Source organism: Emys orbicularis, chromosome 1, assembly GCF_028017835.1.
Source record: "Emys orbicularis isolate rEmyOrb1 chromosome 1, rEmyOrb1.hap1, whole genome shotgun sequence".
Classification (NCBI taxonomy): Eukaryota; Metazoa; Chordata; order Testudines; family Emydidae; genus Emys; species Emys orbicularis.
Window position 1 is genome coordinate 364447370 of NC_088683.1, and position 70948 is coordinate 364518317.

Here is a 70948-nt window from a genome sequence, read left to right on the forward strand (position 1 = left end):
TGGCAATGACGTACATGGAGCAGAAGGGGACGGAGATCCAGACGTGCAGGGTTTCCAGCCCAGGGATGCCGATCAGGAGGAACGTTGGGGGATTGAAGCAGGAGCCATTGAAGGGCAACATGATGCATTTCCTGTGCCAGATGAGACTTCAAGAGATGCTTCTGGCCCTGTAATGAGAGGCAGCGGGTGCTAGTTGGCAGAGATTGCATTGCCTCTAACTAGTCCTCAGGCGTCTAGTGCTGGGAAGAACCAGATCTACCAGCCTGACCACTCCGTCCCCACTTAACAAATAATTACCGATCGCCGGCAAGGTTCTGTGGCCTGTGCTATGCAGGGGGTCAGAGGAGATGATGCAAATGGGCCCTTCTGGTCTTGAAATCTATGAGGCACTGATTCAATGAGGGCATGATCCAACTCCTACTGAAATCAACGGGGAGTCTCCATTGATGTCAGTGGAGCTGGGTGTGTAGCTCTTTGATAGCATTTTTCTCTTGGACAGTTCTATGAATACGATGACTATGTGCAGCGACACTAGACTGGGTAAACATGACAAGCTCAGTCAACCTGCAGGGGTGTGTGTGGCTGAGTTACTGTCTCTGCGAGAACCCAAACTTTGCATTTCTGTATGTGGCAAGTCATGCCCTAGGTGGCCTTGACGGAGGGGGAGGGCATTTAATTTCTCTGTCTGTCCGTCTATCTGTCTTAGCTTCCCCTCCCATCCCAGCGCTGCTTCCTGCGTTCGCCTGGCACAGTTAAGCAGAGACAGAATTATCTCTTTTAGGGCATGAATGACAGCAATGCGTGTTATCTAGGGACAATACCGTCACAACCCCCTGGGTAGAGGTGCTGGAATGAGATGCTAAGAAAGAAACAATGAATAAAAAAAGCAAACTTTCTCAGAAAACGTTTTGAGATATCTATCTATCTATCAATCATAGAATCATACAATATTAGGGTTGGAAGAGACCTCAGGAGGTCATCTAGTCCAATCCCTTGCTCAAAGCAGGACCAATATCAACTAAATCATCCCAGCCAGGGCTTTGTCAAGCCAGGCCTTAAAAACCTCTAAGGATGGAGATTCCACCTCCCTAGGTTACCCATTCCAGTGCTTCACCACCCTCCTAGTGATCTATCTATCTATCTATCTATCTATCTATCTATCTATCTATCTATCTATCTATCTATCTATCTATCTATCTATCTATCTATCCCAGTGGTTCTCAAACTTTTGTACTGGTGACCCCTTTCACATAGCAAGCCTCTGAGTGTGACCCCCACTTTTCAATTAAAACACTTTTTTTGTATGTTTAACACCATTATAAATGCTGGAGGCAAAGCAGGGTTTGGGGTGGAGGCTGACAGCTCGCGACCCCCCATGTAATAACCTCACGACCCCGTGAGGGGTCCCGATCCCCAGTTTGAGAACCCCTGATCTATTCCCATACACCCCATCTATCTATCTATCTAATCACCACACCCACCCACTGTATCCATCTATCTATCTACAGACAGTATATGTTATGTATAGACATAGACACAGATACACACTGTGGCCTATCAAAATAAGTAAACTTTTGGAATACATTTCAGGTACGATTAAATAATCAAACTTGTTCTTTTCCGACCAGCTCTATCTCAGTTAATGAGGTGGGATTTAATTTTTCTTCCATGCTCATTCATCCGCTGGTTAAAGCAAGGTGGTGCAAGGGGAGCACAGGCTCCCTGTCTTTGCTAATAACACAGGGGAGGGCCCCCTCTGCTCCCTCGCCTGAGTAAGCAGCACTCCCCCTCCTCCTCCCCCGCACTATTTCAATCCACTGTAGCTGCCCCACAGTGCTGAGGGCAGGAAAGTCGGAAAGCAAGGCGGGAGTTCCAGGGATGACTTTCTAGCCGTGCGAGCTGACTGATCACTGATGGGACAAAGTCTGCTATGTGCTATACGTTACACAGGCTATAACACATGGCACCAACAGTGCACGTGCCACACCGCTCTTTAAATACACCCAAAGGCTCAGAAATGATGGCCCAGTGGTTAGGGCACTAGGCAGGGACTCAGGAGAGCTTGTTGAATTGCCAGCTCTGCTACACTCTCCCCTATGTGATCATGGGCAGGTCATTTAGTCATTGGTCTCCCAGTGCCTCAGTTTCCCCAAGTATACATTGGTGATAACAGGAGTGAGTGAGGATCCATCCATCATAGACCATGAGGCTCTCAGCTACTGTGGTGCTGGGGCCATATAATTACCGGAGATGGAGAGAGATATTTTCTATTCAATACATTGCCCCTCCTGGGCTCAGCTGAACTGGGTTATGGTGAACATTCGTCATCTACCTGTGCCACGAGAAGCACGTTGTTACAGCACGAAGCCAACTCACTTCTCAGCCATGACGGCAGTATCCGTGCTGCCTCAGGGAACCGGAGATCCGAAGCCTGCTCAGTCACCTGGTCAGCATCGTTCGGCAATAGCTGCAAGGCTTGATGGTAACTTCCCGGGGATGCCAGGCTCAGAGCATGCCAGTATTTATAGCTCCTCCAACGCACGGCCCACCGGGGAACTTCAGCCAGCGGGGAGAAGCTGCAGCTCCGGCCCTTTCCACACAGCAACATGCGTCTAAGTTTAGAACCCCCCCACGGCTGAACATTAACTCTCCATAGGTCTTGCCATCCTCCGGACTGTACTCTGTGTGCAAACACCGAACAGGCTCCAGCTGGTGTAAGCTGGGGAAGCTCCACTGAAAACACTGGGGCTACACCCATTTAAACCAGCCGAGGATCTGGCCAGCTAGCTAGTTAGCTAGGTGTATATGTGGGGGGTGGGGGGAGGGGGGAGAGAGAGAGATGGGTGTGTATGGAGATAGATAGACAGATAGATAGATAGATAGATAGAGGAGGTGTATGGGGATAGATAGATAGATAGATAGATAGATAGATAGATAGATAGATAGATGGGGGTGTATTAGGTTAGATAGATACATAGATAGATAGATAGATAGATAGATAGATAGGAGAGTGTATTAGGATAGATAGATAGATAGATAGATAGATAGATAGATAGATGGGGGTGTATTAGGTTAGATAGATACATAGATAGATAGATAGATAGATAGATAGATAGATAGGAGAGTGTATTAGGATAGATAGATAGATAGATAGATAGATAGATAGATAGATAGATAGATGGGGGTGTATTAGGATAGATAGATAGATAGATAGATAGATAGATAGATAGATGGGGTGTATTAGGTTAGATAGATACATAGATAGATAGATAGATAGATAGGAGAGTGTATTAGGATAGATAGATACATAGATAGATAGATAGATAGATAGATAGATGGGGGTGTATTAGGATAGATAGATAGATAGATAGATAGATAGATGGGGGTGTATTAGGTTAGATAGATACATAGATAGATAGATAGATAGATAGATAGGAGAGTGTATTAGGATGGATAGATAGATAGATAGATAGATAGATGGGGGTGTATTAGGATAGATAGATAGATAGATAGATAGATAGATAGGAGAGTGTATTAGGATAGATAGATAGATAGATAGATAGATAGATAGATGGGGGTGTATTAGGTTAGATAGATACATAGATAGATAGATAGATAGGAGAGTGTATTAGGATAGATAGATAGATAGATGGGGGTGTATTAGGATAGATAGATAGGGGGTGTATTAGGATAGATAGATAGATAGATGGGGTGTATTCAGGGCCGGCTCTGGCTTTTTTGCCGCCCCAGGCAAAAAAGCCTCACGTCGCCCCCCCCCCCCCGGGGAGGGCGGCGAGCCCCGCCGGGGAGAGCGGAGCCCCAGCGGCCAGAGCGCCGGGGGGAGGGCGGCGAGCCCCGCCGGGGCTCCGCTCTCCCCGGCGGCCAGAGGCTGCGCCGGGGGCAGGGCGGCGAGCCCCGCCGGGGCTCCGCTCTCCCCGGGGGCCAGAGCGCCGGGGGGAGGGCGGCGAGCCCGGCCGGGGCTCCGATCTCCGTGGCGGCCAGAGGCTGCGCCGGGAGGAGGGCGGCGAGCCCCGCCGGGGCTCCGCTCTCCCCGGCGGCCAGAGGCAGCGCCGGGGGGAGGGCGGAGAGCCCCGCCGGGGCTCCGCTCTCCCCGGCGGCCAGAGGCAGCGCCGGGGGGAGGGCGGCGAGCCCCAGCGGGGCTCCGCTCTCCCCGGCGGCCAGAGGCAGCGCCGGGGGGAGGGCGGAGAGCCCTGCCGGGGCTCCGCTCTCCCCGGCGGCCAGAGGCAGCGCCGGGGGGAGGGCGGAGAGCCCCGCCGGGGCTCCGCTCTCCCCGGCGGCCAGAGCGCCAGGGGAGGGCGGCGAGCCCAGTCGCGGCCCCGCTCTGGGGCCGGAGCACCGCGCCGCCCCCCTCCAGGTGCCGCCCCAAGCTCCAGTTTGGTGGGCTGGTGCCTGGAGCCGGCCCTGGGTGTATTAGGATAGATAGGGGGTGTATTAGGATAGATAGATAGATAGATAGATAGATAGATAGATAGATAGATAGATAGATAGATAGGTCCACATTTTACAGCAAATACTTGTTTAACTTCAATATATTTTAAACTAACTTTACGGCTAGCAGATTTTAACTCCTAAAACAGATAGTAAATCTGCACTTACTCTTTGGAAAGCTGTTAACTGATACTGGTTCTTAAAACAAGTTGTGATGGTTCTTTGCCCTTGTACAGTAGATCCCCTATTTGACAGATTAATTGCGGATTGATCAGTTCACAAAATCGAAAGTTCATAACGTTGAACATCTCAAAATTGCAGTAGGCTCAGTGCATAAGTTGCAGTATGATGCACTGCATTGCTTTCTTCTTGTTCTTCAAAACCACTGCAAAATGATTTCCAAAGCACTGAAGGCATTGGCGTGGTGGTGGTGGTGGTGAAGGGTTATCAATTTGTTCTTCATCAACATCACCTTCATTATACAATTTTTTTCCTTTTCCATCAGGAAACATGGTTCATATAATTGGTCATTCATAAGACAGGTGTTCATAAAATCCAACTTTGAGTGTAACTGGTAGTTTAAGTCCTGCATAGGAAACAACCTTCACTTAGGATTTCTCAATGGTTTCCTTAATGACAGCATCATACATCTTCCTTGGAATAACATTGCATTGCACACTAGTATCCCATTTGAAAAATAGCCCCCTGCTGTTACTATTTAGAGGTATTTATCAAAGTAAAGCAGTATGTTTTGCAGTCACTGTCACTACCAAGCGACCTGAGGCCCTTATTTCCAGTCCTCCAACCATGTAGACTCTTGGTTTTAGCTGTTTGGCCTACCTTTGAAGAACATATTTCCTGTTGCATTAGTGGCATAGTTGACTAAATTCTGGCCAGGATGGACCTATACACAGTGCATAGCAATGGTTGCTCATCAAAAAAATTATTCTTATTTTGGTTGGTATTTTGCTGTCTTTGTTCCTGGTTTTCTCTTTCTGAAATGCTACCTGCACGAGCTGATCATTCTGTACTTAGTCACTCTTCATGTTGCTAACTTCGCTGACTCTTATAGCACTGCAATACTTTGGTCTAATTTCGGTTGTTGGGTTTAGTGTACCGCTGATGGTGGTGCTTGTGGCCTGTGATAGACAGGAGGTCAGACTAGATGATCCAGGGGTCCCTTCTGGTCTTAATCTCTATGACTCTATGGCTTCAATGGGCTTTGGATCAGGTCCCACAGTTATAAGCAAATGCCATTTGGCATTAGGTCAGCTTCCAAAACATTGCCGAGACTAATTGTACAGATCATTGAGAGCCTGTTCCTAAACTCATAAACTAAATCGAATTCTTTCCATTGACTTCACTGGATCCTTGTGCTCTGGAAGTTATAATGAGTGGGACAAAACACCTCCTTCATGCTGCCTGACTTAGCACTTCCCCCTCTGGCGATGGCGAGCCTGGGGTAATCAGCCCCCCCCTTCCTCTCAGCACAGAGAAAATCACAAGCAAAAACAAAAGATAATTTAACGCATTCCCTTGCTAGTCCTTACTAATTCTATAGGAGATGGATTGCTTGCTTTCTTGATCTGTCTCCGGAAAGAGCCACACGGAACAGACAGAACAAAGCCCCCCCCCCATATTTGAAAGTATCTTGTCCCCTTATTGGTCCTTTGGGTCAGGTGCCAGCCAGGTTACTTGAACTTTTTAACCTTTTACAGGTAAGAGGATTTTGTGCCTCTGGCCGGGAGGGATTTTATAGTACTGTATACAGAAAGTTGGTTAACCTTCCCTTTATATTTATGACAGCACCCTTGACAGGCCATCAGCGTTGCCATGCCTGGTCCCCGACCTGTGTTGCATGCTGAAGTGGAAGGGTTGTAATGACAGAAACCATCTCATTACCCTTGCATTTCGTTCTTTGTTCCGGTGCATCCATTTCAGTGGGGCATGGTCAGTGACGATGGTAAACCTCCATCTGAGTAGGTAATATTGGAGGGTTTCCATGGCGCACTTTACCTCAAGGAGTTGCCTATTAAGGAATAGGATTGAGGTGTTCTTCCTTTCCTACCATTTGGGAAAGCACAGCTCCCAACGTGACCTCGGAGGCATCTGTTTGCAGTATAAACTCCTTCTCAAAGGCTGGGGCTACTAGCACTGGATTATTGCAGAGGGCGGTCCTCAGATCTGTAAAAGCCTCTTCAGCTGCGCTGGACCATTTCACTATGTCCGGGCCCCGGGCTTTTATCAGATCCATCAACGGGTATGCTGTGGTAGCAAAGTGGGGAATGAATCGCCTATAGTACCCAGCTATCCCCAGGAATTCTCTGACCTGTTTCTTCCGGATTGGTCAGGGTCTACTTTGGGTCGCCTCCAACTTGTTCAGTTGGGGCTTCACTACGCCCCTCCCCACAATGTACCAAGGTATTTGGCTTCTGCTAGCCCTGTTGCACATTTGGAGGGATTCGCAGTGAGATCCGCCTTCCTCAGGGTATCCAATACAGCTTCCACCTTTTCTAGGTGCATCTCCTAGTGTGGGCTATGTATGATGACATCGTCAAGGTAAGCAGCCACATACTTGCCATGTGAACACAACAGCTTATCCATGAGCCACTAGAAGGTGGTCCCATGTAATCCAAAAGGGAGGACTGTGTACTGGTACAATCCTCTGGTGTCGAAAAGGCCATCTTCTCTTTGGCTTCCTTGGCCAGGGGGATTTGCCAATAACCTTTGGTCAGGTCAAGGGTGGACAAAAATCGTGCTTTTCCCAACCAGTCGATTAGCTCGTCTACCGGCTTAGGTACCAGGACAATTGGACTGGACCATTGACTCCTCAATGACTCCCAGCTCCAGCATTCTCCCAACTTTGGTCCTGATCTCCTCCCTTTTTGCTTCTGGGATCAGGTATGGCTTAACATTCACCTTTACTCCAGGATCTGTGATGATGCGGCGATGAACCTCTGTGGTCCTGCCTGGCTTCTCCAAGAACATGTTGTGGTTCCGTTCAATCATATTGATGACTTCTGCTTGCTGTTCAGGGGCCAATTCAGGGGATATCCCCACCTGACCCTGATGTTTGCTTTCTTGGGGTGGCATCTCTAGGGTGACCAGATGAGCTTTCCTGTCTTGCCATAGGTTTATATGGTAGATCTGTTCTGGCTTCCGGCGATCAGGCTGTCGAACCTTATAGTTGACCTCTCCAATGGCTTCTATTACTTCATATGGCCCCTGCCATCTGGCCAGGAGCTTGCTCTCGGCAGTGGGCACCAGCACCATTACCCGCTCTCCCACCTAGAATTTCCGGGCCATCACTCGGCGATTGTAATAGGTTTGTTGGGCCTCTTGTGCCTTCTCCATGTGTTCCCGCACTATGGGAGTGACTTGGGCTATCCTGTCTTTCATCTGCATCACATGCTCAATGATGCTTCTTTCCTGGTTAGGCTGCTCTTCCCAGCCCTCCTTAGTGATGTCCAGTATGTCGCAGGGGTGGCGACCATATAACAGCTTGAAAGGGGAAAACTCGGTTGAAGTCTGGGGAACCTCCCTTATAGCAAACATCAGGTAGGGTAGTAAGGTGTCCCAGTTCTTCCCATCCCGGCTCACCACTTTACGTATCATTTTCTTCAGTGTCCTATTAAAGTGTTGAACAAGGCCATCAGTCTGTGGGTGGTAGACTGACGTTCTTAGGGCCCGTATGTTTAGCATTGCACACAAGTCCTTCATCAACTTTGACATGAAGGGGGTTCCTTGATCCATCAAGATCTCTTTGGGTATGCCCACCCTAGAGAAAATTTTGATTAATTCCTTAGCTATCGTCTTGGACATTGTGTTTCATAGGGGTGTGGCTTTTGGGTACCAGGTGGCATAGTCCAGAACAACGAGCACACTCTGATGGCCCCAGGTTGACTTCTCCAGTGGGCCTATCGGGTCCATGGCTATCCTCTTGAATGGGACTTTGATAATTGGCAGAGGTACTAAAGGGGCCCTTAAGTGCGGTCGGGGGCCATACAATTGGCCTTTTGGGCAGGAGGTGCAATATTGTCGGACCGCCATATAAACTCCTGGCCAAAAGAACCTCCGTAGGATTTGATCGAGGGTTTTATCTATCCCTAGGTGTCCTCCAAACACATGACTATGAGCTAGGTCCAACACTGTCCTCTGGTGCCTTCGAGGTACCAACAGCTGCTCCACCTCTTGCTCTTGTAGTCGGACTACCCTACATAGCAGATCCCTTTTTATCATGAAATATGGCCCTGGGCCTTTGGTTTTGCCCTCCGCCAGGACCCCATTCACCTCAATTACCTCTTTTCTAATCTCATTGTACAGTGGATCATTGGCCTGATCCTGCCCCAAAGTCTCAAGTGAGGGTCCAATATGCCCAAATTCAAGGGGACCTACTTTTGTTTCCCTCTCAGGGTTGGTCTCCATGGAACTGGGTCCAGCTTATCGACCCTCTGCGTTGCCCCTCTGCCAGCTGGACATGATTTCTTCCCCACAAGTGCAGCCTTTTGGTTCTGGGCCAGGATCCTGGTTCCCAACCTCTTGTCTGTCCTCCTTTCTCGCCTATTCTTCCAGAGCTTCCCAGGTGTAGAGAACAAGTCCTGGGCTAATTCACAGAAGACCAGGAGAGGGCTAGTTACTGGGGTCATTGTATCAATCATGGGGTTACTACCCTCCTCTGACTCATCTCCAAATACTGGGATGTCTCATCCTATAAGGACCAAATATGGGCGTTTCAGGACTACCCCTGCCGTCACCCTTGTGGTATTCCCCTAGACCTCAATTTGTACAGGGATGATCGGATAATAATTGACAGCACCATGTACACAGGTTATTCCGGTGCGCTTGGCCCAAGACAGCTGGTCCCGCCCCACTATTTTCCCAGAGACCAGCGTGATGGCACTTCCTAACTGGCCGCATGTCTCTACAGGGGACCATCGCGACTTCCACAAGGTTTATCAAGCTGCAAAGATCTTCATGATCCCCCAGATTGCACTGCATGGGCTCCTCCACATTAGGGTACTATATGTCCTAATTCCCCACAAGCATAATGCCTATATCCTGCTCAGGGCATCCCCCTATTCTTTGGGCTAGTGGCCTTACCCCATGACCCTCTCTGCCCAGGTCCCCAAGTCCCTTCGCGGTCTCAGACTGCTCCTCAGACTCCTTCCTCCCCAACATAGTTCTGCCCGGTGCTTCGGAAACCCAGGCCCTTGGGCCAGAGACTGGCCTCTTGACCCGGCGCATTTCTTCCCCGATAGTCCAAGAAAGTTCCTTGGCCATTAAGTGTCTCTCTACGAGGGCAACTATCTCATCATATGAGGCGGGGTGATATTGGCTGATCCAGCCTCGTAGGTCTGGTGGGAATCCTCTCATGAACCTATCCAACACCACCACTTGTATAATTTTCCCTGCACTGCGGATCTCAGGGCACAGCCATGTCCGTGTTAAATGGATCACGTCGAACAGCTGGGACCTCCGTGCTTTGCCATCCTGGTACCTCCACTCATGGAACCTCTGGACCCTTATAGCTGTCATCACCCTGGACTTTGCCAGGATCTCAGCCTTCAACTGGGGGTAATCACTAGCCGCTTCCTCTGCCATGTCGTAGTAGGCCTTCTGGGCCGCCCCACAAAGGAAAGGGGCGAGTATGCTGGCCCACTGGTCTTGAGGCCAGGCTTCATGTAGGGCCATTCTCTCGAAGGCGAGAAGATATGCCTCCACGTCATCATCCACTGTCATCTTCTGTAGGTAACTCCTTGCCCTTAGGGACCGTGTCCCATCATAGCCATGTGTCAGAGCAGTCAGGCCCTTCGGCTGGTTCATGACCTCCTGCACGGTGGCTCGATCCTGGGCCGCCTGGCTCATCAGCAGTTGATTCATCGCCTGCTGTAGCCATACTGACTCCTGTTGGGCAGCCGGCTGGACCCTGGTAGCCTCTTGTTGTGCCGCCGTGGCCTGAACTGGCACCCTCACTACGTCATCCATTTTGGGGGTGGGGGTGGGGGTGATTTACCAGTTCGCCACAAAGTCAATCCCACTGCTGACACCACTTGTGGCAAGGCATCTCCAGATGGCTGGGCCACATGAGTGGAGCTTGGCAGGGATTGTGTGACTGTGGGAGAGCTGGCTGCAGGGCCATGGGCTGGAGGAGGCACAAACTCAGAGTGGCTCTGTGTAGTAGAAGGGGAGACAGCCATTTTGACTCCCTGAGACTAAGCTGGAGCCCCCAGCTTCACAAGAGAAAGGCCGAGCCCAAAGATTCTGCTGCACCGATGAGGTCTGATAAATGCAAAGTAATGCACATTGGAAAACATAATCCCAACTATACGTATAAAATGATGGGGTCTAAATTAGCTGTTACCACTCAAGAAGGAGATCTTGGAGTCATTGTGGATAGTTCTCTGAAAACATCCACTCAATGTGCAGCGGCAGTCAAAAAAGCAAACAGAATGTTGGGAATCATTAAGAAAGGGTTAGATAATAGGACAGAAAATATCATATTGCCTCTATATAAATCCATGGTACGGCCACACCTTGAATACTGCGTGCAGATGTGGTCGCCCCATCTCAAAAAAGATATACTGGAATTGCAAAAGGTTCAGAAAAGGGCAACAAAAATAATTAGGGATATGGAACAGCTTCCATATGAGGAGAGATTAATAAGACTGGGACTTTTCAGCTCGGAAAAGAGACGACTAAGGAGGATATGATTGAGGTCTATAAAATCATGACTGGTATCGAGAAAGTGAATAAGGAAGTGTTATTTACTCCTTCTCATAACACAAGAACTGGGTGTCACCCAATGAAATTAATAGGCAGCAGGTTTAAAACAAACATAATGAAGCATTTCTTCACACAACGCACAGTCAACCTGTGGAACTCCTTGCCAGAGGATGTTGTGAAGGCCAAGACTATAACAGGGTTCAAAAAAAGAACTAGATAAATTCATGCAGGACAGATCCATCAATGTCTATTAGCCAGGATAGGCAGGGATGGTGTTCCCAGCCTCTGTTTGCCAGAAGCTGGGAATGGGCGACAGGGGATGGATCACTTGATGATGACCTGTTCTGTTCATTCACTCTGGGGCACCTGGCATTGGCCACTGTCAGAAGACAGGATACTGGGCTAGAGGGACCTTTGGTCTGACCCGGTATGGCCGTTCTTATGTTCTTATGCCTGAGCCCGGCCGGCCGTCCCTGCACCAGGAGCTGGGGGATGGGCAGGGCTCAAGGCTGCCAGGGACTCCATGCAGCTGAAGGTAGAGTTGCTGGCCTTCCAGCGAGGGAACCAGCCCTTCACACCAAGCTCCAGCCTTCCTGCCCAGACACGGCCCAGACTCCAGCGTGTGGGCTTTGAGTTGTTGCTGTGGGATTGGTTGGGGTCTTATTTAACAACCTTGGTTCCTTTGCCTGTTCCTTTCCCCTTCTTTTCGTTTACCCCCCTCCTTTCCAGGTATAAAGTGTTGTGTCTTTGATGTACTGCACCGGTGAATGGGAATAGCCTACAGGCCATAGAGGTTGTTATTGGTTTCGACACCTGTCCATTAGAAACACAGGGCCATTGGTCCTAAGTGGGGGTGTCACCGAGTCCCCGAGGAGAGAGGAATTAGGGGCTCCCATCACTGCTGAGGATTGAGGTGCCCCAGAAGAGGGGCTATGTAAGAATAAAGCACAGGCCTGCCGTGCGATGTGTCTGTGTCTGGGAATTCCTCAGGATTCAGATCCTTGATGACATATTTGCACCCACAAAATAATTACTGGGTATGCCGGGTGTGCAATTAGGAATGAGCCACAAGGAGCTGTAAGTACCTCCTTGCCGGGGAGTGTGGTGGGCAGAATTAACTAAAAGGCCGTGGTGGGCTGTGAGCTGCTCATCCTGCCCCCCAGTGCTCAGTGCTGGGAAGCTTTCCTAAAATCAGTGTTCTGTGGACCATAATCCATGTTCTGTATTGACTTCTATTCGATTCTAGATACGTTCCACCACCCTTTGCACCAGAGAAAGTCATTTCTAGAGAGCCTCAAAAAAAATGAGAAAAAAAAGTTTGCAAACCCCTCTGAAAATTTCCATGCCATTTTCATGGCACAGCTTTCAGAAAGGAGGTGATTTGTCATCTATTAAAATTTTGTTCACATTTTTTGTTTTTTCTCTTCTCCTTCCCCCAATTTTGCCTTTGAAGAAAAGGGGGGGGGGGGGGGGAGAGAAGGAAGGAAGAACAATACACGAAAACAACTCAGTAAACCTCCAGAAAATCTGAAAACAACAACAACAAAATCCCAAATAACCAAAACCCCCAAAAGGGTTTATTGGTTTGGTTTTCTGATTTCATTGAAGAAACAGGAAATCGTGGGAAAAGGCCCATTTTTCATTAGAAAACTGTTGAGCAGCTGTAGTTGTTTCAAAAGTTGGCTCTACATGGATTTGTGTTAGCTAGAAGCGTCCATGTAGAAATAAATAGAAGATTGGTTCCCCAAACATAGTTTGGTTCTCAACGTTTGCATGTGTAGGGCAGGTGGGGAGGAAAAGGACTGTGCGCCAATGCAGAATCTGGCTCATCAAAGGCAGGTTTTTTGCCTTTGGGGGTAGGGAAGCCCCCAGATTTTCTTATAGAGACAGCATTTACTCTAGTCTGGGGGAACATGTATACAGCAATATGACCGTGTTACAGGTTTATTATCTCCTGATGCGTGAGGTGTTCGGTGAAAACAAAACCAACTCAACTACAATTTCTTTACAAGGTGATCTCCCAGTGACTCATTCTTTACCTTTATCATAATGCTGTATTGGTCCTCAGCAGACTGTATAATCAGACAATGCCTAAAACAATAAAGTGCTTAATTATAAAACTCCATGCAAATAAAATCATCGTTTTACAGTAGTCGTTGTGGAATCCCTTTGGGTAACAGCCTTCCTATAAGCTGGATCTACATTAGACTATGTTCAGGACAGACCGGGACCCAGTCCTGCCCCTGTTGAAGTTCGTGGCAAGGTTCCAATAGGAACATGGCCTAGGTATGGATTTGGTATAGATTTGGGTAGCTGAACGCGCTTGCCTTGGGGAATAGCTGGGGTATGGGATTGACAAGGCCACTGGGTAATGAATTGGGAAGAGATGGGAGAAACGGAGGGACAGGCTGCCAATGTGTAAATGGAGGGCTGGATTTTCTGAATTGGTTCAGTGGATACTAAGCTAGGTGACCTGATTACCCAGCATCCTTTTGGGAAGAGCAGGTTCAGCATGCATTCCTGCATCTGCTTGGCCTTCACCCGCCCAGGTCTGCCGCGATCTCTTCTGGATGCGTGTGGTTAGTGCAATGCACAGCGGTCTAAGCCCTGCAGAGGAATTATGATATATGACCGAATCCACCCTTGTATTCACACCCTTCATGCTATTATAATAATCTTTGAACAAAATATGCCTTGCGTGGTGTCATTTGAAAGCTAATAACTCACTGGTCAATGATATCAGGATGAAATGTGTGTAGCAACATTAGGTATGAAATGTGTTTACCAGACAAGTCTGGATAAACCAATTTCTCAAAGACAAAGGACAAGCTGGCACCCCTAGCCAGGGCAATCACCTACTAAGTAGCATTTCCTTGGCAAGGAAGTGGGCAGCAACAAACAGATCTACATCTTAGAAAACACCAGCATGGATCCTCTTTCACCACAAGATTCCTTGAGTGCATCTTCACAGCAGGGGTGACCCTCGGAAAAATGAGTTTCAAAGGGGAACAGGACTATAAAAGTGATGGGCAAAAACACCCCAAGGTATCTCTCCCTTCCACTTCTCTCTCCTTCATCTCAAAAGACAAAAGAAACAGCCTTTGGATGTTGGGAGCAGATCCTGGCCTGAAATTTGGTCAGCCCTGGTGCTGGGAGCATATGGTGAGAATTTGATCTTGAACCAAGTTTGTTAAGTTTTAGTTACTAGAAAGGATTTTATCTTTATTTCTCTTGTAACCATTCCTGATTTTAATGCTTTATACTTCTACTGACATAAAATCGATCTCTTTGTAGTTAAATAAACTTACTTTATTCTTTAATCAAAACTAACCCAGTGTTGTGTTTAAACTGAATTGTGTGGCTATTGACCCCTTAAAGGGGCAGAGGGCCTAAAATATCTGAACTGTCCAGGAGAGGGCTGGACAGTGCAGAATACACTTTCCTTTGGGAAACCCATGCCAGGGGGACGTGCCTGCAGGAGTCTGTCTTTGCACCATGCACCACAGCTTGGTTGAAAAAAGAGCAGTCACACCTTATAGCACACCTGGTCTAGGCTCGTTCTGCATGGAGGGAACATACCTGGGCAGCTTCACCATCCAGCCAGGTCCCCATTGGGTGGTTCCTCTAAGGATGCTCATCCAAGATGGGGCTTGTCTAGTGGACTTTCAACCTTGCACGGTCTTCTCCCTGTTCTCCGGGGTAATGGTATGCGGCAGGGACGATAGAGATTGGTTGAGGGGTTGCTCTCACCCTGCCATGTCTATCTGTCCCAGTTATAGCTGTGTTTGGACCTATCTTGGCAGCCTGTCCTTGGGGATTCTTGTTTTCCCGGTTTGCCAAATGTCTAGCGTGTAAGAGCGATGCTTTTTGTTTGCATTCATCATTTGTTTTTCCAATATGTGGCACATGCTCCGAGACCGGTGATCAAGTCTGATTTGTGTCTGATTTGAATAAATGGAAGGGGTTGATCTGAGATTGCATTGGAGGGGCACTGGAGGGAAGGCATTCAAATCAGGAATGGTTACAAGAGAAATAATGGTAAAATCCTTTCTAGTAACTAAAACTTAACAAACTTGGTTCATTCGGTTTTAATCCAGACAGACCTGGTTTTGTATGGTTTGCCCCCCAAGTACTGATTTTTGCCCCAGATCCCTAAGTGGCCCCCTCAAGGATTGAACTCACAACCCTGGGTTTAACAGGCCAACGCTCAAACCACTGATCCCTCTCCCCAATACCCCTCAGGATTAGTCCCATTGCCTTCAAGCACCTCTTGACATCTGGCCCCGTACTGTAGCATGTGGGATACTGGTAGACAAGCCATTCATTCGGTTTGAATCCAGACAGACCTGGTTTTGTATGGTTTGCCCCCGTCCGGTGCTGATATCAAACCAGCCGTGGTTATCTCTGGTATCATGCACGGAGGATGCTGTTTTGCAGAGTGTGTTGCTCCGCCCCCGCCAGTGTGAGCTCACATGCACTGTGCATGCGATGTCATGCTGGTGGGGGCGGGGACACGCAGGAGAGGGCAGGGACAATGGAGGAGAGGTTCTGGGGCTGCGTCAGTGGCCACCCTAGATACTGGGTTCTGCTCAGATCTTTCGTTGGCCAAAGAGCTTAAAGACCCGTTTCCGGATCTGCTTGGACTTAATGCCGTAGATGACTGGGTTTAGCATGGGGGGAACGACGAGGTACAGGTCAGCCACCAAGACCTGGGTGTGAGGAGCAAGGCCGAGCTTAAAAATATGCAGGTACATAGAAAGGAGCCCTCCCAAGTAGAAGAGCAGGATGACGCAGACATGGGAGCTGCAGGTGCTGAAAGCCTTGAGACGCGCCTCCTGAGACGAGAGCCGTAGGACGGAGTGGAGGATCATGCCGTAAGAGAAGGCGATGAAGACGAAGTCTGTCCCCACTAGGGCTGTGGCCACAACGATGCTGTACAGGTCGGTGACTGCCGAGTCTGCGCAGGCCAGCTCCATCACAGCCATGTACTCGCAATAGGAATGAGGGATGACATTCATTTTACAGTAGGGCAGACTGGTTAGAAGGCAGGTTAAGGGCGTCACAACCCCCACCCCCCTAGCAAGTGACAGCAGCCCAATCTGGGCAATCTTTGGGCTGGTTACGATAGTATTGTATCTCAAGGGGTTGCAGATAGCCACGTATCGGTCTAAAGACATGGCCAAGAGCACCCCTGACTCCACTACAGTGAAGGTGTGGATGAAGAACATCTGGAGGAAGCAGGCCTCGAAGCTGATCTCTCTGGAATCCAGCCAGAAGATGCTCAGCATTTTGGGGACAATGGCAGTTGAGAAGACCAGATCAATGACAGCCAGCATGAACAGGAAATAGTACATGGGCTCATGGAGGGTCTCCTCCTGCTTTACAACGAAGAGGACAGTACCATTTCCTAGCAGAGCAATCACATACATGAGGCAGAATGGGATGGAGATCCAGACATGCTCAGGTTCCAGGCCAGGGATGCCGGTCAGCAGGAACGTAGAGGGGTTAGGGCAGGTCTGATTGAAGGTTGACATGACCTACAGCAGACGTGGATCAGTCGATTTGCAGAAGTTCTTTCCCTGCAATACAATAATGGAAGGGCTGGGATTTTTTCAGGGCGCTGGACATTTTTCAAACCCAGCATGAGCTCATTTGGTTTATTCACGCCAGACTGTTCAAAGCTCGGTGCCTTAAGTTATGCTCCTAAATTGGCAGCATGGTCTGGAGAGGCACAGTGGTCTAGTAGGGAGGGCACTGGACAGCAAGTCAGGAGACCTGAATGGGCTCTGCCACTGGCATGCTGGGTCACCTTGGGCCAGTCGCTTTCCTGCACTGTGCCTCAGTTTCATAGATTCATAGATTCATAGATTCTAGGACTGGAAGGGACCTCGAGAGGTCATCGAGTCCAGTCCCCTGCCCGCATGGCAGGACCAAATACTGTCTAGACCATCCCTGATAGACATTTATCTAGCCTACTCTTAAATATCTCCAGAGATGGAGATTCCACAACCTCCCTAGGCAATTTATTCCAGTGTTTAACCACCCTGACAGTTAGGAACTTTTTCCTAATGTCCAACCTAGACCTCCCTTGCTGCAGTTTAAGCCCATTGCGTCTTGTTCTATCCTTAGAGGCTAAGGTGAACAAGTTTTCTCCCTCCTCCTTATGACACCCCCCTTGTCTGTTGTCTATTTCCTTTCTAAGCTCTTCAGGGCAAGGACTCTCTAGCATGCACATGTGTATGTACAGCTCCTAGCCCAGTGAGGCCCTGATCTCAGCTGGGGCCCACAGTTGCTGTTGTACTGACCGATGGGGAGACTAGGGCACAGAGACTTCCCTGCCCTGCCCTCTTTCCCCAGCCACCTTCCATGAACCAAGTGCAACCGGGCGACCCATGAGCCGCTGCGAGGATCCCACCCCTTACTCGGAGGTAAGAAGAGGAAGATGAGGATTGAGGACACAAGATAATGTTTTGGAGACAGCAGACAGCCCTGGCTACTCCCTGATCAGCCACTGCAGTGCGTTGTGCCAGGGGTGAATCTAGCCTGATATGTCCATGGCAAAATGAACCAGCGAGAATTGCAGCTGTTTGATCATTGCAAATTACAGCTGGTGCATCCAGAACTGTGATTTAAGAACATAATCAAGGATGTGAACAATTAAAAGTTTGATAACATCTATCTATCTATCTATCTATCTATCTATCTATCTATCTATCTATCTATCTATCTATCTATCTATCTATCTAAGAACGGCCATCTAGCCCAGCACCCTGTCCTCTGACAGTGGCCAACGCCAGGTGCCCCAGAGGGAATGAACAGAACAGGTAATCATCAAGTGATCCATCCCCTGCCGCCCATTCCCAGCTTCTGGCAAACAGAGGCTAGGGACACCATCCCTGCCCATCCTGGCTAATAGACATTGATGGACCTGTCCTCCATGAATTTATCTAGTTCTTTTTTGAACCCTGTTATAGTCTTGGCCTTCACAACATCCTCTGGCAAAGAGTTCCACAGGTTAACTGTTTGTTGTGTGAAAAAATACTTCCTTTTGTTTGTTTTAAACCTGCTGCCTATTAATTTCACTTGGTGACCCCTAGTTCTTGTGTTATGAGAAGGAGTAAACAATATTTCCTTATTTACTTTCTCCACACCAGTCATGATTTTATAGACTTCAATCATATTCCCCCTTAGTCGTCTCTTTTCCAAGCTCAAAAGTCCCAATCTTATTAATCTCTCCTCATATTGCAGCCATTCCATACCCCTGTACATTTTTGTTGCCCTTTTCTGAACCTTTTCCAATTCCAATATATCTTTTTTGAGGTGGGACGACCACATCTGCATGCCATATTTAAGATGTGGGCGTACCATGGATTTATACAGCACCTTCACCATAAAGCCCCCCCCACCTCTCTTACTTGCTAAACAGGTTGTAACCAGTGTTTTTAACATTCCCATCATGCAAACAGTCCCACCAGTAATGCCAATTATATCACACATCTTTTCATCGGTAAGAATTCCCAATTCCTTTCGCTTATTACCAAGATTCCTAGCATTGGTGTATAAGCAACGAGAACATTTCCATCCATCCACCCATCTCAGGCGGTTGTAATGAATCCCACCATCGCCACATCTCTGCACTTTCCACATAAAATAGATGGTTAATAGCCAAATCCTCAAGGGATTTAGAAGCTTTGATTCTTCTTTCTTTCTGGGGTTCAGAAACTCTGGTTGGGGCAGGTTTATCATTATGGTTTCTAACCTCAATGATCTGGTTCATTTCATTTTAAAAACCGGAATCATGCTTTAGTCTTCAGTGCTATTGCCTCGCCATTCTCCATGTCACATCTTCTCTCGGGAACTTATTTCTAATCACTTATTAGCTGTAAATTCTGGGATTTCCCTCAGGGCAGGACGCGTTTTCCCTTCACACAGGGAGTAAAGCCAGTCAACATTTTTTGGTTAAAATATTTTTCCAGTGAAAAATGACTTTTGCAGAACATTTTCATTTTGCTCCAGATTTTCTGGTTTGTGGCTGAAAAAAACAACAACCCCGACACAGAAACCTGAACATTCAATTTTCCATACAAAAATATGTTTTTGGTAAAAATGTTTGATTCTTATTTTTAAATAGTATTTTTTTTTTTTTACTGAAAACAAAAATTGTAACTGAAAACAGATTTCAAAAAAGGGAGTATTTCCTGTCTTTGGTTTTGATTTTTCATTGCAAAATGGAAACATTTTCAGTGTAAATTTTGGGGGGAAATGAAAAAATAAATGAAAAATGTCCACCAAAGTGTAATTGCTTTTTTTGTTTGTTTTTGGCCTAGCTCTAATTGTGAGATCACACACACTGCAAATGCTGAAGCAACCTCAGTCTGCCAAGCCTGGGAGAAACACTGCCGTTTAACGTAGCTCCCTCTCAGTCACCAGGCAACAGAGCACTTTCCAATGAGCCTTTCTCGCCCCGCCTCCCCCCGTTCCATCCAAATAACCCTACAGTCACCTACCTCCGTGCGGGTCTTGTGGCTGTCCCTCCTTATCTCTTTGGGGTGCTCTGCCTGTGTGCAGGCGTGACTCTGAAATGTCAGGACAAACATTGCAGGAGTCTTTATAATTCACCCCAGTTAAATCTTCTGGGATCTCTCCACCAGATGGGAGTCTCCGGTGACTATGGCCTCTCCAACCGTGCTAGTCTAAGGCAGTGAAGGATAAATGGTATTGACCCTAAATTAGTTCTCGCTGTCCTGCTTTGCTTTGCTAGCCCCCGGGTCTGGAAAGTACAAGGATGGGGTGGTGCAAATGATTGTGGTGTTGGTTGCAACTTTCTGTGTAACTTTTCCTCAGAAAAAAACCCTCTCTTCTGAATGCCTGTCAGGTAGGAGCCATACACTAGAGCAGGACCTAAGGGAGTTCCCCATCCAGCAGCTGGATATGAAAGGACGTCCTGCATGTGGCCATCGAAGGACCTCAACCTTGGATCTCCTGGCAATGGTCTATTGGCTGAGCTACCTCCGCTGAGCCCTGGCTTGCATCACATCACCCTCCCAAGCTTTCTTCACAACCAACAAAACTGGAAGGGCTGAGAGTCTCTCCTGCGATATTGTCCTTTTGGGCTACTCTGGCAGCACAAAGGAGACAAAAACCCAGTAGATTAAAATGTGGGGATTCCTCAGGAGTGGGGGAATCCCTGAGTGTCATGGAGCCAGTGTAGCCAGCTCCTACTCCTGGCCCCTTTCCCAGTCCTTGGTATGGGGGGTACTGGGGACTTGACAGGAGGAAAGGAGCATGGTCAGAATGTTACTGTGCTCCAGCAATCCCCAGCAGGGGACCTGGACCTTTGGGGCCATATTCCACTGGTGGTATTTAGAGCAGCCCCGAGGCTGCTCTGAACTGTACCGGCCATAGGACTGAGGAGATATCAATGGCTCCCTTGCACTACTCAGTGTCTTACACCAGGCTCAGCACCATAGTCTCTGAGCTCCTTCCTGTAGTGCATTACTTTAACGGCTGTCACACATTTGTTCTCGTCCCCTCCCCAGGAGGAGAAGTGTGTGCGGGAAGGTGTTTTATCGTGGTCATATTTTCATGTTTATGTTAGAGGAGGCCGGTCAAAGAAATGCACTGCTCACTTGGAGCGCAGGGGGGAGAAGTTTGGGATGGTCCTTAGCTCTGGGGAGTCTGTTTCACAGTCTCAGGCTGGACCACAAGTACGCTCTGTCTCCCTCACTGCTGCGCTTTGCCCTTAATGTCGCGCGTTCCATTGGGCCAGGGGAGTTGAGTTGTTGACCATGGTCTTCAGCCCAGACTTTGAGGTGATCTTTAAGAGATGCTGGGCGCAGGCCATTGAACAAGGACCAAGACCTTGTATTTGATGTACCCCCATCCCTTCACTGTGCTCAGTGCATATCGGGGGCAGTTCAGACTTGAGGCCAATATCTGTAGCTTGAAAAGTAGCTCTGGAAGGGAGTAACTGCTCTCCCCGGGCGGTGCTGGAATAACTCACTGCAGCTCACTTCGAGCCCTAGCATGATGAGCCCTCTTTTACAAACGGGGAAACTGAGCCCCCGTCAAAGAGACTGTCACGCTAGAGATCATGTCCTAAAAAAAAATGCACCCGGGTTGGTGAAAACTCACCAAAAATTGGGAACATTTAAAAAATCTAATTTCTGCTTCAGCCCGCGTGCAATTTATTTGTTTGCTTTTTATGTTTCCTTCAGCTTGGTCCATGAATATAGATTTACGAATTTCACTTTTATTTCTAGTCTGCTTTAATTCCTGGATCCTCTGCACTCACCATAAACTCAGTGTTTGCACACGCGTGCGCACACACACACACACACACACACACACACACAGACACACACCTACCCACCCACACACACCAGGAAACATTTATTTTGCTGCATTAAAGTACATACGCAAAGTGAGTTAACATGCACAAAGCCACCTTGTGGTTCTCCTTCAAAGGCCTCCTTAAAATCTTCTTTGCCGTGATGCGGACAGGAAACTTGACAATGGGTGTCTCCTGTTGTCTCTGGTTTTATACTTAGATGGGAAGCTCCTCAGGGCACAGACTGTCTGTTTATTATGGCTTGTTGTACGGTATCTAACACAGTAGAGCCCTGCTCTATGACTGGGGCCTCTGGGTGCTAATGCAGCACAAATAATAAATAATAAATAATTTTGCCATGAAGTTTTGTAAAACTTTGCAGAAAATCTAAATGTTGTGTATCCACCTATTTCCTACCCCCCTCTATCTATCTATCTATCTATCTATCTATCTATCTATCTATCTATCTATCTAGCCTTCAGTACAGTCTTATCTAAACACCTGACATTCTCCTTGTAAGAGATTTCTCTGTGTCACACAGAAAATCCATTGCCGAGCTGGGATTAAAACTCAAGACTCCTTGACTCCTCACCTGGTGCTACACTACACACCTCCCCCCAGTGTGTCTGGCCCTCTCTCTTCAGCATGACAGTCCATTGTTTCCTTTAGTTCCGAGCTCTGTAGGTGTCTCTCTCTTGTTTTTCAGGGTTACACTGACGGAGATTCCCCAGTGTTTCTGTTCAAACCCAACCGCCATCTCTGTTCCTGGGGTGTGAGTGCGCTCGGAGCTGACCGGTGATTGCAGACGGACCTCCGTGACTAGGAAACGCAGCCAGGAACTACCACAAGATCCAGCTTAGACAATGTAACCCACATGCTTCATCTGGGGGACAATACATTGAAATGCACACTGAGTGGAGGGGAAACCTGGGAACCAGGGATGGCTGATGGACAGGCCAGGGTATCAGGGGCGGCTCCAGGCACCAGCACATCAAGCGCGTGCCTGGGGCGGCAAGCCACGGGGGGCGGCCTGCCGGTCGCCATGAGGGTGGCAGTCAGGCTGCCTTCAGCAGCATGCCTGCGGGAGGTCCGCCGGTCCTGCGGCTTCGGCGGCAATTTGGCGGCGGGTACGCCGAAGGCGCGGGACCAGCGGACCTCCCACAGGCATGCTGCCGAATCCGCGTTACCAGCTGACCTCCTGCAGGCATGCTGCCAAAAGCCGCCTGACTGCCGTGCTTGGGACGGCAAAATACATAGAGCCGCCCCTGCAGGGCCTCAGTGGGCCTCAGCCAGACATGAGTTTGCATCATGCCACCGCTCTGAAGAGGGTCACTGATATTTTGGTGGCATGCAAATGAGACACACGACCACGGAGCAGCGGGGTGATATAACTCCTCTCTAGGGGTGAAATTCACTCTGATGCAGAGGGACCAGTACAAGACCAAGGCACCAGGTTCTTAATGGGACTTAAGTGGTGACTTTTACCCAGTAATGGCTATTCCAGGAATCCCATCGCCTTCAGTTGGGTATCACATCTAGACGCAGCTCCAAGAAGAGCGACAGAAGTGACTAAGGGTGAGGGGGGCGCTGTGAGCAAAGGTTCAAAGAGCTAAATCCGTACAGTGTGGCTAAGCGACAGCTCAAGGGCATGTGGCTGAAAGGTGCAATCCCCCAGGCAGCAGGGGAATTATTTAGGAGGACAACATGGCGGCCGGCAATGCTTCTTTCTGCACAGGTTCCACGGTTTGTCTTCCAGCCGTCCCAACGTCTGCATTTGACGGCCAAAGTCCATGCAGCGTCTCTCGTGGGGTGCTAAGACCGTCAGGACTTTGGGGCAGCGACTGTTTTTCTTCTCAAGGGTGTGTAGGGCCTTGTCACAGGGTGGCTGGTCCTTGAAGCGGAAACGGGGCCTTCGGCCACCTCTACAGGAGCAGCTCACCTCCGAGATGGGCAGATGGCTTTGGTCATGTGACTAACAAAGCCAGGCCAGGCCTAGGGATAGAAGGGAGATGTCTGATGGAGAGCGAGGGGTTGACTCCAGCTCTGGAGGGCTGAGAGCGCTGGGCGGGGCAGAAGCCTGGGGAGCTGCAGCTGGAAGCTGCGGAGGATAGATGACAGTTCGAACTGAACCCAGCTCCGGGAACGAGGACTGGGGGCTCCTAGCTCAAGGGGAGAGAAGCACTGACCTGGGGTTAGGGCCTGGAGGAGCCATGTGTGGGGACTAAATAAATTGGATGCCCAGAGAGGGAGAGTTTTAATTACCATTGGTCTGTGATGTGCAGTTCTTAAGGTGGCCTGAGCTGAAGGGGAAACTGAGGCAAGGCACTGCAGAACCATCCTGGCTAGGAGGGGTCCTCAGGAGGAGGCTGACCCTGTTACAGACACGTAGCACAAGCGGACCCTGATCGGGGCCTCTGGGGCCTACTGAAATGCAAATATTGTCACGTACCTTGCGCAGAACCAGGACAATGTCAAGCATACGAGTTCAGCTGTTTCTGAATTATCCGCCCCCCCCCTCACCAAAACAGATCTGAGCCTGATAATTTGCTAATGGAAACCTTTATTAATATTTTGCTAATGGAAGCCCCTCAAAACTCAGCCACGGCTGCACTCTTGTCATTCAAAACCTTCACCAAAAAAACCACAACCATCTCGAGGCAGACGCCACTCCTGGAAAATTGCAGGCAAATGGTTCATGTTCCCTGAAGTTCTGGCACCATGAATACAGATGATCACAATGGACACTGTTCTGTGACCTTAACTAGAGCGGTTTAAACAAGCTGTCAGATACACTGTAGGGAACGATTCTGCATTGCTCCGGATTCCAAATGGAATTTATATTATGCAGATAATTATTATTCATTGTTTGTATTGCAGCAGAGACTCCAGATCAGGGCCTGGTTATGCTGGGTACTGTACAGACACAATATGACATATCTGCTCCAAAGAATTTACAGTCTAACTAGCTGAGACAGACAAAGGGTGGAGAGGGGAAACTGAGGCACGGAAAGGGTGTGTGTGTGTGGAGTGATGTGCCCATGTTAATGGGCAGCAGGTTTAAAACAAATAAAAGGAAGTTCTTCACACAGCGCACAGTCAACCTGTGGAACTCCTTGCCTGAGGAGGTTATGAAGGCTAGGACTATAACAGGGTTTAAAAGAGAACTGGATAAATTCATGGAGGTTAAGTCCATTAATGGCTATTAGCCGGGATGGGTAAGGAATGGTGTACCTAGCCCCTGTTTGTCAGAGGGTGGTGATGGATGGCACGAGAGAGATCACTTGATCATTGCCTGTTAGGTTCACTCCCTCTGGGACACCTGGCATTGGCCACTGTCGGTAGACAGGATACTGGGCTGGATGGACCTTTGGTCTGACCCAGTATGGCCGTGCTTATGTTCACACAGCAGATTAGTGTCAGAGCCGGGAAGAGAGCCTAGATCTCTTGACACCCAGTCTTGTGGTCTAACCATTAGACGAAACTGCCTCTTATTCTGAGTCAGATTTTGCTATGCTCACGTGTGTTGAGACGCTCCTTACTTCTCCAGTAGTCCCAGTGATTTCGTCGTGGCTACTCTGTGTGAGTGAGGTTGGCAGAATCGCCTCCTTGCTGACTAGACCCGCTGAACAACTGATCACACTCCTTAGACTGGATCCTTCTTGGGCCCAAATACCTTCAGCACTGCGTCCTGCACCTGCTTTGTCCTCATGCTGTAAATGACCGGGTTTAGCATGGGGGGAAGGGTGAGGTAGAGGTCGGCGAGCAGAACCTGAGTCCAGCGAGCCACCCCCTGGCCAAAGCTCTGTGTGTATATGGAAGCCATCCCTGGAACATAATAGAGCAGCATCACGCAGAGGTGGGATCCACAGGTGCCAATGGCCTTGAGGCGCGCTTCCTTCTCGGCAAGCCGCAGGACAGCTCGAAGAATCATTCCGTAAGACATGGAGATGAAGGCTGTGTCAGTCCCGACTAGGAGCGTGGGCCCAACCACGCAGTACTGACTGATGGCTCGGGGATCTGCGCAGGCCAGCTTCACCACAGCCATGTGCTCGCAGTACGAATGGGCAATCACATTGGAGCCGCAGTAGGGTAAGCGCTTCATCATCCAGGTGACAGGAGTCATGACAAGGCCAGCTCTCAGCAGAATGGCCAGGCCTATCTGTGTCACCTTTTGGCGCGTTAAGATGGCCTGGTACCTCAGAGGGTAACAGATGGCGACATATCTGTCAAAGGCCATCGCCAAGAGCACCCCTGATTCCGCAGCTGTGATGGAATGAACGAAGAACATCTGCGTGAAACAGGCATCGAAAGCAATCTCCATCGAGTTCAGCCAGAATATGCCGAGCATCTTGGGAACGATGGAAGTAGCCATGACTAAATCGATGACTGCGAGCATGCACAGGAAATAGTACATGGGTTCATGGAGGGTCTGATCTAACCTGACAATAATCAGAATCATGCTGTTTCCTAGCAGCGCAATGATGTACATTGAACAGAAAGGGATTCCCATCCAGACATGGGAAGCTTCCAGCCCTGGGATGCCCATAAGGCTGAAAGACGATGAACTGGAGCTGGTGTGGTTGGAAGGAGCCAAGGCCATTTCGAAGAGGTTTGTCTTCTATGAATAAAAAGAGAAAAGACATTTAATCATTGTTTAAATATCATGAAATGTTTCAAATAGAACTGGTGGGAAAACAGATTTTCCATCCCGGCACAAAGTTTGAGATTTGGATTTTGTTTTGGTCCCAAATCGAGACAAAAAGCCAAAATTTTAAATTTTTCTTGTGAAATGAAATTTTAAAAATAAATTCATTGTAGGCCAATCAAAATGTTTCATTTCTATACATTTGAAATGTTGCATTTACATTTTTTACCCATAAGAACGGTCATACTGAATCAGATCAAAGGTCCATCTAGCCCAGTATCCTGTCTTCCGACAGTGGCCAATGCCAGGTGCCCCAGAGGGAATGAACAGAGCAGGGAATCATCAAGTGATCAATCCCTGTCACCCATTCCTAGCTTCTGGCAAACAGCCTTTCAATTTTAAAATGACTTTTATATAAACTAAAGTACATTTTGGAAAGAAAAGTTGTTCTGAAATGAAAAATTGAAATGCTTCATTCCAAAAGGGTCCAAGTGTTTTCATATTTTAAAAACATTTTTCCTCAATTTTTTTCTCAACAAAATTTCACAGACATAATAGAAATGTAGGGCTGGAAGGTACCTGAAGAGGTCATCTCAGCCATTCCACCCCCCACTGAGTCAGGACCAAGTATTCCTAGACCATCCCTGATAGGTGTTTGTGTAACCTGTTCTTAGAAACCTCCAGTGATGGGGATTCTACAACCTCCTTAGGTAATCTATTCCAGAATTGAGCTATAGCTATAGTTAGAAAGTTTTTCCTAATATCTAACCTAAATCTCCCTTGTTGCAAACTAAGCCAGCTATGTCCTACCCTCAGTGGACATGGAGAGCAAGCGATCACTATCATCACCAAAACTGATATGATTTCACACCAAAAAAATCAGTTTTGTCAAAAATGGCATTTTCAGATAGAAAACTGCTTTGACGAAATTTTTTCAACCAACTCTAGGTTAAAGGCATGGAGTGAAATTCACACCTGTGCAGCACAAGCCCCATGCATTTTTATCAGTGATCTAGAAGAAAAGCGTGCTGATGATGCAAAGATTGGTTGGGTGGTAAATAATGTTGTGAACAGGTCACTGATATGGCGTGATCTGGATCAACTAGTAAGTGGAGCATAAACACTTGCATATTCATACAGCCAAATGTGAGGTCAGGTATCTAAGGAAAAAGATGATAGCTCACGCTTACGGGATGGGAGACTGTATTGTGGAAGGTAGCGACTCTGAAAAGGACGCAGGGGCGTGGTGGATCATCAACTGAACACGAACTTCTGGTGCAATGCTGTGGCGGCTGACATGATCCTTGTAGGTAGAAAAACTGGACTATGGAGTAGGAGTAGGGAGTTGATTTTACCTCTGTGTTTGGTATTGCTGAGACTGACACCAGAACACTGTGTGCGGTTCTGGCAGCCACATTTTGAAAAGCACGTTGAAAAATTGGAGAGGGTTCAGAGAAAAGCCACAAAAATGATTTGGGGAGTGGGAAGCCTGCCTTGCAGTGAGAGACTTATGGGATTAAGCTCACCACCAACAGAAGTTGGTCCAATAAAGATATTCCCTCTCCTACCATGTCTCTCTCCGAAGGAATTCAGTCTGTTTAGCTTATGCAAGAAAAGGTTAAGAGGTGCCATGATGGTCTACAAGCACCAATGGGGGAAGACGTTTTCAAGTAGTAGAAGGGCTGTTTGATCTAGCAGATAAGATCCAGTGGCAGCAGCTGAAGCTAGATAAATTCTGACTGGAAATCAGGCCCACGTTTCTATCAGAGGGTAACTCACCATTGGAACACATCACTGGAATTTTAAAATGAAGCTTGGATGCCTTCCTAAAATGTAAGCTCCATTTTAAAATTATCTGACTGGTGCTATGCAGGAATTCAGACTAGATGCATGTATAACCCACACGCCTCCTGGGTGTGGTGTTCTGTCCCATCTGGTGGCACCGAGACCACTTAGATAAAACGAGTCTGCTCTACAGCCTTAGCTAACAGGCAGGTGGCTTTTAGCTCATGCAGTAGAAGCTCATGCACTAAGCTCCAGATGTCCTAGGTTTGATCCTGCCTGCAGATGACCGGGGTCTGTCAGTGTTATAAGTGGGGGCTCATCTGGGATTTCAACTGGGAAGTCTTTGAAGCTCTGGACGCACTTCCTCAACTAGGGGAAGTATGTAACCCACACACCTTCTGGGTGTGGTGCTCTGTCCCAGCTAGTGACCACTTTGAGAGAGAAAATGAGTCTGCTCTACAGCTTTAGCTAACAGCCAGTTGGCTTTTAGTTCATGCAGTAGAGGCTCATGCGCTAAACTCCAGAGGTCCCTGGTTTGATCCTGCCCGCTGACGACTGGGGTCTGTCGGTGTTACACATGTACCTAGACTTTGTGCTGGCCCTCTGCACAGAGGTGGGCGTCACCCCACAGGAGCAGAGGTGGCACCATACACACAGAGAACAGAGCAATGAATAAAAAGGGGCTGTTTTCCCCAGAAATCACATTAACAATGAAAACGAGACGAGTTCTTCAAGATACAGGCTTATGTTCAAAGAGAGCTGTGAATCCCGCCACGTGTGGGTCAGTGGCACAAACTTTGCTTTCAAGGCACAGCAGATTAGTATATTTTTATTATGTATAATCTGTATTATCTTAGTGTCTAGGAGTCTCAGTCATGTCATGGATCAGGGCACCATTGTGGTAGGCTCTATAGAGATGCACTGGCCACTGTGGGAAGACAGGACATTGGGCTAGATGGACCATTGGTCTGACCCATTATGGCCGCTCCTATGTTCTAGAACACAAAGATGGTCCCATGACACTGACAATCTAAGGAAAGGCTCCTGATCCCATTCAGAAGCAAAACTCTCACCCCATCCATCGATCTCACCTGGCTGCAGCAGTCATGTATCTCTCCCTTGGAGGTTCCTCTGGTCACGCTGAATCTGTGTGAATCACCGATCTGCCAGGCCTCGCAATGCAGGAGTATTTAATTCATCCTTATTAAACCCCAGGAGACACCAAGCCACACCCGATGGGATTCCGTTGCCTTTTATGTGAGCACTTGCAAATTGGCAAGACACGCTTCTGTTCCTTTGGTTCTCTCTCCAGGGTAAAGTTCTGAGGCTAGATTCATGGGTACGCACTGCTACGGACACTGAGGGGGCACTAGATTGCCGGGGCTGCGACCACTGTACAAGCTGCCGCGTGCTAGGGATCCCCTAATATTGCCATTGCTCTGGGGACCTTCTCACCATGTGTCTCTGGATGGTATTAGCAAAGCGTGACATGTGTGTAGCCATATTCCCTTGTGCTATGATCCCACCTGATCTCAGCTTTGCAAGGGACAGGCTTGGATGCGAGACCCAGGGAGCCTATGGGTATGTGGGCAGTGAGGCTGGTAGTACAGTAAATACTCCCCTTCCCTATCTATCTAGTCACAGAAGTGTAGCTTTTAAGGGAGCAGGAGGATCATCTCATCTGACCTCCTGCATAGCCCAAGCAAGGGACATTTATCCCGTAATTCCTGCATCAAGCCCATAACTTCGGTCTGAGCCAGAGCCTCTCTCTTAGAAAGGCATCCAGGCTTAGCCCAGCTGATATGCAGCCCTATCATATGGCGGCCATACACTACAGCATCTGAGCACCATGCACACACAGTAGTGAGGTCCCTACATGGGGTCTCTGGCTCATCTCTCTTCTAGGGTTATAGGAACCCTGCTTAGGATAGGGATTTCTGTGTTTTGTTATGGGTGGGGGATAGGATGGAGTGTTATGTTGATGTTGCCGGGGTAATTCTTATGGTGGAAAGACCTTTTTGAAGAGACATGTTCTGCATAAAAACATAAGAACGGCCATACTGGGTCAGACCAATGGTCCATCTAGCCCAGTATCCTGTCTTCCAACACTGGCCAATTCCAGGTGCCCCAGAGGGAATGAACAGAACAGGGCAATTTTGAGTGATCCCCTGTCATCCACTCCCACTTTCTGGCAGTCAGAGGTTGAGGGACACCAGAGCATGAGGTTGCCTCCCTGATCATCTTGGCTAATAGCCATTGATGGACCTTTCCGCCATGGACTTAACTAATTCTTTTTTGAACACACTTATACTTTTGGCCTTCACAACATCCCCTGGCAGTGAGTTCCACAGATTGACTGTGTGTTGTGTGAGGCACTTCCTTATATTAGGCCATGTCTACATTACCACTTATGTCAGCAAAACTTTTGTCATTCAGGGGTGTGAAAAAACACCCCCCTGAGCGACATAAGCTTTGCTGGCATATGTGCTCGTGTGCACAGCGCTATGTCGGTGGGAGACACTCTCCCACCGACATAGCTACTGCCACTCATTGAGCTGGCTTTATTATGTCAACGGGAGAGCTCTCTCCTATCAGCATAATGTGGCTACGCATCTCACAGCGATCTCACAGCATAGACATGGCTTTGGTTTGAAACCTGATGCCTAATAATTTCATTGGGTGACCCCCTCATTCTTGTGTTGTGTGCAGGGGTAAATAACTGTCTCCACACCAGTCATGATTTTATAACTCTCCATCATATCTCCACTTAGTCGTCTCTTTTCTAAGCTGAGCAGTCCCAGGTTTTTAAATTCTCATACAGCAGCTGTTCCATACCCCTCATCATTTTTGTTGCCCTCTCTGTACCTTTTCCAATTCTAATATATCTTTTTTGACCAGATCTTCCTTCAGTATTCAAGAGGTGGGCGTACCATGGATTTCTATAGTGGCATTATAATGTTTTCTGTCTTATTATCTATCCCTTTCCCAATGGTTCTGTTTGCGTTTTTGACTGCCGCTGCACATTGAGTGGATGTTTTCAGAGAACTCTCCACAATGACTCCAAGATCATAGAATCATAGACTTTAAGGTCAGAAGGGACCATTATGATAGTCTAGTCTGACCTCCTGCACAACGCAGGCCACAGAATCTCACCCACCAACTCCTGTAACAAACCCCTATCTCTTTCTTGAGTGGTAACAGCTAATTTAGACCCCGTCATTTTGTATGTGTAGTTGGGATTATGTTTTTCAATGTGCATTACTTTGCATTTATCAACATTGAATTTCATCTGCCGTTTTGTTGCCCAGACACCCAGTTTTGTGAGATCCTTTTGTAGGTCTTCACAGTCGGCTTTGGTCTTAAATATCTTGAGTAATTTTGTATCATTTTGCCACCTCAGTTTACCCCTTTTTCCAGATCATTTATGACTATGTTGAACAGCACTGGTCCCAGTACAGACCCCTGGGGGACACCACTATTGACCTCTCTGTGCTGCAGTTCCCGAGGGCAAAGGTGAGAAAAGCCACCTTTTGAACTAAAGGGCGAGGGTTAACATTGTACAGCTGTCACCTGCTGTAACACTGTTGAATGCTGGTCCACCCAATGTTGGGGCACAGTTCCATTTCTTGATGTTTGTACATTTCAGTTATTCTTAAAATTAAGAAGTTTCTATAAGTGTAGGGTTCTCTCTGACAGTGTGTTTGCAGACTGGTGATCAGAAGAGAATGGGCTAACGCTGCTGTTTGTCCGGGGTCAGGGGGTGTCTTCTGTTTTCAATAGAGTGGCGTGCAGATTGTTGGGCTAGAGAAGACTAAGGAAGTTGTCCCATGGAATTGTGGGATACTTCCAATGGACTCCTGGGACATGAGTTAAGCAGGGCTGCGGCTACACTGCAAAGCAACAGGGCTCATACCCTGGGTCCCAGCTTGACTCGAGCTCGGACCCTCCAGCCCTGCAGGGACCTGGGACCCTGGGTCCAAGCCCGGAGTTAGCGCAATTAAAGTGTAAATGCAACGGGGGATTAGCCCTGAGCCTGGGCTCAAGCCCGGGTTTACGTTCCAGTGTAGACATACTCTCAGTCGCATTAGTGAGTATTAGGCTGTATATTGAGGCACTGGGGACTCCGTACTTGTGCTGGAGCTGAGGGGAGGACAGTGTTTGTGACTCCCCACAGGGGCCCCTGGATGGTCCCTTTCACTGCCTGAGGGCTCGTCTCTGCCCAGATTCAATTGTTGGTTTTTAGCTGAGTGCAGCATTTCTGCATGGCGCTAACTCCTGCCTCCTCGGGGCTTGTGGGAGGGAACCAAGGGCTCTGGGCCTAGTAGGAGTCAAGCAGAGTATTCTCAGGAATGTAGGTTGGCATTGGGGATCCACTTAATGAACCTGGGGTTCTCCCACCAGCACTTAGTTCCCAGGGCCAGGCTCTATCCAGTAACCACAGCACTTCCTGACCCGTCCGGTGATGGGAACTTCCTCCTTCATTAAGCATGAGATACATGCAGGAATGAGTATCCCACTTTCCTTCTGCTGCTTTCTCCATAACCGGAGCTGATTACAGAGCCGTCCCAGAGGCCCTTCCCCCTCCACAGAGAGTCAAGAACGTTCTAGACATGAAAATATTTGGAATAATCTATATTTTAGAGCAATTTATCAGGATTCCGCCTGGACAGAAATACCCTCCTTCCCCGATGGTCTCCTGAGCCCCCATTCTCAAGGCACATCAGTTGTCCCAACCTGGATTGACAGGAGCGTCCCATCATGTTACCATCCATCAAAAATGAAACATGCGGTTGGATGGACAGTAGAAAACCAGTGGGGGCAATAATAATGTCAGGGAAGACAGGTTCTGAGTGCCTCGGGTTACTCTCCTGTGTGTTACCGGCAGAGCATTTCCACTTCCAAAAAGCTTCATTTTCCTAGCGCTGGTTTCCGTGTGACAGACGCATGAGGAGGAGCTGGTCTGGGGCTATTTCCGTTTGTCAGGCCTAAATCCTGCGGGAATAGCTGATGATATTCATCATAGTTAAAATGGAGTCCTGCATCTCATACGGCAACGATGAGGGCTAGAGAACGGAGAACCTGCCCAGGGAGGATTAATGGAGTTTTGTTCACCTCAACGGGGCCTTGGAAAGTGACTCTTAAATCCACTGAGTAGGAGTGTGCTCCGATGCTGGTGTGCAGCGCTGGAGGGTGGCAGAGAGACAAAGTCTTTCTCGTACCTTCGAATTCCAGCTTTGGTTTCACCCCTTTGCATATCCATTGTGAGCTCTGCTGAGATACCCTGTGCAAATACCAATATTAATGAATAATAATAACCAGGGATAGTGCAATGGGCCTTGTACACAATCAGTATTCCCACAAATTTCCAAACGGCACGTTTTCATCATTTCATTTTTCATTGCTCTTGTGATTGTGCATATTGTGCACTATACGGTTTCTCTCTTAAATTTGTCTTTAACATTGTCACGAAACAGACATAAAGGTGAGGAAGACACGAAAAGTAGGTGATCAAAAAGTTTGAGACAAGGTGACATGACAAGTGGAAGAAGGAGACTGTCAGGACATCGTTAAGAATTTTTAACATAGCTTCTGAGTAACTTGCAGCACTGAAATTCACTAAAAAACACCCCTGACCTATGTAGGGGAGTATTTCATTGTTGTTTTCTAGCCTTCCTCTCACAACACAGCCGAGTTAAGTTTTTCTGTAACTGCTCACGTAAAGTCGCAAGCTATGGTGGAAAGATACAATATACATCCAGGGGGAAATTCTGCGCTAGAACACACACAGAGGTGCTAGTTGGAGTCAGCAGCAGCCACCCTTGGGCAGCCGTTCAAGGCTAACAGATAGGTAGATATGCAGATTGATGCTAGATGGTTGGAAGGAGGGATGGGTGGAGGGATGGAGGGATAGATTCATGTGTAGAACTTGGCCTCTGAGGTGGGAACAGTCTTGTACCAGGTGCTGTTGGGAAAAGGAGCACTGGTGATATTCAGTGTTAAAGATGAGGCAATGGTATGGTTAAAATAAGCAATGATCTAAACTTTCATCCCCCAGCTGAGGTCAGAATTAACTTCTGCTAAAAATAATTACTTGTGTTCATGGCGATTCTGTTCTTCCAGGTCTTGGCCAGGATTGTCAACCTAGCTGGAAGGAAGGAAGCACCAGAACTTTCATGAGAGAACAACTTCTTGTGGGATTTCCAGCCCGAGAGTCTCCAAGGTTCCTTTTAGATCAGAATCGGAAGCTCTGGGTGCCTCTCTGAACCTTCTGCGTCTCACAAATCACGGTTCAGCATCCAACACTAGTGGGGGCCAAAGCCCAGCCTGGATCTCTCTGGATAGAATGGCCTCAGCACCCGGCCCCTGATCTGCTTGGTCTTCATGCCGTATATGATGGGGTTCAGCATGGGCGGCACCAAGAGGTAGAGGTCTGCCAGCAGGATGTGGATGTGCGCAGGGATGTTCTGGCCCCAGCGCTGCGTGTAGAAGGAGAACAGCGCTGGGGTGTAGAAGACCAGGATGACGCACACATGGGAGCCGCAGGTGCTGAAGGATTTCAGGCGTGCATCCCTGGAGGACAGGCTCAGGACAGCCTGGAGGATCAGGATGTAGGAGATGGCGATGAAGATGGAGTCTGAGCCCACCATAATGGTCACGGCCGTTATCCCGTAGACATAGTTGGGCGTGATATCCCCGCAGGCCAGCTTCACCACTGCCATGTGCTCGCAGTAGGAGTGGGAGATGACCCTGGGCCCGCAGTAGGGCAGACGGCTGACCATGCACGTCAAGGGGGCCAACAGACTGATGCCCCGCACAAAGACGGCCAACCCGATCTTGGTGACGACGGCGTTGGTGAGGATGGCGATGTAGCGCAATGGCTTGCAGATGGCGACGTAGCGGTCAAAGGCCATGGCCAGCAGCACCCCCGACTCCATGGCAGAGAAGCTGTGGATGAAGAACATCTGGACCACGCAACACTCAAAGCCGATTTCATGGGAGTGGAACCAGAAGATGCTCAGGATCTTGGGCACGGTGGATGTGGTAAGCACCAGGTCGATGCCTGCAAGCATGCAGAGGAAGTAGTACATGGGCAGGTGCAGGCTCGGCTCCGTCGTGATCACAAAGAAGAGGGTGAAGTTCCCCAGCAGGGCCACAACGTACATGGCACAGAACGGGAAGGCGATCCAGAAGTGGGTGGCCTCCAGCCCCGGAATGCCCATTAGGAGGAAGGTGGAGGGGTTGGAGTGATTGTAGCAGGACATGGCGCACGGATGGTTTCCAGGACCATTTCGGAGGCTGGAATTGAAACCACACGGCAGGTTAGTGTCGGCAATGAAAACGCTTTGTTGCTGCAGGGTGGTCCCCCCTGGACCCCAGCGCAGGCAGAATGCCCCTGTTTGCCTTCTCCCCTATGGAGAATTGCAGCCACGTCACCCCGCCCTCCACCAGCTCCTGGGCCTCCCCAGCTTCATTCACCGCAGGATCCAGTTCAAAATGGCCGTCTTTTCTACATCTCTCCCGGGATTTGCTCAAGCTGCACACATGGATCTTTTCTCTATGCTCTTCTCACTGCTGCTTCCCCTCAGAGCTGGACCACAGCTGTACCCCCAGTTCCAGTTTTGGGGACCTGAAACAACAACTAGCCCAATGTCTGAATGGCTTTCGTCGACAGCCCAGAAGTGTTTAAACGCAAGAGAAATGGAAGGTTTGGTAGAACCCTGAGATGGGGTCACAAATGGGGTCACCCCTATGCCTTAGAAGGGTGTAAAGAGCATCTCCTTCTGGGGAGGGGCAGGTGATGGCTGAGCCTTGTGGGAGCACGGAATCAGCACTCTCCCCAGGCCTCATCCCTCACTTTCGGGGCAGCGTTAGTCAGTTGTGGGGCTGCCCCATGGAGGAGGTAGGATTGCGCGCACCCTGGGCTGTAGCAGCCATATGGACTTCCTATTTGTAGGGGCCTTTGGTCCTGCATTATGCCATGGAAACCTGCGTCACCTGGGAGTTAACTGAGGTCAGTGTGTGTAGATGACAACTGTAATAATAAAATAAGAACGGCCTTACTGGGTCAGACCAATGGTCCATCTAGCCCAGTATCCTGTCTTCCAACAGCGGCCAGTGCCAGGTGCTATAGAGGGAATGAACAGAGCAGGGCAATTTCGAATGATCCATCCCTTGAGTGTTGTCCAGTCCCAGCTTCTGGCAGTCAGAGCTACAGGGAGACCCAGAGCATGGGGTTGCATCCCTGAGCATCTTAGCTAATAGCCACTGACGGACCTATCCTCCATGGACTTATCTAATTCTTTTTTTTAAACCCAGTTAGACTGTTGGCCTTCACAACATCCCCTGCCAACATATTCCACAGTTTGACAGTGCGTTGTGTGAAGAAATACTGCCTTTTGTTTGTTTTAAACCTGCTGCCTATTCATTTCATTGAGTGACCCCTGGTTCTTGTGTTATGTGAAGGAGTAAATAACAATTCCTGATTGACTTTCTCCACACCACTCATGAGTTTATAGACCTCTACCATACCCCCCCTTTGCCATCTCTTTTCTGAGTTGAACGGTCCCAGTCTTTTTAATCTCTCCTCATATGTTTTTTATTAGTTTTTTTTAAAGAATTTATTAGTATTTTTAGTTTGAGCCTCTATTATGGTGTTTTTAAATAACTTCCATGCAGCTTGCAGGCATTTCGTCTTTGTGACTATTCCTTTTAATTGAAGTTTAACTAGCTTCCTCATTTTTATGTAGCTCCTTTTTTTGACATTAAATGCTACTGTGGTGGGCTTCTTTGGTATTTCCCTCCCACAAGGATGTAAAAATTAATTACATTATGGTCGCTATTACCGAGCAGTTCAGCTGTATTCACCTCTTGGACCTGATCCTATACACCACTTAGGATTAAATCAAGAATTGCCTCTCCCCTTGTGGGTTCCAAGACTAGCTGCTCCAAGGAACAGTCCTTAATGGCGCCTAGAAATTTTATCTCTGCATCCCATCCTGAAATGACATGTACCCAGTCAATGGGGGCGGAGTAGTAGAAATCCCCCATTATTATTGAGATTTCTGTATGTGTAGCCTCTCTATTCTCCTGGAGCATTTCACAGTCCCTTTCACCAACCTGCTCAGGTGGTCGGTAGTATATTCCTACTGCTATACTCTTATTATTCAAACATGGAATTTCCATCCATAGAGATTCTGTGGTACAGTTTGATTCATTTAAAATTTTTACTATATTTGACTCTCTGCTTTCTTTCACACTCCACCAGCACAACCTGCTCTGTCATTCCAATATATTTTGTACCCTAGTGTTACCGTGTGCCATTGATTATTATTATTCCACCAAATTCCTACGATGCCTATTATAGCAATATCCTCATTTAATACCAGGCACTTAAGTTCACACCTAGTATTTAGACTTCTAGCATTTGTATACCGGCACTTATAAAATCTGTCAATATTTATCTGTTGGCCTAATGAAGTTGCAATGATCGTAATACTTTAATAACTGCGCTTCAACAGTGCTCTTTAGGCATAGGTCTCAAAATCTTTCACAAAGGAGGGGAAGTATTGTTCTCCTTAACTGTACAGGTGGGGAAACTGAGGCACAGAGCAGGGACTCAGTCAGCTACAGAATGGGAAATAGAACACAGGTCTCCGAATTCCCAGTCTAGGGACTTGAACTCATTAAACAACGAGGGAAGCAAAGTCCTGCAGTGCTTAAGCGTCATATAGACTTTGTGCTCTAGGCCCAAGGATAAATCCTCTATCCCTAAAATGCTCTGAGAATTCCAGTCTCACAGGCCAAGAAACATTTCAAAGCTCGGTTACCAGGGTTCACTTTGTGCGGTTTGCAGTTTAAGGCAACCTATTTCAACGTCACTACTGGGGAAATGTTGTCCAGGTATTTTTCTCTCTGAGAGTTGATTGTAGAAAGAATGGAGCCCGCAGGGTAATAAACTAGGTGAGCTTTGAGTTCCTTGAGCCGCATCCATAGCTGGTGTACGCAAGCACAGCTCCCCCTGATTGCAACGGGACAGTGCTTGTGCAGATGCCAGAGCTAGCTGGCTGGGACGGCCATGAACGTCCTTCATCCTGTATCCCTGTGTCTGCAAAACCACTTCATTTCTCTGCCTTTCTGTTACTGGCATTACGTTATCCCCTGGGCAGCACTGATACACCCACTGGTTCCTGGCATTGTACCACATCTTGCCGTGTATAATAAAGCACCTTCAGCTGCATGTTCCACACAAGATGGTGTGTACCCGGGGTGCTGTCCTAGAGCCAGTTTCTCCTTGTGTCCACTGCTTCACTCTCTCCTTATGAATGCACATCCCCCTCCCCCATGGGACTCCAGTCACAGCCCCTTCCCCGCACCTGCTGTATTAGACCCTCACAATCAGGAGAAGCAGTTCCTGCCCTTGGAAAGCAGGAAGTTCAGAAATAGCCCCCCCCGCAGCAGCTCCCGACCCCAGCTCACCTCTGCTTGGCCTCCTCCCCGAGCACACCGCCCCCGCTCTAATTCTCCTCGCCTCCCAGGCTTGCGGTGCCAAACAGCTGATTGGCGCTGCAAGCCTGGGAGGCGGGAGAAGTGGAGCGGCGATCATGCGCTCGGGGAGGGGGCGTAGGAATGCTGTAAAAAAAAATTGGGGGCACCGTTTTTTGGCGCCCCCAAATCTTGGCGCCCTAGGCAACCGCCTAGTTTGCCTAAATGGTAGCACCGGCCCTGGCTATCAGCAGTACTGCACGGGAGGGCCGGAGTTTGAAGAGAGCTTGGACCAAGTTTATCAGGCGTTCTGGGCCCATGATTAGCCTGCATTTCCCCATGAAGCTCCCGGCATGGGAAGCAGCATGTACCCGGCACATTCAGCGGCACAGCTTGGGCATTCTGCCTGCACGTACATAGTCCCTCTGGCCACATGCGTGAGTACTGCTAATCTGCTTCCAGAGCTGGGGACAGTGAGACAAAGAGGCCGTGGGTCTGATCCTGCTTCCACTGAAGGCAGTGGCAAAACTCCCACTGACTTCCAAGGTGCAGTATTGGGCTGTTACTTACTAGCAAGAAACCTCAAAGCTAGCGAGAGTCCTGGTTAAAATTCCTACCTCCCAGTGCTACACTCCATGCACTGCCCTGGGATCCAGCCGAGCTGTGAGAAAAGCTGGGCTCATTGATGGTATTTCTGGTTTGGGGAAAGCCAGATTTGTCACACAACACGCCCCAAGCCCCTTCATGTTATGGGGATCTTCCTACGTTTCACCCCAGTGAGAGGCCGATAATTACCTTACTGCCGATCAATATTACAGCAGGAAGGCTGTGCTGCTAGTTGAAAAAAAATCAGGGACCATGGCTGCTGCTGCTGAAATTTATGTAAAACCAGACCTTGCAGAGAAGTGAATTTATACAAAAAAGTCTGAGTCACCAAAGAGATGCAGACTGGACTGTTGTGATGCGAAAAGTAGTGCAAGTAAACACGGGAGAAAAGAGGATTACAAGGTGTTACCACACGAGTGTGTGTCTCAGGTTGTAGAAAAGAACGTTTGAGGTTGTGTTCATTGAAGAATAATTTGCAATCACATCATTAAAGACTAAGAAATTCATACAAAGGGGGCAGAATTCAGGTTGTGTTATCGTTGGCATTTCTTGAATTCTGAGTACTTCCCATTCTCATAAGATCTTTTTTCCGTGTTATTAAATAGTTCATTCATAAAGAGCCAAATTCTGCTCAGTTACACTGCTGTAAATCCAGAGTAGCTCTGTGTTAATCAGTGGGACCTTTTTATATTTACAGCAGCGTGACTGAGAACAGGATTTGGCCCAAAGTTTCCTATACATTAACAGGGCCCCTGATTAAATCCGTACTGCCCTAACTCACCTGGAACCGCCGTATCTTCTTCACCTTCAGTGAATGCTACAGTCAGCACTCAATCTATGTGATTCTCCAGTCTGCCTGGACAACCCGCGTGGGGGTATTTATACCTCTTAAAGAATCCTCTTTACTCCCTCAGCTGGGAATTCAGAGCCTTTCTTCATCACAGAGGAAAATCTGCCATCAGGCGTAGGGAATAGCCACAAATAGTAACAGTAAATTAACCCATTCCTATTTTACAGGCCCTTGGCTTAATAGCTACATCTCTATTCAATAGCATGGGATTGATCTTCAAGAGAGGATGTGCTCAGGTGTGTGTGTGTGTGTGTGCGCGCACACCTGGTTTAATTGTGCAAATACCCCCTAAGGCGTCTGCATGAGGGGATCTGCACAACTGAGGGGTGCATGTGCAAAAGTGTCTATGACGTTTGAAGACTTGTCCCAGCATGTTTAGGGCTCTGCTTAGGTTGGACTATGAAGTCATCAGTGCCCTGTCTGGTTAAGAGGGTGTTACCCAGGGGGTTTCAGAACCCAAAGCCCTGGTGACTTTACTGCTTCACTCCAGGCGGTGTCAGGAATAAATCAATGGGAACACAGCGCTTCTGGCTGATGAAAGATTGATACAAATAAACGTGCTTTTATTTACAACTACAATTTATTAAAGCTCCTACAGACACTAGCGATAGGTTTAGAACATCCCATATCATTACCTAGAATTCGAGATGGCATTGAGTTGACAGTAGGTCAGCGATGGCCGGTTGCTTCCCCACCGGGGAGCATGGTGTCAAAAAATCTCTCAGGACAGCTTTTGAGAACCGCTCCAAAGTACACGCTATTATCTAGTCTTTTTAAACTTACTTTTACCAAACACACAACTCATAGGGGGTGGGTCATCACCTCTCCTAACTTCAATCAACTACTTATCAACAAACATTCCCAACAACCTTAGTAATAATATGCTTCTATATCAAAGGTGCCCAAACTCATGGGCTCTATCCACTTATTTTTTTTCAGTCTCAATTTGTTGACTCTTTTCGCCTCTGCTCCCATTCTGATTAGCAGAAACTGGAAGTCTGTAGCTAGTTTTGACCTTGCCTCGAGAAGCCCTGCTTGTTCATATTAACACTTAACTATGTGGTGTTCTATTTAATTAATTAATAGGTAGCATGTTTAAAACAAACACAAGAAAGCATTTTTTCACGCAACACACTGTCAACCTCTGGAACTCCTTACCAGAGGGGTTTGTGAAGGCCAATGCTATAACAGGGTTCAAAAGAGAGCTAGATAGATTCATGGAGGACAGGTCCATCAATGGCTATTAGCCAGGATGGGCAGGAATGGTGTCCCTAGCCTCTGTTTGCCAGAAGCTGGGATTGGGTGACAAGGCATGGATAACTTTATGATAACCTGTCTGTTCATTCTCTTTGGGGCACCTGCCTTGGCCACTGTCAGAGGACAGCATACTGGGCTTGATGGACCTTTGGTCTGACCTGGTATGGCTGTTCTAATGTTCTAATTCATGGTGGCTGAATGCACACAATATGGTTGCAATTAGCTTGGTCAACATCTGGGGTTACTACATCCATCAAATCTAGGGCAACAAGAGGGCAGAGTTAGGGTGGATGGATAAATAGCACCTTTCCTCTAAGGATCTCAAAGCACTTTATAAACTTCAGTGACAACACGCCTGTAATGTAAGTCAGTGTTATCACCATTTTACAGGTGGAGAAACGGAGGCACAGAAAGGGTAAATGAATTTCCTGTGTCGACCTATAGTCTGGTCTTAATGGAATCTGGCCCAGAAAGTCTTTGGGATTGCTGGAAACGGAGTCCACATCTCCTAACTCCCCTTGGTCCGCCTTAGCCACAAGAACGTCCTTCCCAGTTCCCCAAAAGGCATACTGGAGAGGAGTGAGAGGTTGCATTCATTCTGGGAACATGGGCCAAAGAACAGTGCACTGATTTTCCCCTGCTCAAATTGCTTACAAGTCGGCACTGGAGGCAGGACACTGATTAATGCATATACACATCAGCAGAGCACACTGTCCCACACTCAATCCAAAAAGGTCCCACAAATTGCTGGACCTCCCAGTGCCCTACATCAGGAGATCCATTCACAGACAGGTTCCCAAAAGCTCAGAACTGCTTGTTCTGTGCGATATGAGGAGATCATGGCCAGAGGTGGTTTGGCTGCAGCTGTTGGGTCCTTTCCATATTAGGAATCAACTGTGGGTCAGATATTCAGATGAAATGTCATGCAGGAACGGGGCAGGGACCTGCTGTGACGATGCGGTTCTGGCGGGACCCAACTGAGAGTGCCAATTCAGGACAAATTGCTAAAACAGGGCAGTCACAGCCCAAGGCTGGGGGTTTTCCACCTCTAAGGCAAACCAAACCAGCCAGACAAAGAGGACTTCGGTCTTACCCCACTGGCTAACCACAAGTCACATAAGCAATTCCCTTAGACACTCCAGTTTCCCAGTATCACCACCAGTGCCACTCGTTATGGGGACAAATGGTTATGAAAACCAATACCCCAATAAAAGAAAAAAGATTCTCTCGATCCCAAAGGACCAAGCCCCAGACCCAGGTCAATATATAAATCAGATCTTACCCACAAATCACGCTGTTGCCAATCCTTTAGAATCTAAAATCTAAAGATTTATTGATAAAAGAAAAAAAGATAGAGATGAGAGTTAGAATTGGTTAAATGGAATCAATTACATACAGTAATGGCAAAGTTCTTGGTTCAGGCTTGTAGTAGTGATAGAATAAACTGCAGGTTCAAATTAAGTCTCTGGAATACATCCCCCGCTGGGATGGGTCCTCAGTCCTTTGTTCAAAGCTTCAGCTTGTAGCAAAGTCCTTTCAGAGGTGAGAAGCAGGACTGAAGACAAAATGGAGATGAGGCATCAGCCTTATATAGTCTTTTCCAGGTGTAAGAACACCTCTTTGTCCTTACTGTGGAAAATTACAGCAAAATGGAGTCTGGAGTCACATGGGCCAGTTCCTGCATACTTTGCTGAGTCTCAAGGCATATTTGCCTTCTCTCAATGGGTCCATTGTATAGCTGATGGTCCTTAATGGGCCATCAAGCAGGCTAGGCAGAGCTAACACCAGCTTGTCTGGGATGTCACCCAGAAGCATAGCATAAGTTTGCAATACAGACAGTATAGAGCCAATATTCATAACTTCAACTACAAAACTGATACACACATATAGACAGCATAATCATAACCAGTAAACCATAACCTTGTCTTAGACACTCCATTTGACCCCCTTTATACAAGATTTGGGTGCCACTACAGGACCTTGGTTGCAACAATGATCTATACGGTCCCAGTTCATGTCAATAACGTCACACCTGCGTGCAGTGAAGCACTGCCCTTTCCATCTGGCTGTGAGGCTGCCCCAGCATGCAGGAAACAAAGGCCTCACAGGTCCTACAGAAAAACAAAGAGACATGGGAACTTCTGTTGAGTTCTCGCATGCGTGCCACTAACTGAAGAGGAGAACGAGAGACGTCTTCTGTGGGCAAGTCATTCCAACACTGTCCTCTGCAAGGTATCGTGAACCTTCCTCTGCAGCATCGGGTACTGGCCAGCGATGAGGGCAACACACTGGACTAGATGGATGTGGTCTGGTTCCTGCCTGGCATGTAAACCGCTGTGCTCTAGTGGCAGGAAAAGGGCATTTCTACTCGGGCCCACCTCTAGACCAGGGGAAAGCAGACAATTCTGCAACTCCGTTGCTGTCCCCTCTGTGGAATGGTGGATGGTGGGTGCAAGGCAGAGCTCTAGGGTTCCATTAGCCGCCTTGCACTCTACCCTCTGGAACACAGAGCCCGCTATCTCAGCTGGCACCTTGGTGACATTCCCAGCTGAGGACAAGCACAGTAGCCGTAGAGAGAAAGGCCCAGTGGTTAGGGCAGTAATTTAGGAAGCCGGCGTTCTAGTCTTCGCTCGGCCACAGGTGCCCTTGGGCAAGTCCCTCGGTCTCTCCGTTCCCGAGCTGTAAAATGGGAAGAATAGCCCTGCCCTACTGCGTTATCACAGCTGTGCAGTATCTAGAGCAGCTCACGCTCAGCGTGACCGGGGCTGGGGGAAGCCTGGTACCTTGAGTGAATTCCAACTGGGATCCTTCCACTCCAGCAGCCTCCATTTCCCCCGGTAGGCGATGTGACAGCGGATGTGACAATCTCCTACACTTTCTGTGCTAATCAGGCGTGCTGTGTAGCTGGGGCCCAATGACTGTCACAGTCAAACCGAGACGCGGCTGCATTTCAGTGCTGGCTACGTATACACAGTCCAGGAGTGCAGGAATCTCTAGTGGAAATTCCTGTTGCAAATTTTCACCTCGTTCCAAGTGGCAGACTAAGATTTGTAACAGATCTACTGGTTCCTTCAGCTACGGATCCTCCAGTGGAAACCAAGGGAGACCAGTAAAAATCTACACAGACCAGAAGACATCAAGAGAGAGGAGGAGAAAGACCAGTTCAAGGATTCCTATGGAGTCTACTGGAATTTCCACTAGGGAGAAGAAATCCCCCAAATCTTGCTCCCAAGTTTAAAATCAACCAAGTCTTTCTGAAGGTTTTGAAAAGCCGAGGGAACTCCACCCCACTGAATTGTTTTTTGTTTTCACTGCACCTCATCCCTTTTGGGGTCTAGCTAGAAATGGAAGCGGAAGAGCTGAAATCTCACAAGAATGGCTGCCTCGCCACATTGGCAGGTGGACTGCGGTCAGGAAGTGCCAGCACTGCCGTGAAACTGCCTCTTCTTAGGGTACGTCTACACCGCAAACCCCCCTCCCCCGGGGAGCAAGTCTTAGAGTCTGGGTGAACTTACTCGGGCTCACGGTACAGGGCTAAAGATAGCAGTGTAGCCACTTCTGCTCGGGCTGGAACCTGGGCTCTGAAAGCCAGTGAAGGGGGAAGGCCCAGACCTCGGACTTCACCCTGAGCGGGAACATCTTCACTTCTCTTTTCAGTGCCGCGGCCTGAACCCCACGAGCCGGAGTCAATTGACCTGGGCTCTGAGATGCTGCCATGTTCTGGGGTTTTTTTCAGTGTAGACAAATTTATAGTCAGGAGGATCCACTAGTTGTATTGAATGTGTCAAGATTTGTCTGCATTGTTCACAGGGTTACTGAATGCCTCCGGTGAGTGTGGAGCTGAAATGAGGTGAGATTTCTTTTCCTTGGGAAGTTTACTGCACCCGGGAACTGAAACACCGACACGGATGTAAAGCTCTGTAGGGCACCATTTCCTTACATGTGTGTGTACAGCACCTGGCACGATGGGGCTCGGTTTCCAGGCTGATGCCTCTAAGCACTATCCCAATGCAAACTAAAAATAATAACCTAAGGCAGCCGGCTGCGGAGTAAATATCTGTGAGGCTGTATTGCCTTTTCACACTCCTAAGGCCTTTCCCTGTGAGTGGCGTTCAGTAGCTAGCTTGTATTCGTAGTGACTGTGGACTGTTCAATATTGAGCCAGAAAGCAGCTGAAGTTGACTTGTCCGGCCAGGGTGACCCTCTTGAGTAGCCGATGAAGGTACTCCGGCACTAATGGACTCCCCGGGGTGGATACAGCCTCCTAAGGGAAGTAGTGGAGGGTTCATTGCTTGGGTTATTTAAAACGAGACTGGGCCGAGCAGTGGGGAATGTACCGTAGTGATCAGTTCTGCAGTGGCTGAGGGATCATGGTCTAGGAGGGACCGAAAATGGCTTTTCTATCTCATTCCCATGACGCAGGAACAGTTTCTTTTCTCCCAAGTCTGAAGAGAAAGAGTTAACTCTGTCTGCCAGCGATGGGTGGGAGGAGAAAGTGGAAGCAGACATTCCCAGCTGAACTGCGAGACCCCGCTGCGGGGAGGAGGCGAGTTCTCTCACCGTGGCTATAAATCCACCAAAGGCAGGCAGCTGCGGGTGAGCGTGTGGAGCTCACACAGCCCGTGAGGCAGAGCGAGGCCCGAGGAAAGGAAGGGAGCACTGCAGGATTCTGGTGAGTTTGCCCACGGAGTCCGATTCGTGTGCGGAAAGGAATTGTACTGTACTCTAGCCATAGACGGGTCTGAAGCAGAACCTCAGATCCAAACACACCCACATTGTGGGCAAGTTCAAAACCTGATCCAAATTCTGCTGCTGTATATTTTAATTTAATTTATTTTGCTGTATATTTTAATTTCATCTGCAGATTCGTATCGTGATCCAGCTTGGTTGCCTATGGCTAACCATCTATAGTTGATATTTAGAATGAATGATCTGGTTTTCACCTAAACGAGTGATCTGGTTTTCAATGGGAGCTGATGGGTTTTCAGCACCTCCTAAAAATCAAGCTCTGTGCCCAAGCGTGGATGAAGGCAAATATTTTCAACACCCAAGACTGAGAATGTGATGCTGAGTGGCTCTTTAGATGTTTCACAGGCAGATGACCTCTGTTGACTTCAACTTTGGTCCTAGTTCCTTTCTGTTAAGGTGCCTGGATTCTGAAAGGGGAATTCTGAAATAGCTGCCCCCACAAATCAGGTGTGTAGAGGCCTCTGTGCTCACATTCATGCTGGCAGATCATTGTGGGTGCAAACAAAGGTGGAAAGCCCTAAAAGCTAATGACGGGATGGAGCCAGGAGCCACATGTTAAAATTCCTCCACCAAATGATTGGGAAGTTTGGGGGGATTTTGTACATTCTCTAGATATTGAGAATTATTGATCTTCGGATAGCACTCTGAATGTGCAAGGCTCTGTACACACACACACACACAAACAGATACTTTTCTTCATCAACATTAAGCCCTCTAACATATGGAGGGAGATCAATTCCAGGGAGATCAGCTTTAACGCCTGCCTGGTACAGATGTTTTTCATTCATTTTCATTCTCTCGTTCTGCACCCTGGAGTCTGGTCTGCTGCTGGCCATGGCCTTCGACAGGTACGTGGCCATCTACATATACAAACCAAAATATGGACCATTTTTTCCTACCATTATATGCATCTGTTATGTTAAATACATGCACATCAACTCTACCCAATGGTCCATTGTTCCTTGGCCGAGTGGGTGTTGAGGATGGGTACGAAGCAGGAATGGGGAGCGGGCCGGTTCAGGGAGGATGTTCTATACTAGAGAGTCAGCGTGGGAGACGCAGATAGGTGGGTGCTCCATCCCTGGCAGAGTGGAGGGGAGAGGGGACAACACAAGAAGAGAACTGAGTGGATCAGTAAGGAGACAGAGCTGTGAAGGGCCCTGAGGATGAGGACAAGGAGCCTGTGGAGGGATTTCGTGCTTTGGGTGTGCAAGAAGGGGCATGTGGACCAGAGTGGAGGAGGTTGCCGGAACCAAGGCTGGAGATGACGAGGGGCTGGAGATGCAGGAGAGTGTAGGTAGTAGGGTCGGATCTTAGGAACATGATGGAGAGTGACGTGACAGGACTTGGACACGCCCTGCACACGCAGGTCAGAGGGGTCAAAGACGTCTGCCAGGTTGTAGCCCTGAGTGACTGCGAGGCTGGAGGTGTTGTCAGCAGTGATAGAGATCGGGCAGAGGAGAGGGCTTGGCAACAAAGTCAATGAGTTCGCCCCCCTCCCCTTCCTACTCCCCAGCGTAAGAGAGGGTAGGCTGGGGTCAGGGGGCTTCCCTTGGAATTCAGTCCCTACTCAACCTTGGTCAGAAATACCCTAACCATGCTGCAAAGCCCATATCTACCGTCCCAACTTCTCACCTGGGCAAGTGTAGGAGTCATGGGATGGGTCGCTGTCTGAGGGAGGGAAGGGCTTTGCTAATTTCTAGACTATCTGCTTTCGGCTGATTTGCTTGATATGTTTTGTGGGCTGGGGCCAATCTGGGTTGATCTTGCACAAGTGCCTAATGCTCCAAAATAGCAAAATAAATCATTTGAAATCTGAAAGCTGCAGATGAAAATGGAGTACGAAGTTCATTGTGTCTCCCCGAAGCACTCAGGTACCATGGTGACAGCATTGAAAGTAACGCTCATGATAACATAAAAGGTAATGCAAGGGCATGCAGAGAAAATTGGAAAGGGTTGGCGTCACAGATCTGATGTGTAGAGCCAACTCCAGACGTGACAGAAGTGGATGCAGTTGCATCTTGTTCACAGTTTGCACTATGAAGCTTCAACTTCCAGCCACTAGAACTTGTTCTGCCTTTGCCTGACAGATTAAAGAACCCTCCGGTAGCTGATATCTTATCACTTTGTACTGACACCCCAGGATCCAGGCTTTCCTTAATTTGACCTCCTCGATATTTACCACCCAACCAATGTTTCTATCAGCTCCAGACCTTGTCATCCATTCCCAAAGGAGTTGCACCCCGTGAGCCAGAGTGGAGTGCGGCATTTCACATGTGTGTAGTGTCTGTTCACCCATCTCATATGTTTTATTGACAGGACAGACGTTGTTGTGAAACTTTCGGAGGATGCTCCTGCAGGGCAACCTGTCAGCGTCCAATGGCACAGGCTCTGATCCGTCCATGTTCTTCCTGACGGGCATCCCGGGGCTGGAAGCTCTGCACTCCTGGATCTCCATCCCCTTCTGCTCAATGTTCACTGTGGCCCTTTTAGGAAACTGCATCCTCCTGTATGTTATCAAGACAGAGCCCTCCCTACACAAGCCCATGTTCTATTTCCTCGCCATGCTGGCCATCATCGACCTGGTTTTATCCACAACCACCGTGCCGAAAATACTGAGCATCTTCTGGTTTAATTCCAGGGAGATCAGCTTTAACGCCTGCCTGGTACAGATGTTTTTCATTCTCTCGTTCTGCACCCTGGAGTCTGGTCTGCTGCTGGCCATGGCCTTCGACAGGTACGTGGCCATCTGCAACCCCCTGAGGTACGCCACCATCCTGACCAATTCAGTGATAGCAAAGATCGGGCTGGCGGCTTTGGCTCGGGCTGTTCTGCTAATGCTCCCTCTGCCCTTCCTCCTCAGGAGGCTGCCCTACTGCGGGTCCCACGTCATCTCCCATTGCTACTGTGAGCATATGGCCATGGTGAAGCTGGCTTGTGCCGACACCAGGTTCAATAACATCTATGGGATCATCGTAACTGTCTTCATCGTGGGGCTGGATCTGATGTTCATCGTCCTGTCATACATCAAGGTCCTAAGGGCTGTCTTAAGCCTGGCGTCCAAGGAAGAGCAGCTGAAGGCTTTCAGCACCTGTGGCTCCCATCTTTGCGCCATCTTAGTATTCTACATCCCAGTAGTCCTCTCCTCAACAGTACACAGGTTCGGGCGCCATGTCGCCCCGCACGTACACATCCTGCTGGCCAATTTCTACCTCCTCTTTCCTCCCATGATGAACCCCATCGTGTACGGTGTGAAAACTAAACAGATTCGCATCCGAGTGCTTCTCCTGTTCAGAGGGAAGAGCATCTAGGCTGAGCAGGAGGGGGCTGTGGAGAGATCAGGAAGCAGAGGATGCAGGAGAGGTTTTCTGAGTAACTTAGACAGCATGTTTGTGGGGGCTTTGTGTACGCTGGGATGGGAACTCCACCTCTGACTTACAGGGAGCAATACACCGTGCCCTACACGAGTGTAGCGCTGCTGGCCGGAAGGTGATCTTGGCCATGACCTTGTCCTCCCTCGGCCCCGTGTGTGGAGTGTGAAGGAGTGTGAAGAGGAGTGTGAAGGCTCCTTGCAACTCCTCTTTCTTCGCTGGAACATCTGGCCTTTATTACTGACACACCCAGCCACAGCCACAGAGGTGCATGCTTGCAGGAACAAATGCTGTATCTGCCCCTCAAGTTCAGTCACCTCTGAACCAGAATAAGTGCTGAGTGCTGGGCTCTTCTGTGCCAAACGTGCCACCATGGAAGCTGCTGGGTGACAACCTTTTTGTTGTTGTTGTTGTTGTTGTTGTAAATCTGGCCTCAGTTGTGGTTTCTGAACATTTGAGAGTCTGCCCCCAGTGGTTTAACCCTACCACACAGCAGCACAATGCACCGGGTCGAGAGAGGGGGCAAGGAAGGGTGTATCTGCCTCAAAGAGCACTTCAAAAATCCCCAAATCCTCACCAGAGTGATCTCAGGCACAAAGTGTTCAAAGTTCACTTTCTGATACAGACAATAAATAAATGAAACAGAGTATTGTCTCTCTCTCTGTGTGTGTGTATAAAATACTCAGGAAAATGTCTTGCTCTACTTTGCTATCACCTTTGTCCCTGTTGCCTAATATATGCTGGATAGCATATTGATATATATCACATTCATAATCTGTATTTTCTGCACCATATATATACTAGTAGTATGCATTAAGTACAAATAACAATAACCACAAACATAATAAAAAAGAACTATATAAGTTAAAATAAGAACTAGATAAGTTCATGGAGGATAGCTTCATCAATGGCTATTAGCCAGGATTAGCAGGGATGGTGTCCCTAGCCTCTGTTTGCCAGAAGCTGGGAATGGGCGGCAGGGGATGAATCACTTAGGATCATGGAATATTAGGGTTGGAAGAGACCTCAGGAAGTCTGTGACATTATTGAAACAAACGGTGACAGTATAGACCATTGTTGCCACTATAGTGGCACCAAATCTTGTACAAAGGAGGTCAAGTAAGGTGTCTATGAGGAGGTTATGATTTGCTGGTTATGGTTATGCTATCTGGCTGCATGTACTATTTCTGTATTTAAAGTTATAAGTATTGGCTCTATACTGTCTGTAGTTCAAACTTGTGCTATGCTTCTGGGTGACACCCCAGACAATGTGGCATCAGCACTGCCTAGCCTGCTGGATGGCCCATTAAGGACCATCAGTTATACAATTGACCCATTGAGAGAAGACAGAGACACCTTGTGACTCAGCAAGGCATGCAGGGACCTGCCTATGGACAGAACTCTAAGATTTTTCTATGCCATGTGCTGGACAGCTTGTCCTTGGGACAAAGAAAGCAGAGGCCACATGGCAAGAGACTATAAAAGGCTGTTGCATCTCCTCCATCTTGTCTTCAGTCCTGCTTCTGACCTCTGGAGGAACCTTGCTGCAAACAGAAGCTCTGAACAAAGGACTGAATGACCCATCCCAGCTTTGGATGTACTCCAGAGACTGGATTGGTTTAAATCAGCAGTAATCCCATCAAGCCTGAAACAAGCCTTAACTATTGTTGTATGTATTTGATTCCATGTAACTGATTTTAACTCTCATCTCTATCTTTTTCCTTTTATGAATAAACCTTTAGATTTTAGATTCTAAAGGATTGGTAACAGCGTGATTTGTGGGTAAGATCTGATTTGTATATTGACCTAGGTCTGGGGCTTGGTCCTTTGGGATGGGGAGAACCCTTTTTTCTTTTACTGGGGTATTGGTTTTTATAACCACATAACCATTCATTCCCATAATAAGTGGCATTGGTGGTGATACTGGGAAACTGGAGTGTATAAGGGAATTGCTTGTGTGACTTATGGTTAGCCAGTGGGGTGAGACCAAAGTCCTCTCTGGCTGGCTGGTTTGGTTTGCCTTAGAGGTGGAGAAACCCCAGCTTGGGGCTGTAACTACCCTGTTTTAAGCAATTTGTCCTGAATTGATACTCTCAGAAGTGCCCCACCAAAGGCAGCATCGTAACACCTGTCGATTAAGCAGTCACTGACCCATGATTGGACCTCCCCTCTTATCCCATGACAGCGTTTCTGAAAGTTGGCTGGACTCTGCATTCATCTCGTCTCCGCTGGGGGCTTGTTCCCAGGTGGATCCCCTCGGCTGAGAGCGCTCTGTCCTGAGCTCTCCCGGGCCTCGTCTGGGGCTTTGCCCTGTCCCACAGGAGCCGGGCTGACCCAGCGGTTTGTAGGCAGAGACGCAGGCTGTAATGCAGGTGGGATCTGATCCACTCCCTCTGAGTCAGCGCTGGGCCCTGTGTGATGTTGTGGGGCCCGGTCCTGCACCTGGAGCTGCTTTGTCAACCAGCCAGCAGCAGCTGAGCCCACTGGAATAAATCAGGACTTAGTTGCTTTGAACCCCAGGCCCAGAGGGACATGCCTGGAGCACTGGGTCCAGCGGCCTCCCCTCCGCAGCAGCTCTCACGGGTGGATTTTGGAAAGCCCCAGTGTCCAGGGCTCCTGTCCAAAGCTCCCCACGCCAGCTAGTAGCAGGAGCAGGGGGAGGTAGGTCAGTCCCTCCTCGCTAGACCCAGACGGACCTTGGCAGGCTCCTGACGCCATCAGTCATTCAGCTCTGACCCCCGGACACTGGATATTTGCTCTCTTCTCACTTGCTCTATTGCCGTTGGCCGTTGGCCCCCTCCCCTATGCACACCGTCCCTGAGACGCCCACCTCCAATTGCCCCCTGCCCACCCCACCCCTTTTGCCTTTCGACTCCCCTGGCCTTCAGTTTACCTCCCGTCCCCTTGCTCCCAGAATCCCCTCTCCCACTTCAGTCCCAGTGAGTGGTCCACTTAAATCCTAAGACTGTAACGCTCACACAACCCCCCATACACAGGCTGAGAGGGGTGGGAGCCCCCGGCACAACAGAGGAGAATCTACATGCTAAAGGCCCGATTGTGAGTGGGTCCAGCATGGCTGTGGGGCGAGGCCCCCGAACAGTGGGGTGGAAGCAGGCGCTGTGCAGCCATGACCCCCCTTGCGAGTGAGCAGGCAGAACGGGGGAAGGGGGCAGCGGAGCTGAGACGGGGTGAGTGGGGAAGTCAAGAGGATCCTATAACGCGCTACCGTCCGTCAGTGCCTGCCGGGGAGCAGGGCAGGAATGGTGCCTGGATTCCTGTCTGGGGGCCGTGTCCTGCTGCTCAATCAGCCCCGAACAGCGACACGCAGAGAGACACATGCTAAGAGGATAAACGGACGGGCGGCGCCTTAGAAGTGACTGTAACGGACAGGATGGGGCTACACTAGCCCCCCAACGCACACCCCACCAAGAGCCCTTTCCCCTGTGTCATCCAGCACAGCGGGACTTGGCCTTTCTGTTTTTTGAATGAGAGGAACCCAAGGCACTCAGAGCCTGTCTTCCCTGATATCATTATTGTCCCCACTGGTTTTCTACTGTCCATCCAAGCGCATGTTTCATTTTGGATGGATGGTCACATGATGGGACGCTCCTGTCAATCCAGGTGGGGACAATTGATGTGCCTTGAGAATGGGGGCTCAGGAGCGCTGCCTCCCATCGTTGCTATTGTCAGGCATGTCGGTGATACGGATGAAAGAGGAACTAGATCCTCCAGGCTGGGGCAGCTGAGGACTTTGAGCTGAGGCTCTGGGCCGCTTCTGCTCCATTTGTCTCGGCAGAACGGTTTCCAGAGCAATTGATAATGTCCTGAGCTCCCCGTGAAGGGACCCACGGAAAACTACCGCGTATCTCCCCTCCACGATGCAATGCTGGAATTGTCTGACACTCGTAGAATCATAGACCCTCCGGGTGAGAAGGGACCACAAGGGTCAGCTGGTCTAACCTCTGCCAAGATGCAGGGTTCGTTGTGTCTAAACCATCCAGGACACATGGTTCCAGCCTCCTTTGGAAAACCTCCAGTGAAGGAGCTTCCACGACCTCCCGACGCGTCTGCTCCATTGTCCTCCTGTTCTTACAGGGAGGAAGTTTTTCCTGAGATTTAATCCAAATCTGCTCTGCTGTAGTTTGAACCCACTGTTTCCTGTCCTGCCCTCTGTGGCAAGAGAGAACAACTTTTCCCCATCTTTTTATGGCAGCCTGTCAAGTATCTGAAGACCCCTATCATGTCCTAAGTTCCCCCTAAGCCACCTATTAAGCCCCCGCAGGGGCTCAGGGCTGCGTCAGGGAAAGGCGCCCCTCCCCGCCAGCCCCAGCGTCAACCTGCCCCGTCCGGGGGAGAGGAGCCCCTCCCCCTGCCCCAAGCTGCTACGGTGAGTGAGGGCTGAAGGGAGTACTCTCTCTCCACCGCAGCACCGGGGCAGCCTGCACCCCCAAACCCCTCATCCCCAGCCCCGCCCCAGAGCCTGCACCCCTAGCCAGAGCCTTCACCCTTAACCGGAGCCCTCACCCCCTGCACCCAACCCTCTGCCCCAGCCCTGGGCCCCCTCCCTCACCCCAAATCCCTCTGCCCCATCCCAACCCCAGAGCCAGCATCCCCAGCCAGAGCCCTCAGCCCCCCACACCCCAACCCTCTGCCCCAGCCGTGAGCCCCCTCCCACACTCTGAACCCCTCAGCCCCACCCCCACCACATCACCTCCATATTGGTGCACAGAACAAAATTCATTCCGCACATGGACGTAAAAAGTTAGAGGGAACGCTGGTCCTGTCCCCTCTTAAGCTCCTCTTTCCAAACTAAACATACCCAGTTCCTTCAGCCTTTGCTCATATGGTTTGTATTCCATCCCTTTGGTCATCTTTGTTGCTCACCTCTGGATCCTTTCCAGTTTCTCTACATCCTTTCTATACATTGATGACCAGAACGGGACACAGTACTCCAGTTGAGGCCTAGCCAACGCCGAGTAGAGCGGTACTATCACCTCCTGTGACTTGCATGCTATGCCTCTGTTAATGCAACACAAAATTGTTTTTGCTTTTTTTTAACGGCATCAAATTGCTGATTTACGCTGAGGTTGTGATCCACCACAACTCCCAGATCCTTCCCAGCAGTGCTGCTGCCATGCCAGTTATCCCCCATTCTGTATTTGTGCCTTCAATTTTTCTTCCCTAAATGTAGCTCCTTACGTTTGTCTTTGTTGAATTTCATTTTGTTGTCAAAAACCCAGTTCTCCAATTTATCACGATCCCTCTGTATTTTAGCTCTATCCTCCTAAGTGTTAGCAACCCCCTAGCTTTGTGTTATCTTCAAATTTGATCCGTACGCTCTCTATTCCTACCACACCGGATCCAGATCCCTGTGGAACCCCATTAGAAACCTCCTTCCAATCTGATATCATTCCAGTAATAGTTACACTTTGTTTGTGGTTGTTTAACCAATTATGTATCCGCTTAATGGTAGTTCTGCCAAGACCACATTTCTCCAGCTTACTCATCAGCATGTCATGTGGGACTGTGTCAAAAGCCTTGCTGAAGTCCAGGTATATTATGTCCACTGCATTCCCCCATCCACCAAACCAGTTATCCTGTCAAAGAAGGAAATCAAACAGGTTTGGTATGATTTGGTCTTGGTAAATCCATGCTGGCTGCTAGTGATCACCCCTTCATCCTCCAGGTATTCGCACATTGAACGTTTTATACATTGCTCTAGTAGCTTCCCAGGTATCCAAGTCCGGCTGACTGGTCTATTGTTCCCCGGCTCCTCCTTTCTCCCCTTTTTAAAGATGGGCACTATGTTAGCCCTTCTCCGGTCTTCCGAGACCTCTCCTGTCATCCATGAGTTTGCAAATATTATTGCCGGTGGCTCCGAGATTTCTTCAGCTAATTCCTTCAGTATCCTGGGGTGAATAGCATCCGGCCCTGCTGACTTGAACTCATTCAGATTGGTCAGATCTCTGACATGTTCTTTACTTATCCTCATCTTCATCCTTTCCCCTTTATTGTCTGTGGTAACTTCTCTAGTTGTCCGGTCACGTGTTATTTTTTGTGTGGAGACTGAAGCAAAGTAGGCATTGAGCAGCTCTGCGTCCCTATCGTCTTCCGTTACCAGCTCACCCCAGGCGCTTATTCGTCTCCATCACCACCACATCTGAGCACCTGACAGACATCATAGGGCCTGACTGTCATTTACCCTAAAGGCCACGTGACACTGTGTGGCCCAGAACCTGGCCTCTCTCACCCACAGAAGTTGGTCCAATAAAAGATATTCCCTCCCCCACCTCGTCCCTCTGCGCGCAGTTTAGACAGGTTTGATTGTGGGTTCCAATAGCTCCCCACAGACAACTCTTTGGACCCGCACGTAGCTAACTGCATCTCATTCACTCTGTGTGCAAAATAATTGCAATTTTGTTTAAAATGCAAAACCGGTGGGAGATTTTAAAAAGTCCCCGGAAATGGAAACCCACTGGGTAATACATGAATTGCGGCAGAGCCCGGTGCAGATGAGACTGCAGCATTCGATTCCCAGTCATTTGCGTGGGGAAAGCTTCCCTGCTTCAATATTAGAGCAGGAAGGCCGTGCTGCTGGTTGAAAAGAAATCAGAGACCATGGCTGCTGCTGCTGAAATTTATTTAAACCAGACCTTGCAGAGAAGTGAATTTATACAAAAAAATCTGAGTCACCAAAGACATGCAGACTGGACTGTTGTGATGCCAAAAGTAGTGCAAGTAAACACGGGAGAAAAGAGGATTACATGGTGTTACCACACGTGTGTGTGTCTAAGGTTGTAGAAAAGAACGTTTGAGGTTGTGTTCATTGAGGAATAATTTGCAATTGAATCATTAAAGACTAAGAAATTCATACAAAGGGGGCAGAATTCAGGTTGCGTTATCGTTGGCAATTCTTGAATTCTGAGTACTTCCCATTCTCACAATGCCTTTTCCCCATGTTATTAAATAGTTCATTCATAAAGAGCCAAATTCTGCTCAGTTACACTGCTGTAAATCCAGAGTAGCTCTGCGTTAATCAGTGGGACCATTTTATATTTACACCAGCGTGACTGAGAACAGGATTTGGCCCAAAGTTTTCCAGTACATTTAAAAATGATGCATTAACAGGGCCCCTGATTAAATCCATACTGCCCCAACTCACCTGGATCCGTCTGTATCTTCTTCACCTTCAGTGAATGCTACAGTCACACACAATCTGCGTGATTCTCCAGTCTGCCGGGACAACCCGCCTGGGGATATTTATAGCCACAAATAGTAACAGTAAATTAACCCATTCCTATTTTACAGGCCCTTGGCTTAATAGCTACTTCTCTATTCAATAGTATGGGATTGATCTTCAAGAGAGGACGTGCTAGGGTGTGTGTGTGTGTGTGTGTGTGTGTGTGTGTGTGTATGTGCCTAGTTTAATTGTGCAAATACCCCCTAAGGCATCTGCATGAGGGGATCTGCACAACTGAGGGGGTGCATGTGCAAAAGTGTCTATGACGTTTGAAGACTTGTCCCTGTATGTTCAGGGCTCTGCGTAGGTTGGACTATGAGGTCATCAGTGCCCTGTCTGGTTAGGAGGGTGTTACCCAGGGGTTTCAGAACCCAAAACAGTGGTGACTTAACTGCTTCACTCCAGGCGGGGTCAGGAATAAATCAGTGGGAACACAGCGCTTCTGGCTGATGAAAGATTGATAGAAGTAAGCATGCTTTTATGAAGGTTTTGAAAAGCTGAGGGAACTCCACCCCAATGAATTGTTTTTTCTTTTAACTGCTCCTCATCCGTTTTGAGGTCCAGCTAGAAATGGAAGCGGAAGAGCTGAAATCTCACAAGAATGGCTGCCTCACCATATTGGCAGGTGGACTGTGGTCAGGAAGTGCCAGCACTGCCCTGAAACTGCCTCTTCTTAGGGTACGTCTACACTGCAAACCCCCCTCCCCTGGGGAGCAAGTCTTAGAGTCTGGGTGAACTTACTCGGGCTCACGGTACAGGGCTACTGATAGCAGTGTAGCCATTTCTGCTCGGGCTGGAACCTGGGCTCTGAAAGCCAGTGAAGGGGGATGGCCCAGAACCCGGACTTCACCCTGAGCGGGAACATCTTCACTTCTCTTTTGTGTGCCGCAGCCTGAACCCCGCAAGCCGGAGTCAATTGACCTGGGCTCTGAGATGCTGCCATGGTTTGGGGTTTTTTTTCAGTGTAGACTTATTTATAGTCAAGAGGATCCACTCATGCTGAATGTCTCCCCATTGGTCTGTGTTGTTCACAGGGTTACTGAATGCCTCAGGGGAGTGTGGGGCTGAAATGAGGTGAGATTTCTTCTCCTCAGGAAGTTTACCGCACCCGGGAACTGAAACACCGACACAGATGGGAAACTCTGTAGGGCACCTTTTCCTTACACGTGTGTACAGCACCTGGCACGATGGGGCTCGTTTTCCAGGCTGAGGCCTCTAAGCACTATCCCAATGCAAACTAAAAATTATAACATAAGGAGGCCGGCTGCGGAGTAAATATCTGTGAGGCTGTATTCCCTTTTTGCACTCCTAAGGCCTTTCCCTGTGAGTGGCGTTCAGTAGCTAGCTTGTATTCGTAGTGACTGCGGACTGTTCAATATTCAACCAGAAAGCAGCTGAAGTTGAGTTGTCTGGCCAGGGTGACCCTCTTGTGTAGCTGGTGAAGGTACTCCGGCACTAATGGACTCCCCGGGATGGATACAGCCTCCTAAGGGAAGTAGTGGAGGGTTCATTGCTTGGGTTATTTAAAACGAGATTGGGCAGAGCACTAGGGAATCTACCATAGCAATCAGTTCTGCAATGGCTGAGGGATCTTGGTCTAGGAGGGACCGAAAATGGCTTTTCTATCTCTCATTCCCACGATGCAGGAACAGTTTCTTTTCTCCCAAGTCTGAAGAGAAAGAGTTAACTCTGTCTGCCAGCGATGGGCGGGGAGGAGAAAGTGGAAGCAGAGATTCCCAGCTGAACTGCGAGACCCCGCTGCGGGGAGGAGGCGAGTTCTCTCACCGTGGCTATAAATCCACCAAAGGCAGGCAGCTGCGGGTGAGCGTGAGGCAGAGCGAGGCCCGAGAAAAGGAAGGGAGCACTGCAGGATTCTGGTGAGTTCGCCCACGGAATCCGATTCGTGTGGGCAAAGGAATTGTGCAGTTCTGTAGCCAGAGACGGGTCTGAAGCAGAACCTCAGATCCAAACACACCCACATTGTGGGCAAGTTCAAAACCTGATCCAAATTCTGCTGCTGTATATTTTAATTTCCTGTTTCATCTGCGGATTCGTATTGTGCCCCACCTGATCACACTTGGGTGCCTATCGCTAGGCAGCTATGGTCTATATTTAGAATGAATGATCTGGTTTTCACCTAAACGACTAACGTGGTTTTCACCTAAACAAGTGATCTGGTTTTCAATGGGAGCTGATGGGTGTTCAGCACCTCCTAAAAATCAAGCTATGTGCCCAAGCATGTATGAAGGCAAATACTTTCAACACCCAAGACTGAGGATGTGGTGCTGAGTGGCTCTTTAGACGTTTCACAGGCAGATGACCGCTCTTGTCTTCAGTGTTGGTCTTAGATCCTTTCTGTTAAGGTGCCTGGATTCTGAAAGGGGTTGTGGAATGCAGTTTATGTGAAAGAGACTATGTGGATTACATTTGAGGCTCACTTTTTAAAAAAAACTGGCCTTCCTTTGTGAAGGCATAATTTGCACCTGCAAATAGCTGCCCCCACAAATCAGGTGTGTAGCGGCCTCCATGCCCACATTCATGCAGGCAGATCATTGTGGGTGCAAACAAAGGTGGGAAGCCCAAAGAGCTAATGATGGGCTGGAGCCAGGAGCCACGTGTTAAAATTCCTCTACCAAATGTTTGGGAAGTTTGGGGGGATTTTGTACATTCTCTAGATATTGAGAATTATTGATCTTCAGATAGCACTCAGAATGCGCAAGGCACTGTACAGACACACATACACACTCTCTCTCTCTCTCTCATACACACACACACACACACACACACACACACACGGAGACAATACTCTCTCTCACACACACACACTCACACATGCACACGCGCACACAGAGATAAAGGAATACAAACCAAAATATGGACCATTTTTTCCTACCATTATACGCATCTGTTATGTTAAATACATGCACATCAACTCTACCCGATGGTCCATTGTTCCTTGGCCAAGTGGGTCTTGAGGATGGGCACGAAGCAGGAATGGGGAGCGGGCTGGTTCAGGGAGGCTGTTCTATACTAGGGAGACAGTGTGGGAGAAGCAGACAGGTGGGTGGTCCGTCCCTGGCAGAGTGGAGGGGGTAGGGGACAACAAAAGAAGAGAACAGAGTGGATCAGTAAGGAGATGGAGCTGCAAAGGGCCCTGAGGATGAGGACAAGGAGCCTGTGGAGGGATTTCGTGCTTTGGGTGTGCAAGAAGGGGCATGTGGACCAGAGTGGAGGAGGTTGCTGGAACCAAGGCTGGAGATGATGAGGGACTGGAGATGCAGGAGAGTGTAGGTAGTAGGGTCGGATCTTAGGAACATGATGGAGAGTGACGTGACAGGACTTGGCCACGCCCTGCACACGCAGGTCGGAGGGGTCAAAGACGTCTGCCAGGTTGTAGCCCTGAGTGACTGCGAGGCTGGAGGTGTTGTCAGCAGTGATAGAGATCGGGCAGAGGAGAGGGCTTGGTAACAAAGGCAATGAGTTCACCCCCCTGCCCTCCCTACTCCCCAGCGTAAGAGCGGTCGCTGTCTGAGGGAGGAAAGGGTTTTGCTAATTTCTAGACTATCTGGTTTCGGCTGATTTGCTTGATATGTTTTGTGGGCTGGGGCCAATCTGGGTTAATCTCACACAAGTGCCTAATGCTCCAAAATAGCAAAATAAATCATTTGAAATCTGAAAGCTGCAGATGAAAATGGAGTACGAAGTTCATTGTGTCTCCCCCAAGCACTCAGGTACCATGGTGATGGCACTGAAAGAAACGCTCATGATAACACAAAAGGTAATGCAAAGGCATGTAGGGAAAATTGGAAAGTCTTCTGAAGAAAAGTGTTGGCGTCACAGATCTGATGTGTAGGGCCAACTCCAGATGTGACAGAAGTGGACACAGTGCCTGTTGAAATAATAGAGTGGTAGATTTTTAAGGCAAGAAGGGTCCATTATGGCCATCTAGCCTGACCTCCTGCATATCACAGGCCAAAGAACCCACCCAATGATTCCTGCATGCAGCCCAGTAACTTGTGGTTGAGTTAGAACATCTCTCTGGGAACATCCAATCTCTATTGAAAGACGCTAAGCCATGGAGAACTTACTACACCTACTGATGGTTCTCTTGAACTGGTTAATTCCAGCTTAGTTCCAGTTGCATTGTTGCATCTTATTCACAGTTTACACTACGAAGGCTTCAACTTCCAGCCACTAGAACTTGTTTTGCCTTTGCCTGCCAGATTAAAGAGCCCTCCGGTAGCTGATATCTTATCACTTTGTACTGACACCCCTGGATCCAGGCTTTCCTTAATTTGACCTCCTCGATATTTACCACCCAACCAATGTTTCTATCAGCTCCAGACCTTGTCATCCATTTCCAAAGGAGTTGCACCCCGTGAGCCAGAGTGGAGTGCGGCATTTCACATGTGTATAGTGTCTGTTCACCCATCTCATATGTATTATTGACAGGACAGACGTTGATGTGAAACTTGCAGAGGATGCTCCTGCAGGGCAACCTGTCAGCGTCCAATGGCACAGGCTCTGATCCGTCCGTGTTCTTCCTGACGGGAATCCCAGGACTGGAAGCTCTGCACCCCTGGATCTCCATCCCCTTCTGCTCAATGTTCACCATGGCCCTTCTAGGAAACTGCACCCTCTTGTATGTTATCAAGACAGAGCCCTCCCTACACAAGCCCATGTTCTATTTCCTCGCCATGCTGGCCGTCATCGACCTGGTTTTATCCACAAGCACCGTGCCGAAAATACTGAGCATCTTCTGGTTTAATTCCAGGGAGATCAGCTTTAACGCCTGCCTGGTGCAGATGTTTTTCCTTCACTCGTTCTCCATCCTGGAGTCTACTCTGCTGCTGGCCATGGCCTTCGACAGGTACGTGGCCATCTGCAACCCCCTGAGGTACGCCACCATCCTGACCAATTCAGTGATAGCAAAGATCGGGCTGGCGGCTTTGGCTCGGGCTGTTCTGCTAATGCTCCCTCTGCCCTTCCTCCTCAGGAGGCTGCCCTACTGCGGGTCCCACGTCATCTCCCATTGCTACTGTGAGCACATGGCCGTGGTGAAGCTGGCCTGTGCTGACACCAGCTTCAGTAACGTCTATGGGATCATCGTAACTGTCTTCATCGTGGGGCTGGATCTGATGTTCATCTCCCTATCATATGTCAAGATCCTAAGGGCTGTCTTAAGACTGGCATTCAAGGAAGAGCAGCTCAAGGCTTTGGGAACCTGTGGCTCCCATCTTTGCGCCATCTTAGTATTCTACATCCCCGTGGTCCTCTCCTCAACAGTACACAGGTTCGGGCGCCATGTCGCCCCGCACGTACACATCCTGCTGGCCAATTTCTACCTCCTCTTTCCTCCCATGATGAACCCCATCGTGTACGGTGTGAAAACTAAACAGATTCGCATCCGAGTGCTTCTCCTGTTCAGAGGGAAAAGCTTCTAGGCTGACCTGGAGGGGGCTGCTGAGCGATCAGGAAGCAGAGGATGCAGGAGAGGTTTTCTGAGTAACTTAGACAGCATGTTAGTGGGGGCTTTATGTACGCTGGGATGGGAACTCTACCTCCGACTCACAGGGAGCAATACACCGACCCCTATATGAGCTTAGCACTGCTGGCTGGAAGGTGATCTTGGCCATGACCTTGTCCTCACTTTGCCACGTGTGTGGAGGGTGGAGGAGTGTTAAGGCACCTTGCACCTTCTTTGCTGGAACATCTGGCCTTTATTACTGACACAGCCATGGACATGTATGCTGCAGGAACAAATGCTGTATCTGCCCCAGAAGTTCAGTCACCTCTGAGATGCATCAATACACCTGGGGCCATTTAGGCACCAGACTAAGTGCTGAGTGCTGGGCTCTTCTGTCCCAAATGTGCCACCATGGAAGCTGCTTGGTGCCAACTGGGGAAGTCTGGCCTTAGTTGTGGTGTCTGAACATTTGAGAGTCTGTCCCCAGTTGTTTAGCCCTACCACACAGCAGCACAATGCACCAGGTCAAGAGAGGGGGGCGAGGAAAGAGCACTTCGAAAATCCCCAAATCCTTACCAGAGTGATCTCAGGCACAAAGTGTTCAAAGTTCACTTTCTGATACTGATCATAAATAAATGAAACAGAGTATTGTCTCTGTGTGTGTGTGTGTTAATAAAATACTCGGGAGAAAGTCTTGCTCTGCTATGCTATCACCTTTGTTCCTGTTGCCTAATATAAGCTGGATAGCATATATATATATATATCACATTGATAATATGTACTTTCTGCACCATATCTATATACTAGTTGTATGCATTAAGTACCAATAACATTAGCCACAAATATTGTAATAAAAGAACTAGATAAGTTAAAAAAAGAACTAGATACGTTCATGGAGGATAGGTCCATCAATGGCTATTAGCCAGGATGGGCAGGGATGGTGTCCCTAGCCTCTGTTTGCCAGAAGCTGGGAATGGGTGACAGGGAATGGATCACTTAACGATTCCCTGTTCTGTTCATTCCCTTTGGGGCATCTGACATTGGTTGCTGTCAGAAGACAGGATACTGGGATAGATGGACCATTGGTCTGACTCAGCATGTCTGTTCTTATGTTCTTAACAGTGATCCTGACTGACATTGGTTATTTGGGCTCTTGAGTATATTTCATAACAAAATAATGAACGAAAGTGTGGTCAAATGATACAATTTATCGAGAATTCCAGATAGTTTGAATAACCACCCATAGATATCGCTGCAGAGATCCTATGGCCCTTTTTACCTGGAAAACTTGAACATTTGAGAGTCTGTCCCCAGTGGTTTAACCCTACCACACAGCAGCACAATGCACCAGGTCGAGAGAGGGGGGTGAGGAAGGTGCATCTGCATCAAAGTGCACTTTGATACTCCCCAAATCCTTACCAGAGTGATCTCTGGTGTTAGTCTATAGGCTTGTTTGTCAGCCTGAGATAGAATTTTGGGGTTGACTTTTTGATACTCATATCTTATACTAGTATGTATGAAGAACAATGAACAAAGACACTGTGTGTTGCATTTCCCACAACCAGATGGGGCTTTTAGTACAATGGGAAAAGATAAGGGATACAACTAAAGGGTTACTGGGCATGGTGGGAATGTCATATATGAGCGCACACTTAAAGACTGCCTCAACTCTTTATCTCAAGGCAAGGTCACGCAAGCAGTTAGGAGGGGAAAGAGAGGTGGGGGGGGGAGGGGAGAGGCATAAGAAACACTAAAAGCCAAAGAAACACAACCTCACTCCTTACCCCTCCCATGGGGTAGAAAAGAGGTCGGGCGAAGACCGCAGACTCACAACCCTCCAAAACGGAACATGACCATAAGTTGTAGGGGGTGTGACTAGGGGCGTGCACTGCAGGTATATTTGGGCCTGCTAAGGAGGAGCAGGGGGGAATGGGGAATAGGGAATGGAAGCAGGGAATAGGGAAGAACAGAACACTGGAAAACAGACTCTGCCAGCATGTAGACTTATGGATATGTTTGCTTGGAACTAACCCCCATAAACACCAAATTACCTGCACTTTGGACTTCTGGTCTTCTGTTTCTGTCTGTGTGACAAGAACCAGGGGAGGGGGTGAAGGGAAAGCCCTCTAACATTAGGCACAAAGTGTTCAAAGTTCACTGTCTGATACTGGCAATAAATAAATGAAACAGAGTATTGTCTCCATGTGTATGTGTGTGTGTGTTAATAAAATACTCAGGAAAAAGTCTTGCTCTACTTTGCTATCACCTTTGTTCCTGTTGCCTAATATATACTGAATAGCATATAGATATGTATCACATTCATAATATGGATTATAGGCACCATATAGATACTAGTATGCATTTAGTAACTGGGGGAGGACACCATCAGTGTAAGGTGAATGCAGTATCACTTCACGGGACGGCTCTTTGGAGACTGGTATCATACCGAACCTTTTTCCTGCACCATATTAATAAACCTACCTGATATTTGTTATTTGGGCTCTTGAGTATATTTCATAACACAATAACGAATCAAAGTGTGGTCAAACAATACAATTTATCAACAATTCCAGATAGTTTGAATCACCACCCATAGATATCACTGCAGAGATCCTATGGCCCATTTTCCCTGGAAAACTTCTGATTTCTGGCACCCTGTGGAGTAGCTTAAAGAGAAATGGTCCCTTGGCCTCCACGACATAGCTCCGCCGTGGCTCCCCTCCCCTGCCTGAGGCCCTTTCCCCATAGTGCCAGGGGGGCATGGGCGGAGTTTGGAGGACTATGGGGGGCGCTGCCCCCCAAACTGGATATGTTGCTAGTGGGAGGCACAATTTAAAGGTTCAGCCCCCCCCGAACAATGTGAGTCACAGCCCCCACCCTGGGCAGGCCCCTTCCAGCCGCAAGGCACCCAACACTGCCATGTACACCTGGGAAGTGGACAGTGATGAAAAGTCATGTATCAGGAGCTGGCCACCAGCCCCGCTGCTGGTGGGGTGGTGTCCAGAGTAGCCCAGCATCTCCGGCAGGTGGCAGAGGGCAAAGCGGAGCTGCCGGGGGTTGGCGAGGAGAAGGGACCGGCCCTGAGAGGAGGTGGTTCCCAGGTGGCTGGAGGGTTCATGGCTGTTCCTGTTCTGAGCTGCCGTACCCCATGATCCATGGCTGTTGGGCCCCCTGGAGTATCAGCCCTGCTGCCCCCCAGGGACTGGGGCTGGGCGGTGCCACTCTGTTCCCATCTGGACAATATTGTGATCCGGACCAACATTGATAACAGCCGGGCCACGCACGAGTGTGTCCCTCTGCCCAGCACTGGTGGCCCCTGAGCCCTTCCTTTGTTCCCGGGCGGGGGGTTGCCTGTGAGGTGCACCAGTTTACTGGGTGGTGCCTGCGGCAGGGCTGCCAGGTGATGACAGGGTTTTTGCCAGGTGTCCGTTTTTTGAACAGAACGTCCGGTTGAAGAGGAAAACTGTCAGCTGACCAGACGCTAGAATTCCAGTTACCGGTGGAAGCAGGGTCTGAATGAATGCTCCCCTGACAGCTAGCTGGGAGGGGGAGAGACTTTGGGTGTGTTTATGTAAATACAGTTTGCTCCTGCTCTGCTTAGATATTGAGCAGCTAGAGCGGTGTCAAAGCCATACATTTTGGCTGGTGTTGGGTACAAATCACTTTAGTGCTGAATGCAGCGGTAGTGAAATGCTGTTACCAAAATGTTGTAATTGTTATAGGAATACATGGAAGCAGGACTGTGCTTAACCTGTCCCAAAGGAGTGTGAGGGTCACCCTCAGATGAAAGAACCTCATTAAGCCAGGGGATCGATTGCCAGAGCCCTATGACAGTATGGGTGAGAAAAGACAGCTATCCCATTCTAGGACTCTCCCTAGAATTCCTGAGAGTGGTTTGCTCTGTTCCTCCCCACTGTTGAACGAAAGAACTCAATAGGCTTCATTGGGAGCCTCTTTTGTTATTTTAGGTGCTCCATCACTGAGAGCTGAAATCACTTGAAATGGGTCTGCTGTAGAAAAGAGCCTTTGTGGTTGTGTCAATTGAGGAATAATTTGCAGTCAACTCATTAAAGACTAACAAATTCATTCAAAGGGAGCAGAATTCAGGTTCTGTTTTCATTGGCATTTCTTGAATTTGGAGTACTTCACATTCTCATAAGGTCTTTTTTCCATGTTATTAAATAGTGCATTCATAAAGAGCCAAATTCTGCCCAGTTACATTGCTGTAAATCCAGAGTAGTTCTGCTTTAATCAGTAGGACTATTTTATATTTACACCAGCGTGACTGAGAACAGGATTTGGCCCAAAGTTTCCCAGTGCATTTTAAAATTATGCATTAACAGGGCCCCTGATTAAATCCATACTGCCCCAACTCACCTGGATCCGTCTGTATCTTCTTCACCCTCAGTGAATGCTACAGTCACACCCAGTCTGCGTGATTCTCCAGTCTGCCGGGACAACCCACGTGGGGGTATTTATACCTCTTAAAGAAATCCTCTTTACTCCCCCAGCTGGGAATTCAGAGCCTTTCTTCATCACAGGAAAATCTGCTATCAAGCATAGGGAATAGCCACAAATAGTAACAGTAAATTAATCCATTCCTATTTTATAGGCCCTTGGCTTGATAGCTACATCTCTATTCAATAGTATGGGATTGATCTTCAAGAGAGGACGTGCTAGGGTGTGTGTGTGTGTGTGTGTGTGTGTGCGCATGCCTAGTTTAAATGTGCAAATACCCCAAAAGGCATGTCTGCATGAGGGGATCTGCACAACTGAGGGGGTGCATGTGCAAAAGTGCATATGACGTTTGAAGACTTGTCCCTGCATGTTCAGGGCTCTGTTTAGGTTCGAATCTGAAGTCATCAGTGCCCTGTCTGGTTAGGAGGGTGTTACCCAGGGGTTTCAGAACCCAAAACAGTGGTGACTTAACTGCTTCACTCCAGGCGGTGTCAGGAATAAATCAGTGGGAACACAGCGCTTCCGGCTGATGAAAGATTGATACAAGTAAGCATGCTTTTATGAAGGTTTTGAAAAGCCGAGGGAACTCCACCCCACTGAATTGTTTTTTGTTTTCACTGCTCCTCATCCGTTTTGAGGTCCAGCTAGAAATGGAAGCGGAAGAGCTGAAATCTCACAAGAATGGCTGCCTCGCCATATTGGCAGGTGGACTGTGGTCAGGAAGTGCCAGCACTGCCCTGAAACTGCCTCTTCTTAGGTTATGTCTACACCGCAACCCCCCTCCCCCGGGGAGCAAGTCTTAGAGTCTGGGTGAACTTACTCGGGCTCACGGTACAGGGCTACAGATAGCAGTGTAGCCATTTCTGCTCGGGCTGGAACCTGGGCTCTGAAAACCGGTGAAGGGGGAAGGCCCAGACCTCGGACTTCACCCTGAGCGGGGACATCTTCACTTCTCTTTTGTGTGCCGCAGCCTGAACCCCGCGAGCCGGAGTCAATTGACCTGGGCTCTGAGATGCTGCCATGTTTTGGGTTTTCTTTTCAGTGTAGACTTATTTATAGTCAAGAGGATCCACTCGTGCTGAATGTCTCCCCATTGGTCTGTGTTGTTCACAGGGTTACTGAATGCCTCAGGGGAGTGTGGGGCTGAAATGAGGTGAGATTTCTTCTCCTCAGGAAGTTTACCGCACCCGGGAACTGAAACACCGACACGGATGGGAAACTCTGTAGGGCACCTTTTCCTTACACGTGTGTACAGCACCTGGCACGATGGGGCTCGTTTTCCAGGCTGAGGCCTCTAAGCACTATCCCAATGCAAACTAAAAATAATAACATAAGGAGGCCGGCTGCGGAGTAAATATCTGTGAGGCTGTATTCCCTTTTTGCACTCCTAGGGCCTTTCCCTGTGAGTGGCGTTCAGTAGCTAGCTTGTATTCGTAGTGACTGCGGACTGTTCAATATTCAGCCAGAAAGAAGCTGAAGTTGAGTTGTCTGGCCAGGGTGACCCTCTTGTGTAGCCGGTGAAGGTACTCCGGCACTAATGGACTCCCCGGGGTGGATACAGCCTCCTAAGGGAAGTAGTGGAGGGTTCATTGCTTGGGTTATTTAAAACAAGATTGGGCAGAGCACTAGGGAATCTACCATAGCAATCAGTTCTGCAATGGCTGAGGGATCTTGGTCTAGAAGGGACTGAAAATGGCTTTTCTATCTCTCATTCCCACGATGCAGGAACAGTTTCTTTTCTCCCAAGTCTGAAGAGAAAGAGTTAACTCTGTCTGCCAGCGATGGGTGGGAGGAGAAAGTGGAAGCAGAGATTCCCAGCTGAACTGCGAGACCCCCCTGAGGGGAGGAGGCGAGTTCTCTCACCGTGGCTATAAATCCACCAAAGGCAGGCAGCTGCGGGTGAGCGTGAGGCAGAGCGAGGCCCTAGGAAAGGAAGGGAGCACTGCAGGATTCTGGTGAGTTCGCCCACGGAATCCGATTCGTGTGGGCAAAGGAATTGTGCTGTTCTGTAGTCATAGACGGGTCTGAAGCAGAACCTCAGATCCAAACACACCCACATTGTGGGCAAGTTCAAAACCTGATCCAAATTCTGCTGCTGTATATTTTAATTTCCTGTTTCATCTGCGGATTCGTATTGTGCCCCACCTGATCACACTTGGGTGCCTATCGCTAGGCAGCTATGGTCTATATTTAGAATGAATGATCTGGTTTTCACCTAAACGACTAATGTGGTTTTCACCTAAACGAGTGATCTGGTTTTCAATGGGAGCTGATGGGTGTTCAGCACCTCCTAAAAATCAAGCTATGTGCCCAAGCGTGGATGAAGGCAAATATTTTCAACACCCAAGACTGAGGATGTGGTGCTGAGTGGCTCTTTAGACGTTTCACATGCAGATTACTTCTCTTGACTTCAGCATTGGTCCTAGTTCCTTTCTGTTAAGGTACCTGGATTCTGAAAGGGGTTGTGGAATGCAGTTTATGTGCAAGAGACTATGCGTATTACGTTTGAGTCTTGCTTTTTAAAAAAACCTGGCCTTCCTTGCTGAAGGCATAATTTGCTCCTGGAAATAACTGTCCCCACAAATCAGGTGTGTAGCAGCCTCCGTGCCCACATTCCTGCTGGCAGATCCTTGTGGGTGCAAACAAAGGTGGAAAGCCCTAAGAGCTAATGATGGGATAGAACCAGGATCCATGTGTTAAAATTTGTCCACCAAATGATTGGCAAGTTTGGGGGGATTTTGTACATTCTCTAGATATTGAGAATTATTGTCCTTCAGTTGGCACTCAGAATGTTCAAGGCACTGTACACACACACACACACACACACACACACACACGTGCACACACAGATACTTTTCTTTATTAACATTAAGCCCTCTGTAACATACGGAGGGGGAGATAAAGGAATTCAAACCAAAATATGGACCATTTTTTCCTGCCATTATATGCATCTGTTATGTTAAATACATGCACATCAAATCTACCCGATGGTCCATTGTTCCTTGGCCGAGTGGGTCTTGAGGATGGCTACGAAGCAGGAATGGGGAACGGGCCGGTTCAGGGGGGCTGTTCTATACTAGGGAGGCAGCATGAGAGATGCAGACAGGTGGGTGCTCCATCCCTGGCAGAGTGGAGGGGAGAGGGGACAACACAAGAAGAGAACTGAGTGGATCAGTAAGGAGACAGAGCTGTGAAGGGGCCTGAGGATGAGGACAAGGAGGGTGTGGAGGGATTTCGTGCTTTGGGTGTGGGAGAAGGGGCATGTGGACCAGAGTGGAGGAGGTTGCCGGAACCAAGGCTGGAGATGACGAGGGGCTGGAGATGGAGGAGAGTTTTTGTTGTGTAGATAGAAGGGTCGGATCTTAGGAACATGATGGAGAGTGACGTGACAGGACTTGGACACGCCCTGCACACGCAGGTCAGAGGGGTCAAAGATGTCTGCCATGTTGTAGCCCTGAGTGACTGCGAGGCTGGAGGTGTTGTCAGCAGTGATAGAGATCGGGCAGAGGAGAGGGCTTGGTAACAAAGGCAATGAGTTCGCCCCCATCCCCTGCCTACTCCCCAGCGTAAGAGAGGGTAGGCTGGGGTCAGGGGGCTTCCCTTGGAATTCAGTCTCTACTCAACCTTGGTCAGAAATACCCTAACCATGCTGCAAAGCCCATATCTACCGTCCCAACTTCTCACCTGGGCAAGTGTAGGAGTCATGGGGTGGTCGCTGTCTGAGGGAGGGAAGGGTTTAGCTAATTTCTAGACTGTCCGGTTTTGGCTGATTTGCTTGAAATGTTTTGTGGGCTGGGGCCAATCCGGGTTGATCTTGCACAAGTGCCTAATGCTCCAAAATAGCAAAATAAATCATTTGAAATCTGAAAGCTGCAGATGAAAATGGAGTACGAAGTTCATTGTGTCTCCCCCAAGCACTCAGGTACTATGGTGACGGCACTGAAAGAAATGCTCATCATAACACAAAAGGTAATGCAAAGGTATGCAGGGAAAATTGGAAAGTCTTCTGAAGAAAAGGGTTGGCGTCACAGATCTGATGTGTAGAGCCAACTCCAGACATGACAGAAGTGGACGCAGTGCCTGTTGAAATAATAGACTGGTAGATTTTTAAGGCAAGGAGGGTCCATTATGGCCATCTAGCCTGACCTCCTGCATATCACAGACCAAAGATTCCACCCGATGATTCCTTCATGCAGCCCAGTAACTTGTGGTTGAGCTAGAACATCTCTCTGATAACATCCAATCTCTATTGAAAGACTCCGAGCCATGGAGAACTTACTACAGCCACTGATGGTTCTCTTGAACTGGTTAATTCCAGCTTAGTTCCAGTAGCACTGTTGCATCTTAATCACAGTTTTCACTCTGAATTCTTCAACTTCCAGCCACTAGAACTTGTTATGCCTTTGCCTGCCAGATTAAAGAACCCTCCGGTAGCTGATATTTTATCACTTTGTACTTAGTCCCCTTGATCCAGGCTTTCGTTAATTTGACCTCCTCGATATTTACCACCCAACCAATGTTTCTATCAGCTCCAGA

At 48.6% G+C, this 70948-nt stretch overlaps 6 protein-coding genes across 6 annotated transcripts in view; 2 read left to right on the forward strand and 4 right to left on the reverse strand.

Moving 5' to 3' along the window:
• Positions 1–121, reverse strand: part of LOC135873394 (olfactory receptor 52M1-like) — a 951-nt gene extending 830 nt beyond the window's left edge. The window contains exon 1 of the mRNA XM_065397857.1: positions 1–121. This exon is cut by the window's left edge and continues 830 nt beyond it. Within this exon, the coding sequence (XP_065253929.1) occupies positions 1–121 (121 nt within the window).
• A 15640-nt stretch (positions 122–15761) lies between these two features.
• Positions 15762–16706, reverse strand: LOC135873403 (olfactory receptor 52K2-like). The gene has a single exon (XM_065397869.1). It carries the CDS (start codon positions 16704–16706, stop codon positions 15762–15764), a length of 945 nt encoding a protein of 314 aa, XP_065253941.1.
• Positions 16707–25145: 8439 nt separating this feature from the next.
• LOC135873411 (olfactory receptor 52I2-like) lies at positions 25146–26048 on the reverse strand. Its single transcript, XM_065397883.1, has one exon. The coding sequence runs from the start codon at positions 26046–26048 to the stop codon at positions 25146–25148; it is 903 nt and encodes a 300-aa protein (XP_065253955.1).
• Positions 26049–34234: 8186 nt separating this feature from the next.
• On the reverse strand, positions 34235–35194 carry LOC135873419 (olfactory receptor 52P1-like). The gene has a single exon (XM_065397894.1). The coding sequence runs from the start codon at positions 35192–35194 to the stop codon at positions 34235–34237; it is 960 nt and encodes a 319-aa protein (XP_065253966.1).
• Positions 35195–48224: 13030 nt separating this feature from the next.
• Positions 48225–49187, forward strand: LOC135882066 (olfactory receptor 52K1-like). Its single transcript, XM_065408832.1, has one exon. It carries the CDS (start codon positions 48225–48227, stop codon positions 49185–49187), a length of 963 nt encoding a protein of 320 aa, XP_065264904.1.
• Positions 49188–60968: 11781 nt separating this feature from the next.
• On the forward strand, positions 60969–61931 carry LOC135882075 (olfactory receptor 52K1-like). The gene has a single exon (XM_065408845.1). The coding sequence runs from the start codon at positions 60969–60971 to the stop codon at positions 61929–61931; it is 963 nt and encodes a 320-aa protein (XP_065264917.1).
• The last annotated feature ends 9017 nt before the right edge of the window (positions 61932–70948 follow it).

Bases quoted from the DNA above. Each gene is read 5' to 3' on its own strand.
- LOC135873403 (XM_065397869.1), bottom strand. From the start codon at position 16,706: ATGTCAACCTTCAATCAGACCTGCCCTAACCCCTCTACGTTCCTGCTG.
- LOC135873411 (XM_065397883.1), bottom strand. From the start codon at position 26,048: ATGGGCATCCCAGGGCTGGAAGCTTCCCATGTCTGGATGGGAATCCCT.
- LOC135873419 (XM_065397894.1), bottom strand. From the start codon at position 35,194: ATGTCCTGCTACAATCACTCCAACCCCTCCACCTTCCTCCTAATGGGC.
- LOC135882066 (XM_065408832.1), top strand. From the start codon at position 48,225: ATGCTCCTGCAGGGCAACCTGTCAGCGTCCAATGGCACAGGCTCTGAT.
- LOC135882075 (XM_065408845.1), top strand. From the start codon at position 60,969: ATGCTCCTGCAGGGCAACCTGTCAGCGTCCAATGGCACAGGCTCTGAT.